The sequence below is a fragment of the Electrona antarctica genome (genome assembly GCF_951216825.1).
Source record: "Electrona antarctica genome assembly, chromosome: 10".
Classification (NCBI taxonomy): Eukaryota; Metazoa; Chordata; class Actinopteri; order Myctophiformes; family Myctophidae; genus Electrona; species Electrona antarctica.
Window position 1 is genome coordinate 36880650 of NC_136791.1, and position 64433 is coordinate 36945082.

At 40.7% G+C, this 64433-nt stretch overlaps 4 protein-coding genes across 5 annotated transcripts; all 4 read left to right on the top strand.

The window, feature by feature from the left end:
* Window positions 1–30223: 30223 nt before the first annotated feature.
* Window positions 30224–37456, top strand: LOC306931286 (glutathione S-transferase P-like). Its single transcript, XM_079512599.1, has 8 exons — window positions 30224–30403; window positions 31091–31277; window positions 31516–31551; window positions 34118–34224; window positions 34361–34448; window positions 35184–35287; window positions 36146–36247; window positions 37092–37456. Coding segments are annotated over exons 2-8 (627 nt in total). The 5' UTR covers window positions 30224–30403; window positions 31091–31276; the 3' UTR covers window positions 37281–37456.
* Window positions 37457–40387: 2931 nt separating this feature from the next.
* Window positions 40388–45706, top strand: LOC306931285 (glutathione S-transferase P-like). Its single transcript, XM_079512598.1, has 7 exons — window positions 40388–40658; window positions 40979–41020; window positions 42654–42760; window positions 43356–43443; window positions 44198–44301; window positions 44882–44983; window positions 45315–45706. Coding segments are annotated over exons 1-7 (633 nt in total). The 5' UTR covers window positions 40388–40657; the 3' UTR covers window positions 45504–45706.
* A 788-nt stretch (window positions 45707–46494) lies between these two features.
* LOC306931287 (glutathione S-transferase P-like) lies at window positions 46495–53051 on the top strand. Its single transcript, XM_079512600.1, has 7 exons — window positions 46495–46631; window positions 46936–46971; window positions 49887–49993; window positions 50149–50236; window positions 50417–50520; window positions 50916–51017; window positions 52711–53051. Coding segments are annotated over exons 1-7 (627 nt in total). The 5' UTR covers window positions 46495–46630; the 3' UTR covers window positions 52900–53051.
* Window positions 53052–54025: 974 nt separating this feature from the next.
* Window positions 54026–60688, top strand: cdk1 (cyclin dependent kinase 1). Of its 2 annotated transcripts, none has more exons than XM_079512559.1 (8): window positions 54026–54143; window positions 54490–54531; window positions 55010–55166; window positions 55509–55632; window positions 55998–56168; window positions 57353–57516; window positions 59672–59813; window positions 60071–60688. In XM_079512559.1, the coding sequence occupies exons 2-8, from the start codon at window positions 54495–54497 to the stop codon at window positions 60182–60184; spliced, it is 909 nt and encodes a 302-aa protein (XP_079368685.1). In that variant the 5' UTR covers window positions 54026–54143; window positions 54490–54494; the 3' UTR covers window positions 60185–60688. The 2 variants fall into 2 exon arrangements, with proteins under 2 accessions (XP_079368685.1, XP_079368686.1); XM_079512560.1 differs by lacking the exon at window positions 54026–54143 and adding an exon at window positions 54228–54402.
* Window positions 60689–64433: the final 3745 nt, after the last annotated feature.

Below are 64433 nucleotides of genomic sequence, written 5' to 3' on the forward strand. Positions count from 1 at the left end.
ACACACACACACACACACACACACACACACACACACACACACACACACACACACACACACACACACACACACACACACACACACACACACACACACGCACGCACGCATTGTTCACTTTGTTATACTCTAATGTATGTTAAAGTAGTATTTGTAGTACTTTATTCATGCATTTTATAACAGTCTGACTCTTTTTATTTGGGGTTCTGTGTGTCTGTAGTTGTGAGTCAGGACTACATCTGGACTATTACTGTGTTTGAGGATCACATCTACTGGACAGACAGGAAGACCAGATCCATCTACAGAGCCAACAAGACTCATGGTATCAACAAGACCACAATCATCAGCAAGCTGAACAGTCCATATGACATCCACATCTACCACCCCTCTAGACAACCTGAGGGTCTGTACCACCTGCTGTAACACTCTCATTATTACTCTTCATTATGTTTCATGACTTTTATTTCTTCTGTATTTTTTAATTAATTGATGTGTTTTGAAAAGTGTTGTATAAACAACGTTCCTATTGTGATAATGAAATTATAGGCTAGCTTAATTGTTGCATTATATGTGGACATATTTGAATGACCCCCCCCCCCCCCCACACACACACACACACACACACACACACACACACACACACACACACACACACACACACACACACACACACACACACACACACACACACAACATAAAGAATATGTAATATATGAACTTATAATAATATGAACTTGTAGAACAGCTGTTTTCATTATGAATACAGGTGTTCCTTATTATTGTTTTACTTACACACATTGGTTACAACAGGTTTATAAAGCACTGTTGTAACATATTGGTGTGTGTTCTCATATTCCTTACATGTTTTCTCCACCCTGCAGTGTCTGGTCATCCATGTCAGACCAACAATGGAGGCTGCAGTCTCCTGTGTCTGCTCTCACCTGGAGGAGGCTACAAGTGTTCCTGTCCCACCAACCAGTACTGGTCAGATGACGACAAGCAGTGCATGTCCAACTGCACTGCCAGCCAGGTGATTCACCTCAGCTTCTCTTGTGTTACTCTGTATGAATTCATGTCTTATGTCTGCATTTGATACATTAGTACATTACTTCATTTTCATTTCATTTAGTTTTCAGTAAATGATGTTCCATGTTTGAAAAAAAGAGTAGGAAGAAGTTGTGTGTATAAAAAGTAACGTATCTATCCGGTCCTTCTTTGTTCATCTCAAACTACATCCGTCCCAGTGTTTACACACTCAGTGACTCACATTGAAAGCAATACAATTATACAAACAAGACAATACAGTCAGAATGATGCACCAAAACAAAACCTACAACTCCCGTACCGAGCTATTCTATTTAATATGTACATTTTAAACATTTCTTTGAACTCATACCATTTCATACAATTCCTGTCCTGCTTTGTTCCACAGAGTACAGTAATTCCTTTAACAGAAACACAATGATATTTTATATTGGTCCTCCTCAATAACCATGTGAACATTCAGATTCCTCTCAAATTGTGTTGACTCTCACTTGAAAAGAAAAGTTGGATATTGTTTGGTAATAATAATGTATTTTGTGTTGTACATTATTTTAACTGTTTACTGATTCTAAACAGAATCCTCTGTCTCCCCCATCAGTTTGTTTGTAAGAACTACAAGTGCATTCCAATGTCATGGAAATGTGACACAGTAGATGACTGTACGGACCGGTCAGACGAACCTGCAGATTGTCGTGAGTAAAGACTGGAAAATGACCATGTGTCCACGCACGCACGTACACACACATGTGCACATGTGCCCATAATAAATAAAGGTCAATAAAAAATGTGTTGGTCATTTTTGTCGCGTTACCAAGCTAAAAGCCATGACTCAAATAAAGGATTTTAGGAGCGGAGTGCCTTGGAATGTTTTCTCATACTTGGAAGTCAGCCTAGTATACTACTACAAGGGAAGGAACTCATGTCTTTACACACATGTTAATTCTTTAACCCACAAATTAATATTAATTTACAGGGAAACAAATGTAACAGGGTTAGACATGCCATGGGCATGTCAAGGATATACATTATAGAACCTTCTCCTCCGCACAGACAGTGAGGCAAGTATTTCCTACAGCTTTAAGTCCAGAAATCTGAAGCAACACTTTGAATGTGTTATACCTACAGTATACTGTTGAACCCTCTCCAATGAGCACCTGTTTTCAGTCACGGAGCCATGCAGCGGTTCCTCTTTTCTCTGTTCAACATTACAATGTGTGTGTGTAGCGTGCGTGCGTGTGTGCGTATTTCTGTTTGTTTGTTTGTTTGTTTTAAACATTGTGTACTTTGTAATCAAGGACATGCATGTGTGGTCACCAGCAGTCACGTCTTGTGTTGCTGTGTGCAAAGTTCAATGGCCCGTTTTGATGATTGTAACAACTCAATGAATCTGTGTGTCCTTCCGTGACCTGTTGTAACCTTTGAGCTGTGATGATGAGTAGCCTACAGAAGATGATACCTTGGCTCTCTGTGATATTATGATCAATGCTGATCACTTTATGATGTTGGTCAGCTCCATTCATTTGGCAAAATGACGCACTATATATGCAGCCTGCAGCTCAGGCCTGTGTGTGTATGTGCGTGGGTTACATGTGTTTGGTCCGACGATTCATTGATCCGATACCCCTAACCCCTAACCTAACCATAACCGCAAGCACGGGAGCAGGCGCTAGTCCGAGGTGCGGACGCATGTCGAACCAATGCTCCGTCGGACCATAGTATGCCTCCCATGTGGGTGTGCGTGCGTGTGTGCGTGTGCGTGCGTGTGTGCGTGTGTGTGTGTGCGTGCGTGCGTGTGCTTTGAGCTGCATTTCATATCATGAAAGGTGCTATTAATTAATTGACATTATTGTATTAATGCATGTGTTTACACATATATAAAACATGAATTTATATAATGTAGTCATTATTTAATTTATTAGGGTTAATATAGTTACATTGAACCATCATGCCCGGCATGGCAGACAGGTGTGTGTGTGTGTACGCCATACATGCAATAGTGTATTGAATTATGCTCACTGTGAGAGCTACGTATGTACGGTTCATATTGTCATCATCATGAACACCATGGCAATTGTTTGTTTTGTTGTGATGCTCATGGTTGAAACTATATAGGTCTCAGTGCGTGAATTGAGATTACAGCGCCTCATGCCTCTCAAAGGTTTTTTATTTCAGGGACCCCGGCCCATAACTCTGAGAGCGTATACACATGCAACCAAATGGACCGGTTGGGTTCCATTTGTACACTCTCAGAGCTACTGATCCGTAAGGGCCCATTGTGGTTCCAACTGTAACTGTCAATCATGTTAGCTGCGGAGCCAGGATGGCTGGGTGTGGCTGTGATCGCTCATCTGTTGAACATCTCCATCCATTTATTTATTGAATCAATAGAGATAGAGACATTGTTGGGTTTTTTTCATGTCATGTGAAGGCAGGGAATCATATAGCTTCAAATTGACATATTATATTGCTGTTCAGTTTGGACCACCAGTTTTGGAGATATGGTTTATAGAGTAATGTTTTGCAGAAAACAGGCTTGAAAGGTTCACTTCTGTGGTCTCTAACATTACACCTAGCTACATGTTTAAGCACTTATTTAATATTTACATGTCGATTTAAGCTCTGACATTCATTTCAGACATGCTCTAGTATGTGAAGAGTCTGCCTGTGCTAATAACTCATTTTGCATAATAAAAACAAAACAGTTTTTCTGCTCTCCTGAACAGTTAGTCTTGCCGCCATGACTGTCTAGGTATCAAAAAGAGTCATATAACCTCACTCAGTGAGTATGGATGCCACACACACGTTGCATCCATGACGCGTTGTGAGCTTGTAGGTCTGCTATTACCAGCCTGCGACAGCCGTTGAACAACAAAGCATATATTACACTTAAGGTAGTGTATGTGATTTTCTCTGGTTAAAATAAGTGTTAAATAGCTCTATATTCTGATGGTACTCATTGCTACAGAATGGTTATTCACTACCTGAAAAAAACAAAAACAAAACAACTGTGTGTGGGCGTGCGTGCGTGCGTGCGTGCGTGCGTGTGCGCACGTGCTTGCGTGTGTGATTGTGGGTTATTATTAATATTCATGTTCATGTTCATGTTCATGTTCATGTTCATGTTCATGTTCATGTTCATGTTCGTATTCATATTCATATTAGAATGAGTTCAGCTCCTCCTGGTCAGTCCATGAATTCATTGTTCACAATGTGAACAGTGTGATATATATTTGTTTAATAGACTTTTATTATGTTCTGGTCCGCCTTCTAATGCATTAGAAACAATAATAATGATTGTCTACTGGTCAAACGTACTTGCTGACCCCTGGACTCTGTATTTCTACGGACTGCACTGTAACCTGTACTAATTGTATACATTTTTTTCTGACACTGTTTGTGAGATGCGAAAATACCTTTCGCTGTACTGTACTGTACTGTACTGTACTGTACTGTACTGTACTGTACTGTACTGTACTGTACTGTACTGTACTGTACTGTACTGTACTGTACTGTACTGTACTGTACTGTACTTGTAGCCTACTGTACATTGACAATACTCCTATTTTAGAGCCGAATAAAAGTCGGTTCGGCTCTGTAGAGCCTACAATGTGACGTCATTTGAGGTTCGGGGGGGCGCGGGTACCGTCCTAAAGTCGGCTCTTCGGTGCTACTGAAAATGTCTGACGAGCCGAAATCATTTCGGCACTACAGCAGTAAAATAGGAGTATGAATCGGCCCTAACACATCCATGTGGACTGGCAGAGTACAGTTGAGTCTTACACACACACACAAACACACGCACACGCACATGCACGCACACACATAGTGCCACAGCATATCCATGTGGCAGAGTAAACAGGCACTCATTCTCTTTCAGGAAGTTGCTCTTCCTGGTTTGTACTCTGAAGCTCTGTACGTGTGACCAAATCACAAAATTCGAGCCAACCTGTTAATTTACAACAAACTATTGCTTGCCAGCCATTTTCATTTCATGTGAGCTCCGATAGAAATCGTAGTTACTCATTCCCATCTTGGTGGGGCAAATAAATTATAAATAGCAGCGAAGAGGAGAACCAAAGGACATCTTTCACGTGTATTTCAACAGATAAACCACAAATACCGTACAACCAACCAGCTGTTGTTACACTGAAGCTCATTTATTGTTTGTTATGTTTCTCCACAGCTCTCCATGCTACACCATCACATGACACCACAGGTAAGAGTGTGTGTGTGTGTGTGTGTGTGTGTGTGTGTGTGTGTGTGTGTGTGTGTGTGTGTGTGTGTGTGTGTGTGTGTGTGTGTGTGTTTGGTTGGGTGTGGGACTGTGGGTGTGCACATGTGTCTGTCTGTCTGTCTGTCTGTCTGTCTGTCTGTCTGTCTGTCTGTCTGTCTGTTTGTCTTTAGGGTTTGTGTAATTCTAAAAGTAGACCAACTCAAGTGTAATGTCTCACTTTATCCAGAGGTGGAGCCCTTCCTCATTTTAGCTAACAGAGACAACCTGATGAGGATCAGCTTGAACGGCTCCAGCTCCACAGAGCTCAAACAGGTGAAAACCATTGGACATAAATAACAACACATGTAATCCTATACAATATTCTACACACACTGCTTTTGACATGCTGGAATGTATTCCAGTCTGAGACTAACACAACTGCTGTGGTGTGACAGGACTTGAAGAATGCAGTGTTTCTGGACTATGACTATCAGCAGCAGCAGATCTACTGGATAGTGGTGACACAATGGACCCCCCGGCGCAGCATGATCAGTGTCATGAACATCAACGGCAGTGACGTCCAGGTCAGTGTGACAACGACAACTATGAGGATGAATGAAGGATACTTGTTGTATTTATAATAGTACTCAGAGTACTTATAATAGCCAGTTGGGCAGTAACAAGTTACTTGTTGTATATTACTGTAAAATTATTATTTAACCCAGCAATGAGTACTGTAAGGAATTATTTAACCAAAAACATGTAATATGTAAAAAATAGCACATTACATATTACTCAGAGTAAACAGTGTTGTTGGCTGCCTTTTGAAAATATTTAGTTTAAAAGGTCAAGAGAGATTTAACTGCTGTATTTTATCTACTGTACACAATGTGGAATATGCATGTTTTTGTTTTATATTATTCAGTTTGACTCAGTTTGATTCAGTTTTAAAGGAGCTGGCTAAACAGATTGTTTTGTTGTACATTTTCTTTGCAGGAGGTCGGGGGTTAATATGTAATATAATATGTAATATATTACTCTTGATTCCAAGTAATACGTAATATAACATTAATGCTTTTTAAAGCAGTAATATGTAATTAGTAATATATATTGGCCAACACTGATAATTGAAAATCTCTAAGCTGTGTGGAACTGAGAACTCAACTGCTACAATTCCAAGTGCTTCTCAGGGTGGGATGTCTCCAGTTCAAATATGATTCATTTTGGGGGTCTCCAGTTCAAATATGATTCATTTTGGGGGTCTCCAGTTCAAATATGATTCATTTTGGGGTTCTCCAGTTCAAATATGATTAATTTTGGGGGTCTCCAGTTCAAATATGATTCCAACTGAACAGTTTGAGAACCACTGAGTTAGTGTACACACGCACGCACGCACGCACGCACGCACGCACGCACGCACGCACGCACGCACGCACGCACGCACGCACGCACGCACGCACGCACGCACGCACGCACGCACGCACGCACGCACGCACGCACGCACGCACGCACGCACGCACGCACACACACACACACACACACACACACACACACACACACACACACACACACACACACACACACACACACACACACACACACACACACTAGTGTTGATTTTGACAGCAAATTCTGATTTTAGTTTAGTCATAATCACAATTTCAAAGACTATGACTAAACTAAAATAAAAAACTTGCAGAATTTTACATTAATCATTAACATTTGACATTAATTAATTAAATAAGACCTTTCTACAAGTTTCTACAAATTACTTCTAAATCATGCTGAAAAACCTATTTTGCAGTGGTTCTCAAAATGTTTTCAAGTCAAGGACCCACAGAATTATCTGTATTTGGCCGCGGACCCACCATCCGAAAATATGTTGTTCCAGGGACACCCCCAGAAGCAAATATTTGAGTTAAAAACGTTTGCTGTGAAAGCATATACTGTATATTCAAAGATTTGTGCCACATTTCCACGATAAAAAAAAATAGCAAGCTCGTACAAGAGTGCCGCACTACGAGCTTGTAGATCTGCACTATTTTTCAACAGCTGGTTTAAAATAATGATATATTTGGCGACACAGACGCAACTTTTTAATACAACTTAATTTAGTTTAAGTCATATTTTACTCATCCGAAATGTGTTATTGTTTGTCTAGTTTTTGTTGAATAAAGATTTTAGTCAACTAAATGTACAGATTGTTAATGCATTCAGTCTTAGTTTTACACACACACACACACACACACACACACACACACACACACACACACACACACACACACACACACACACACACACACACACACACACACACACACACACACACACACACACACACACCATACCCCATGCAGCCCACACTTTGACAAGTTGCTCTAACTATCATAATGTAAGAATGAAGGCGTGGTGAGTATATATTCAGAGTGCATATATGGTTCATTGACAGGTCATTCACGACACGTCGACCATCACACCACGGGGTCTGGCTGTTGATTGGATAGGAGGAAACCTATACTGGACTGACTTGGGGCATGACACCATAGGGGTGTCCAAACTAAACGGGTCGTACCCAACAGTCCTGCTCAACACTGACCTGGACATGCCAGTGGTCATAGCTGTGGATGTACGCTACGGGTAAGAACACTGTGGTGACATCATGAACCACACACTGAATTTATCAACCATCCTGTGAATAGGGCTGTCACGTTTACACTTATAAGTTGATGATTTATTGTCACACAAATAATTGCTATTAACAATTTAATTGTGTTTTTGACATTGAACATTAAAACAATATGAATCAAATGTAATTTCAGATTGCCTTGAAGGCTTTATAATCAAAATTTGCACAGGACAGATTATGACAATAAATATGCAAAGACATATACTGACTGATATTTAATAGTATATACTTTCAAAAAGAAAGTTAAATTAATACAGATACATTTAAACACACACACACACACACACACACACACACACACACACACACACACACACACACACACACACACACACACACACACACACACACACACACACACACACACACACACACACACACACACACACACACACACACACACACCTGACCCTGACACAGTGTCTCCCTGACAGATACTTGTACTGGTCAGACATAAGTGACAACAACCCCCACATAGGGAGGATGGGGATGGACGGCACCAACAGGACAGTCATCGTGAAGGAGAAGATCTCCAAGCCCTACGGCCTGACGTTAGACTACATCAATGATCACATATACTGGACCAGAGATGAGAAATACATTGAGTTTGCCAACCTGGATGGAACCAACAGACAGACAGGTGCACACACACACACACACACACACACACACACACACACACACACACACACACACACACACACACACACACACACACACACACACACACACACACACACACACACACACACACACACACACACACACACACACACACACACACACACACACACACACATTGTTCACTTTGTTATACTCTAATGTATGTTAAAGCAGTATTTGTAGTACTTTATTCATGCATGCATTTATTACAGTCTGACTCTTTTTATTTGGGGTTCTGTGTGTCTGTAGTTGTGAGTCAGGACGACATCTGGACTATTACTGTGTTTGAGGATCACATCTACTGGATAGACCGGACGACCAGCTCCATCTACAGAGCCAACAAGACTCATGGTACCAACAAGACCACAATCCTCAGCAAGCTGAACCGTCCACATGACATCCACATCTACCACCCCTCTAGACAACCTGAGGGTCTGTACCACCTGCTGTAACACTCTCATTATTACTCTTCATTATGTTTCATGACTTTTATTTCTTCTGTATTGTTGAATTAATTGATATGTTTTGAAAAGTGTTGTATAAACAACCTGGTGTTGAATACAGGTGTATAAAGCACTGTTTTAACATATAGGTGTGTGTTCTCATATTCCTTACATGTGTTGCATGTTTTCTCCACCCTGCAGTGTCTGGTCATCCATGTCAGACCAACAATGGAGGCTGCAGTCACCTGTGTCTGCTCTCACCTGGAGGAGGCTACAAGTGTTCCTGTCCCACCGACTCCTACTTGTCAGATGACGACAAGCAGTGCATGTCCAACTGCACTGCCAGCCAGGTGATTCACCTCAGCTTCACTTGTGTTACTCTGTATGACTTTATCCATTAAAGGAGAATTCCGCATGCTGGAAGGCTTTCTTATACCTTTATTTGTAGTTGTTACGTCCCCACCAAAGAGGTCCAGGTGTTATTTTGTGCAAAAGCGCATTATTGGCTATTTCCCCTACCATAAGCCCTCAATGAATTGCATTGAATTGCATTGAATTGAATGGGGTTATGGGGTGTTGTGCTAATTCGCTTATTTCCATCATTTCCATCGCTCAAAAATCAACTTGACTACTTATTTCGATGGAAATAAGCGAATTAGCACAAAACCCCAACCCCCATTGAGGGCTTATGGTAGGGGAAATAATGCACTTTTGCACAAAATAACACCTGGACCTCTTTGGTGGGGACGTAACAACTACAAATAAAGGTAAGAAAGCCTTCTAGTATGGAATTCTCCTTTAAGGACGGGAACCCCTTTTGGTGTTTTAAGCATTATGTTATACTTTAGCTATTGACAAATAGCAGATCTACAAGCTCGTAGCGCGGCACAGAGTGCTGCACTATGAGCTTGTAGATCTGCTATTTGTCAAATATTGTGAAAATGTGGCACAAATTTTTGAATGTATATTCTTTCAGGGCGAACGTTTTTAACTCGTATCTTTGCAGGGATGGTCCCTGGAACAACATATTTTCAGATGGGGGTCGGCGGCCAATTGCATATAATTGTTGGGTTCTTTGACATGAAATAGTTTGAGAATCACTGCCATAGAAACATAGGTTTTATAGACAACTGTCATGATTTAGAAGACATTCTGTAGAATCTGGTCCTCAGTCCTAAATGGGTTACATGTCTTTGATACATTACTGATTATTATGGACCTGAACCTCTGTCTCCCCCTTCAGTTTGTTTGTCAGAAAGACACGTGCATTCCATTGTCGTGGAGATGTGACTGTGAGGACGAACACGCTGACTGCCGTGAGTAGAGACTGAACCATTACCTCAGTAGTCATGCTTTATTATCACTGTTTATGTATTCTAAAAACACTGATAAATGCTTTATCACAATAATAATAACACAGTATGAATACATTATAATCTGCTTATAATGCAGTATTATTAAAGCTATAGTAAGCTAAAGCTTACTAAAGCTAAAGTACAAATAACAATAATCACAACATAAATCATTTTATATTGACTCTTAAGGTGAACTTTTATGATGGTGAATGGTGCATTTATATAGCGCCTTTATTGAAAGTGCTTAACAATGTGCGTTACACATTCACCCATCCACACACTGATAGCAGAGGAAACCATGCAACTTGGGAGCAGTTTGGGCGGTATTATGCTATTCCGACGCAGTAAAGAAATAAGCAATGAATAAAGTATTCAATCAATCAAAGAAGACTACAGTGAGATATCAAGAGCACTGGGCGTCAACACAGTGAATGTTTCAGTGTGAAATTAAAGAATACATTTAAAAAGTAGCATAAGTGGGTGTAGCTTTTATTTATTTACCTGACACCTGCAGGATCACTCATGCTGTGTCCATGGTAACGATAGGTCTGCAGTTCCATGACGACAGGGCCCTGAAAATGACACACATATTATCATCACTGATCATTTTAGATGACATTCATCGTGTCTCCCGGGCAGTGTTGATTTCGTCGACTAATACTAACTAAAAATGTTCGTCGACTAGCTTTTTCCACTGACGAAAACTACATGGAAACTAAATGAAAACTAAGCTACGATGACTAAATATATTGACAATTTCGTCAACAAATAAAAACTAGACTAAAATGCTAGGAAGGGACTAGTGGACAAGAGATCCACTATAAGTCATTTTAAAATTAGTTGCATGCTGAAAATAGCCGATCTACAAGCTAACAATGCGTCGTGCTGCGACACGTTGTGGGCTTGTAGATCAGCTATTTTTGTGTTCAGTGTCTTGCTCAAGGACACTTGGACAATAACACAGGGAGAGCCCGGGATCGAACCGGGAACCTTCCTATTCCTCCTGGGCCAGTGCTGTCCTGCTAATGACTATACTGAACACACCTGTTTATTTTACTGCTGTCCTGCTAATGACTATACTGAACACACCTGTTTATTTTACTGCTGCCCTGCTAATGACTATACTGAACACACCTGTTTATTTTACTGCTGTCCTGCTAATGACTATACTGAACACACCTGTTAATTTAACTGCTGCTAATGCCCTCACAGTACATACCTGTACTGACAGACAGACACGTTATATCCATCCATCTTCAATAACACTTCCAACAGAGATTTCCAGACTTCATTTCCAGTGTATCGTTAGAGTGAAACTAATTTATTCATTATTTTTCCCCTCAGCTCTCCAACTAAAACCAACTCACAACTCAACAGGTGAACAAAATTGAAACTGATTTTTATATTGCATTGTCCAAGGTATTGTAATGAATGTAATCCGTTTTTACTGATTATTACTCTGTGCAGAGTCCGAAGATGTCAGGTTGGTGGGAGGAACCAGTAGCTGTACTGGTATACTGGAGATGAAACACCAGGGAGAGTGGAGACCGGTGTTGGCATGGTTTGACTGGAACAGGATGTCATCATCTGTAGTGTGTAGACAGTTGGATTGTGGATCTGCTCTTTCAACAGAATTTGCTTCTAGTTCTACACGTCAACTAGGATGGGTGATTCCATCTTCCTGTGTTGGCTCTGAGTCTTCACTGATGGAGTGTGGACCAGTAAAGTCGTATAATTCCACTCTTACACTGAAGCTCAACTGTTCAGGTAAAAGCATTAAACAGTATATGCATCAACAATGTAAAAGTTGTGTTATCATCAACATGCTATTTCAAATATGCCTTTCCTCTTCATGTGAAGTCCACAATTAAATAATACAGAGCAATTTACATGTGTGATCAGAATACACTAAGTAAGCATGAATTGTAGTCAACAAACAAGTTAAAGAATCACACAAGTAGAAACAAGTGTAGAGGGAACCCTGTAGTGCCTAAAAGATACTAGGACATATTTCACTGCTTGTACTTGTATACGTTAGTTCCAGCGGAACCTTCAAAATAAGGGTTTCACTGAAAAACGCTGGCAGTTAGGGAAGAATTAATGAATACCTGACAAGGGATGTGTTAAAGCAGGCGGAGCGAGACTGTTTCGCTTCCGGTTCACTGCCTTTACATCGGTTACCTAGCAACAGAGACCTATAAGTGGCCGTCGGCCGTACAGCACAGAGACGAAGTTGAATCCAATATAAAACTAAACATTTAAAAAACTTGTCTAGTGATGTAAACACAAAAATAAAACCACTCATGATGTCATGTGGCAGCCAAATGGACTGTTTGTACAATGTTTGTTTCAGGATGCGAAGCGCCCCATCACTTCACACAAGTGTGATTTAAAAAGGTCACACCCATGTGAAGTAAGGGGCGCTCTTATCATCTTACAACATCAATTACAACATAATGTTTGTTTAACATAACCCCCCCCCCCCCCCCCCCCCCTCCCTCCCTCTCTCTCTCTCTCTCTCTCTCTCTCCAGAGTCTGTGAGGTTGGTGGATGGTCCTAATGTGTGTTCAGGCAGAGTGGAGGTGAAGTCTAATGAGTCATGGGCCTCAGTGTGTGAAGGTGACTTTGACCAGCAGGATGCAGAGGTGGTCTGTAGGGAGCTTGGTTGCGGCGCTGCTTCGGCCCACAAGGGGGCGCTCTATGGAGAAGTGAACACTCCAATATGGACCAACGAGTTCCAGTGTGAAGGCACTGAGTCTGCTCTCCTGGACTGTAGAGCCTCAAACTCAACCAGAAACACCTGTTTGCCTGACAAGACCGTTGGACTCACCTGCTCAGGTAAAGACAAGCTACACCCTGCAATCATTTTTGAGGGGTGCTAGCTATAGGATATTAGTATAGGCTAGTATAGTTCTGTGTCTGTGTGTGCCACATAATTGAGGCTAAAAGTGAGGACAGAAAAGTGAGGACGCCAATTGTGCTTGGCCGGAATGGGATGATGTATGATAAGAGCCCCCCTCACTTCACACAAGTGTGATCTTTCATGTTTATTATAAAGTGATACTGTTTAAAATGTTTACTCACCTGTCTCTTTACAGTGGTTGATGATGTAAGGTTGGTGGGAGGAACCAGTACCTGTTCTGGTATACTGGAAATAAAACACCAGGGAGAGTGGAGATCAGTGGACGGTGGGTTTCACTGGAACCTGCAGTCCTCATCTGTAGTGTGCAGACAATTGGACTGCGGCTCTGCCGTTTCAACAGAAAGGACTTCTGGTTTCACACAACAACCTGTATGGAGGATTACACCTTACTGTGTTGGGTCTGAGTCTTCACTGAGCGTCTGTGTCATAATGGAGAATCATGTCACACGGAAAGGTTTGATTACAGGCAAACCCACTGTGAACTGTTCAGGTAACACAATGACAGCAGTCCTTACAGTCTCTCATTTCATCTGTGTGTGTGCGTGTATGTATGTGCGCTTGCGTGCGTGTGTGCTTAAGTGTCTTCGTGCTTGTGTGTACATGTGTGTTTATGCGTGTGTGCATGCTTATGAGTGCAGTGACTAGAAAAGGCCTTTAGTCTCAAGAGCTACTGGGGAAGATCTCGTGATGATGATGATGATGATTAGTTATTTGTGTTTTGATTTATTGATTATATATTTCCATATTAATTACTTTATTGTTTAGGGTTTCAGTAAAACAATGTTGACTTTCCTCTGATGTGATTAGATTCAATTTACATCCATAATGCATTCATACATTCTCTTGTAGATCACTAACATCATTGTATAATCTCTCTCTCTCTTTCTCTCTCTCTCTCTCTCTCTCTCCAGAGTCTGTGAGGTTGGTGGATGGTCCTAGGGTGTGTTCAGGCAGAGTGGAGGTGAAGTCTAATGAGTCGTGGGCCTCAGTGTGTGAAGGTGACTTTGACCAGCAGGATGCAGAGGTGGTCTGTAGGGAGCTTGGTTGCGGAGCTTCTTCGGCCCTCAAGGGGGCGCTCTATGGAGAAGTCAAGGCTCCAATGTGGGCCAAAGAGTTCCAGTGTGAAGGCACTGAGACAGCTCTCCGGAACTGTGGCGCCTCAAACTCATCCAGAAACACCTGCTCATCGGACAAGTCTGTTGAACTAACCTGCTCAGGTAAAAGACACCTTTTAATTTGGATAATCATTTTATAATGAGAGTAATAACATTTTTTTTCCCCTTGCATGTTAATCCCACCCCCCCACTTGATAGTGGGTGCAGCAGATTAACTCAACAACGGCACCGCTCACTTCACACTGGGGTGTGATTTTATTTTTGATGCCCAGCTTTGTGGATCTGTGTGAACACAAACATTGGCTGATGATTGGCTGATCACCCCATAGTGATGATTTGATTGGCTGAGCAAAGTACATATTGAAGATACAAGTGAGGGCAGAAAAGTGAAGACACCAAAAGTGATTGGCCAGAATTACATTTGTGATGATTTGATTGGCTAAGCACAGAATGTGATGTGTGATGGTGCATGATGATAAGAGCGCCCTTTCGTGTGAAGTGAGGACGCCACAAGTGATTAGCCTTGAGGATTAGCCTTGAGGACTTGAGATAAAAAGGACTTGAGGACAGAAAAGTTAAGATAGAAATTGTGAATGGCCAGAATGAGATGATGTATGAAGATAAGAGTGCCCCTCACTTCACATGGTTGTGATTTATTTATTTATTTTATTTTTGTATTTGTTTGTTTGTTTGTTTTATTTATTGCGTTTACTCTCTTGTCTCTACAGAGTCTGATGATGTCAGGTTGGTGAGAGGAACCAGTAACTGCGCTGGTATACTGGAGATGAAACATCAGAGAGAGTGGAGACCAGTGGACGGTTGGTCTGACTGGAACCTGCAGTCCTCATCTGTAGTGTGTCGACACCTTGGCTGTGGCTCTGCCATTTCAACAGAGAGGAGTTCTGGTGTTACACATCAACCTGCATGGAGGATAACACCTCACTCTGTTGGGTCTGAGTCTTCTCTGAGTGACTGTGGAAATAAGATGTCTTCCACCTCCTTGTACGTACTGGAGGTGAACTGTTCAGGTAACAAACTACTACTTCAACGACAGTAATGTCTGACAAAGCCACGGGAAACACTGGCCCTGATCAATTATTAAACCATTCGGAGCCATTATTTGCTGTTTGTGAAAATAACATGTGTGGAATGTTCTGATGGGGCATTATGCCTTACTATACTATTATGCTACAGTATGTAACATTCATCTTGCACATAATGTCTCTGGGCTTGTTATTGCTTTCATTTTTCTTGTTTTATTATGCCTTTATCGTCAGTGACTTGAAATGTCTCTCTCTCTCTCTCTCTCTCTCTCTCTCTGTCTCCAGAGTCTGTGAGGTTGGTGAATGGTCCTAGTGTGTGTTCAGGCAGAGTGGAGGTGAAGTCTAATGAGTCTTGGGTCACAGTGTGTGAAGGTGACTTTGACCAGCAGGATGCAGAGGTGGTCTGTAGGCAGTTAGGATGTGGGCCTCCTTCAGTCCTCCAGGGGGCGCTCTATGGAGAAGCCAATGTTTCAATGTGGACCAAAGAGTTCCAGTGTAAAGGCAACGAGTCTGTTCTCCTGGACTGTGGAACTTCAGACTCAACTAGAAACACAAGCTCACCTTACAAGTCTGTTGGACTCACCTGCTCAGGTAAAAGACAGGCTAAACATTTGGTTTGGAACTTTGGATTATTATTTCATGAATAAATAAATATGAATCTTTACTGTTTACTCTCTGGTCTCTGTACAGAGTCTGACAATGTCAGGTTGGTGAGGGGAACCAGTAAGTGTATTGGAATACTGGAGATGAAACACCAGGGAGAGTGGAGACCAGTGGATGGTCGGTCTGACTGGAACCTGAAGTCATCATCTGTAGTGTGTCGACTTCTGGAGTGTGGCTCTGCTGTATCAAGAGAAAGGACTTCTGCTTCTACACATGAACCTGTATGGTGGATTTCAGCTTCTTGTGTTGGGTCTGAGTCTTCACTGAGGGAGTGTGGAACAAAGAGGTCTGGCAATTCCACTGCCAGACTGGAGATTATCTGTTCAGGTAAAACAATGACTTCAACAATGACATTATTATATATACATTATCTCATCTATCTGTCAGTACAATATCTTATAATTAAACTGGTCATACAGTCAAATCTACTGTATTACCAATTTCAGCCAATCGCCTCTGTCTTGTTCCAGATCTGCTGTTTAAGCCTATCATCACCTTTGTACGCTCCATTTCTGAAAGCCAGCAGCAGGAGCTGCATGTGATCAGCTGCTCCACCAACACAACATCACTGGATACAACACAAGACACAACACCACTGGATACAACACAACACACACCACTGGATACAACACAACACACATCACTGGATACGACACAACACACATCACTGGCTACAACACAACACACATCACTGGATACGACACAACACACATCTCTGGCTACGACACAACACACATCTCTGGCTACGACACAACACACATCTCTGGATACGACACAACACACATCACTGGATACCACACAACACACATCACTGGATATGACACAACACACATCACTGGATACAACACAAGACACAACACCACTGGATACAACACAACACACAACACCACTGGATACAACACAACACACATCACTGGATACGACACAACACACATCACTGGATACAGCACAACACACAACATCAGTGCGAACCTTAGTACACTCCATTTCTGAAAGCCAGCAGCAGGTGATTGAGGGTTTCAGCTTCAGTATCAGATGCTCCATCCTGCCACAGTACCCAGGAGGCTTCTTCTACCTCACCTTCACTGGATCCAACACCACGCGCAACTACACCCAGTCAGCTGTCAATCACTCTGTATCCAACACAACACACAACATCACTGCATCCAACACAACATCACTGGATACAACACAACACACAACGCCACTGGATACAACACGACACACAACACCACTAGATACAACACAACAGACAACACCACTGTATTCAACACAACAGACATCTCTGGATACAACACAACACACAACGCCACTAGATACAACACAACAGACAACACCACTGTATTCAACACAACAGACATCGCTGGATACAACACAACACACAACGCCACTAGATACAACACAACACACAACACCACTAGACATAACGCAACACACAGCATCACTGGACACAACACAACAAACAACATCTCTGGATGCAACACAACACACAGCGTCACTGAATGCAACACACAACATCTCTGGATGCAGCAGAACTCAGAACCATACCCAGACAGCTGTCAATCACTCTGCCACATTCCTGTTTCCTGCAGCAAACCACACACACCAGGGAAGTTACATCTGTGTTTATCACATCCACGTTTTCTCTCACAACTTCTCCTCTAAGAGCGAGGTCCTCTCTATCACTGTCACAGGTAACACGAAATGTGGTCTTTTCAAGTCACAATTTGAAACTCAAGCAAGCAATCTTTACGCTGTTCTTTTGAATGATGTTTGATGTTCTAACATATTTAACATATTTCCCTCACAGCTTCTCATCTGACATCTAACGTTCTCACATGTACAGTCATGGTGCTGCTGCTCTCGATCCTGATAATTCCTGTCCTCTATCGTCTCTGGAAGGTAATTATACTTCTTTATTCAACATAACACTGCAATGTAAATGTCAGACGTTTTTAATTTAAGAGAGCCGGTTTATTAAAGCCGGGCACTGCTGTGTTTCTCCAGGTCATCAGAAGGCGGCGTGCGGGAGCGCAGGACATTGGCGTGGTTTATTATAATGTAAGACGGGAGAGCGTAGAGATAGTTTATTATAACGAATTTGCTCGTTCCGACGTTGAAGCCGGACTGAGTGAAGAGACAGAATACCGCCAGTATGATGATGTGGGTGTACGAGGAGGTGCTGACGCTGCACCCAGTGAGGAGACAGAATACCATCAGTATGATGATGTGGGTGTAGGAGGAGGTGCTGACGCTGCACCCAGTGAGGAGACAGAATACCACCAGTATGATGATGTGGGTGTACGAGGAGGTGCTGACGCTGCACCCAGTGAGGAGACAGAATACCATCAGTATGATGATGTGGGTGTAGGAGGAGGTGCTGACGCTGCACCCAGTGAGGAGACAGAATACCACCAGTATGATGATGTGGGTGTACGAGGAGGTGCTGACGCTGCACCCAGTGAGGAGACAGAATACCACCAGTATGATGATGTGGGTGTACGAGGAGGTGCCGAAGCTGCACTCTGTGAGGAGACAGAATACCACCAGTATGATGATGTGGGTGTACGAGGAGGTGCCGAAGCTGCACCCAGTGAGGAGACAGAATACCATCAGTATGATGATGTGGGTGTACGAGGAGGTGCCGAAGCTGCACCCAGTGAGGAGTCAGAACACCTCCTGTATGATGATGTGGGTGTACGAGGAGGTGCTGATAGGGCAGTAAGAGGCAGGAGACCTCCTGTGTACGAGGTGGATCTCTAAAGGGTTTTGAGAGAGCACCACAGTAAAGGTCACAGATACAGGGCACAGAATAAAGTATATACATAATACAATCTGAATCATCCCGCCTGGTGCAGAACAGGAGACACCATCAATAAATATTAAAGTATACCTAGACGTATAATCCCTATACCAGGGGTCTTCAACGTTATTCACGGCAAGGACCCCTTGGCTGAGAGAGATGAAGCAGGGACCCCCCCCCCCCCCAGCAGATTTTCATAGATTTCATTTTTAGATTCACCCATCTTCCAGTGACATCATTGTTTGATTTTTTAGATTATAAATATATATTTATAAATATAAATTTTCTGAACTGCCCACAGCCCTCATATGAGACAGACTGGTTTCTGAACTGCCCACAGCCCTCCTATGAGACACAGACCAAGTAGGGAAAAAAATTTACCCCCTCCCTCAAAATAATGCAGCTCACCTGCATCTTTTAAAACAGGCCTAAAAATCCACCTTTCAGCAGGCCGGAGGGAGAGGAAAGGATCACTTCTCCCTTAAACACTCCACTCTGTACATATATGTTTTATTTTGTATTATTGTTTCTGATTATATTGAATTTTGTTGTTTTTCATGTTATGTCTATGAATTGATAGGGCCTGAAATCTAAACAAAACCGCAAAGGACTTTTGTTTTGATGCTATCCCTTTGAGTCTGGGCCCTAGTCTTGCGCCACCTATTTACTATTTTGAAAATCATTTTAAAATAGTTCAACTAGCCAATCTACATCTACACGTTGTGAGCTTGTAGATCTATGTAGAGCTATTTGAACTATTTTAAAAGGTTTTTTTAAATAGTAAAAATTTGCAAATAAGTTTAGGGATAAGGGTTAAGGGGTGGTACAAGATATAGCCCCACCATGAGTCTTTACGTAAAAGTACGTGAACATCTCATTCATGTTAAAATTTATAATGTGTTTTTCTGTTTGATATGTAGGTGTGCGAATGTTTTGAACTATTATGTTAAAATTAAAATTCAATAAAGTTGAAACTCCTTGAGTAAAATGAAGTGTTCCATCTCGTAACTGTGTTGTGTGTGTGAAGTACAGGAAGTTTTCACCGGTTACCATGAACACAAACCAAGGATTCGTCCGAAATCAGTGGCTGCATCCGAATTCATAGTCCCTACTACCTACTCCCTACTCCCCAGTGATGATATCGGACAGTAGACTACTCGTGAACTCAATACTGCCACCATCTGACACAGTCAGGTTATTCCCTCCCCAATGATTGTGGATTGCAAATTATTCTAAACACATAATGATGGAGCTTTTATGCATTTGTCGCAATTCTATAAAATAATGTTATTTAAATAGATATATATTTTGTCTTCATGGATGAATGAAGGAATGAATGAATGAATAGGTTAATGACAATATGTTTGCAGGCATTTAGGCCTATGTTCGTGTTATGATAGGTTATTCTCTTTAAATAACATAGGCTATAGGCCTAATGATTATCAATAAATTAATGCAACATAACTGATTCCTCTCCTCTCCCACCGCACCATATTATCCAGCAATATGAAAACAGTGCACCACCTTGACAATATTCTTTTGACAATGAAAACATCATGACATCATTGAGTAGCATTTATAACCACATGAACCCCCGCTATATGCCTCTTCTGGCCGGTACCAGGTCATCTCGCCCCTTTTCCAACTCGCCCCAGCGAAAAGTGAAGACGGCTCGCCACAGAATTTCGAAAAGTGAAGACGGCTCGCCCCGAGCCGTGGAGAGCCCGCCCCCAAAGCGTGGACAGCTCGCCCCAACTCACGGATATCTCCCCAACGCAGTTATCTCGCCCGTGTTTATTTCATGTTTATTTTACAGCGTGGCTATCTCGCCCCAACTCACGGATATCTCGCCCCGCCCGTGTTTATTTCATGTTTATTTTACCTTATTTCTCATATTAGAACATTGTTTGTCAAAGGAGAACATTTAGAACCAGTTAGAACCAGTTTGTGTTGGTCAAATGAAAATTATGCATGGATAATGAATGGCTTACTCCCCTCCATTGTTCTGGAAATTCCATTCCAAGTACAGTACTTGAAATTCCATTCTGGAAAGGAATTGAACTGGTACAATATATCTTGTATTTTTTTCCTTGTTCACAACAGGGTCCACCATTTTCAATTTCAGAACATTTAGAGACGTACAAATATACACTTCTAGTCTTAAAAAATCACACCTGTGTGAACTGAGTGGTGTAAGGTTTTATATAGCATGATCAGCTGTGGTCTGACGTAATGTCTGACGTAATGAAATCACACCCGGATGTGATTTCACAACTGGCTTTTTTTGTGCAGAAAAAATGACCATGGTTGCTACGGTCATCCAGTTCACCCGGGTGTGATTTAATTACGTCAGAAATTATTTTGAACATAGCAACCATGCTCATTTTTTTCTGCACACAAAAGCCAGTTGTAGGAGTGGTTTACACCACTCAAAAACAGGAAACCATGTAAATAGGTATAAAAGGAAAGGAAACATATACAGTAATGGGGAAAGGGGGCGGGGGGTTCAGATTTTAAGGGGGGTCTTTGAGAGCGGTTTTGCTCCTATGCCATTTTGGTGGCATAGGAGCAAAAATAAATTAATCCCTTGTTTGTGCCGAATCTGGCTTGAACATGGTTTGTTGAACTCCCTCTAGTGTTGTGGGTGTGAAATTCGTTGACATTAAGGAAAAATTTAGACAGGTACATGGGTATCTTGGTGGTGTAGCGAATCTTGTGGACCAGACCCATTGCAAGATGCTGTACTCTGTTGTCAACCCTAAGCCATTACAGCCTTTCAAAGTGTGCAGGTGTTAGTTGGATTCGGGGGTTGAGGCAAAGTAGTAGCCTGACCAGTTTATTAGCATGTCTAAAGAGACACATGAGGCTGGAGAGCCTAGTGAGTTTGCACCTTCTTACAGAGCAAGAGCAGAGGTTTCCAACAGGAAAAGATTACAAGATGTATTGTGCCAGTTCAATTCTTGTTGGGAGCGTACCTATGTTCCCCAGGTTCTATGTTCCCCACCATGCAAAAAAGGTTCTTTGTTCCCCACTTAGAATAAACCTAAACCTAAACCAGAAACCTAACCTAGTCATTATAGTAAGACTAAAAGTATTTTAGCAACGTAGTCTTACTTTTAGTAGCAAATTCTGATTTAAGCTCAGTCTTTGAACAATCCATTGAACTTTAGGCCTGCCTAGGCTACTTAAACTATCTAGTCTTAGCCAACTAAAAATTAACACTGGCATAAAATAAACTAAAACATAATTGCTCAGACTCAAACATTCTTTGTTCTGTACTTATACATACAATTGTATATACAAAACACTGAAGTCCTTAAACCAGAAACCTAACCTGGGGAACATAGAACCTGGGGAACATAGGGATGACCCCTTCTTGGGACGAATACAAAAAAGCACAGAAAGTACAGTTGAATAGAAGAGTAGTAGTAGAGTAGTAGAGCGCTTTGGATACAAGTGTAAGTGCAGCTATATAAATGCAACATTTACCAAAAGGATTAAACCCAAAAAATCACAATGGCTTGTTTCTGCACAATTTTATCATGTGCGTCACAGAGTCAAATGAACATTGACAGTTCAATTATTGTTAAACATCTGCATTACTTAAGTTAATTTACTAACATCAATACAGCATGCAAATGTGGACATATTCTTCTTATATATGTGATGTATTCCCATGCCTTTTTTTGTTCTTGCTTAATGTAAATAGCTCTGGATTAAGAGCGTCTGCTAAATGCCTAAATTGTAAATTGTAAATTGTTCTTTAGTTTGGGTCTGCCAAGGCTAAATCTCATCAAATGGTGGCCCGTGGCTCAAATGCAGAATAAATATTGATATGAAAAAGGTTGAAAACCACTGAATTAAGGTATATTTAGAATGGATAAAAATATGTGATTCATTTGCGATTAACAATGGACAATCATGCGATTAATCACGATTAAATATTTTAAATTGATTGACAGCCCTAGTATAAAGATATATTTTAGGGGTTAAGGAAACTTAGATTTTAATATATTTAGGCATAAGAACATCACATTGCTTTACATTTTACAAGCTTGTGTCATAGTTTGAGTCTCCCCCTGTCTAGGTGCTGCCACACTATCGAAAGAGCCGCACACGTTCTCGGCTGCGCGCAGCTTAAATTCTGAGTTTTTAGACAGCAGGTGGATGGAAAAGAAGCTCCACCTCCGCAGACTTTTTGCGCGGAGGAGACCGTTTCCGGGAATCTGGCCGTCGCACAAAAAGTCCGCGGAGGTGGAGCTTCTTTTCCATCCACCAGCTGTCTAAAAACTCGGAATTTAAGCTGCGCGCAGCCGAGAACGTGCGCAGCTCTTTCGATAGTGTGGCAGCACCTTCTGTATTTCCACTTCGGCCACTCCCTCATCCCATTCCACACTTCAGTCCCAGTTACACAGCACCTGGTTCCACTCTCATCAGCCCAGCCCATTACAAACCTGTGAACACTACTGCAATCAACCCACCACCTATAAGACTGGACTCATTGCACACACACCTTGTCGGATCATACTTTCATGTCATGTGTTTGTACCTGGGATCTCTTGCCTTGTTCCTTGTTCCTGGACTATGCTTTGAAGCTTCTGGTAATTTGCTTGTACCTCTTTGTTTTTGCATTTTTGGACTGCTTAGTTTTTGCCATTTACTAGTTGTATATGTTTTGCCTTTTTTCTGCATTATTCAATAAATGCTTAAATTACACTCTGCCTTGCTGGTCGTGACTCTGCACTTGGGTTCAATACTTTTTGCCACCGTGACAGAATGATCCGACCTAAATTATGAACCCAGCAGAGTTAAGACCTTTTCACCTAAAGGTGGAGGACTTTGAAAATGTGGTTGCTCATTTCATGGCCTCACCCCCTACATTGCATGCTGCACTCCAAGAGGAGATCTCTATCCAGCAGCAGTGGTTTAAGGAGAGGCCGTGGGTAAGCCATTTTGTCCCCCACCTGAATGTGGTCTGTGAGAGGCTTAAGGACTTTGAAACCACCCATGCTTCCCAGTCAACTACCCAGTCAATTAGAGTTGGAGTAGTGAGCCTTTCATCTGTCTGCCCTGTCCCAGATCAACAAAATAACCAGCCTTTGGATTTATTTTCATATTTTTGCAAGACTGCAAAAATCCCGGTGTACTCTGAGCCAGCTCGAGCCCAGGACCCTTTTGAAGGGTCTCGCTTGGCCTTCTGTGTGGGGAACCATGGGCCTGCCAGGAGAAGGCGTGGTCGCCATGGCTCCGTACACCCCCAGTGGTCTTCACTGCCCAGCACCCCACTGCCCGGCATCCAAACCGCCCTACTGCCCAGCTCTCCGCCCTCTAGCCTGCCGGTAGATCCGTCTGCAGCACCCTCCATGTCTCCTGGATCCTCCTCATCTCCTGGATGTGCAGTATCTACTGGGGTTCCATCTCCAGAGTCTGCAGCATCCTCCACGTCTCCTGGATCCTGGTCTCCTGGATGTGCAGTATCTTCTGGGGTTCCGTCTCCAGGGTCTGCAGCATCCTCCACGTCTCCTGCATCCTCCTCGTCTCCTGGATGTGCAGTATCTTCTGGGGTTCCGTCTCCAGGGTCTGCAGCATCCTCCACATCTCTTGGATCCTCCTCGTCTCCTGGATGTGCAGTATCTTCTGGGGTTCCGTCTCCAGGGTCTGCAGCATCCTCCACGTCTCCTGCATCCTCCTCGTCTCCTGGATGTGCAGTATCTTCTGGGGTTCCGTCTCCAGGGTCTGCAGCATCCTCCACGTCTCCTGGATCCTCCTCGTCTCCTGGATGTGCAGTATCTTCTGGGGTTCCGTCTCCAGGGTCTGCAGCATCCTCCACGTCTCCTGCTCCTGCAGCTCCTGCAGCCCTAATTCCTGCAGCTCCGCCTGCTGCAGCCCTAACTTCTGCAGCCCCGCCTCCTGTGCCTGCTCCGCCTCCAGTGCCTGAGCCTGCAGCACCCCCAACGCTGCCATCTGAGCCTGCAGCACCTCCAGAGTCACCAACTGCAGTTCTACCTGCAGCACCACCTGCAGTTCTACCTGCAGCACCACCTGCAGCTCCGCCTCCTCCGCCTGCAGTCCCGCCTGCAGCTCCGCCCCCTCCACCTGCAGTCCCGCCTGCAGTTCCGCCTGCAGTTCTGCCTGCAGCCCCTCCGGCATCGCCTCTGCCTGCAGCACCTCCGGCATCGCCTCTGCCTGCAGCACCTCCGACCTCGCCTCTGCCTGCAGCACCTCCGGCCTCGCCTCTGCCTGCAGCACCTCCGGCCTCGCCTCTGCCTGCAGCGCCTCGCCTCTGCCTGCAGCACCTCCGGCCTCGCCTCTGCCTGCAGCATCCTCTGGGGTCCCGTCTCCTGAGTCTGCAGCGTCTTCTGGGGTCCCATCTCCGAAGTCTGCAGCGTCTTCTGGGGTCCCATCTCCGAAGTCTGCAGCGTCTTCTGGGGTCCCGTCTCCTGAGTCTGCAGCATCCTCGTCTCCTGCAGCCCCGTTTCCTGGGCCTCCAGGACGTCCGCCGGATGACACCGCTGCGTCGTCTCAGCCTCCCGGCCGACCTCCAGACAGCTCCTCGTCTCGGCCTCCCGGTCGACCTCCAGACAGCACCTCCCTCGCCTCGTCTCGGCCTCCCGGCCGACCTCCAGACGGCGCCTCCCTCGCCTCGTCTCGGCCTCCCGGCCGACCTCCAGACGGCGCCTCCCTCGCCTCGTCTCGGCCTCCCGGCCGACCTCCAGACGGCGCCTACTTCGCTTCGTCTCGGCCTCCCGGCCAACCTCCAGACGGCGCCTCCTTCGCCTCGTCTCGGCCTCCCGGCCGACCTCCAGACGCGTCCTTCGTCTCGTCTCTGCCTCCCGGCCGGCCTGCTCAGCCCGGGTCCATCCTCCAGGCCGTCCACCTGAGGTTCAGGTTCCCGGATCCCTTTGCTCTGGTGCCATGACACAGTCAAAAAAACGAGCATGGTTGCTATGGTTAGTGTGTGACGTCACTGACATAGCTGATCAGACTATATAAGACATTGCACCACTCAGTTCAGACAGGTGTGATTTTTCATCATTTTTTCAACATTTTCATCATTTTTCAGTCAGAGGAATGCATTAGAGACAGTCCTGACATTGCAGACACAATAGACGTTGCAGAATCTGAGCTGCTGGGTGACATTTTCAACATTCAACCTCTGACCTCATGCCAAAAAATGTTTTACACCTCTGCTGCTTAGCGGACGGTGTGGTGTTGTAGAGGAGGTCTCCCCGGACATGTGCGTATGTCACACTAGTCGATACATAGCAGGGATTTTTGTCCAGCGTCCACTTTAGTCTTATATTTGCTAGCTTAGATTTGCCAAAAAAACAGTGACCTTTCACCTCGGTGTATGGCGTAACAATTTTTGTTTTACACCTCTGCTGCTTAGCGGACGGTGTGGTGTTGTAGAGGAGGTCTCCCCGGACATGTGCATATGTCACACTAGTCGATACATAGCAGGGATCTTTGTCCAGCGTCCACTTTAGTTCACTTTAGTCTGGAAATGGGATTTATTTTTTTACCTCTGACCTCATGCCAAAAGAATGTTTACACCTCTGCTGCTTAGCGGACGGTGTGGTGTTGTAGAGGAGGTCTCCCCGGACATGTGCGTATGTCACACTAGTCGATACATAGCAGGGACTTTTGTCCAGCGTCCACTTTAGTCTTATATTTGCTAGCTTAGATTTGCCAAAAAAACAGTGACCTTTCACCTCGCTGTATGGCGTGCCAATATTTGTTTTACACTGCTGCTTAGCAGACGGTGTGGTGTTGTAGAGGAGGTCTCCACGGACATGTGCATATGTCACACTAGTCGATACATAGCAGGGATTTTTGTCCAGCGTTCACTTTAGTCTGGAAATGGGATATTTCTTTTTTTACCTCTGACCTCGCTGTATGGCGTGCAATTTTGTTTTACACCTCTGCTGCTTAGCAGACGGTGTGGTGTTGTAGAGGAGGTCTCCCCGGACATGTGCATATGTCACACTAGTCGATACATAGAAGGGATTTTTGTCCAGCATCCACTTTATAAAGTCCATGCACTCCAGTGAATGGACTTGGGCACTCCAGTGCATGGACTTGGGCATTTATCCATCTTCTAGATAACTTTTTTACGTTATTTCATTACTTATTTTTACACAGAAACATAATGTGTGTCTTCACAATAACTGTAATGTAATAATTATTTAATTAACTACACTTTTATTCTGAAAGCAACCGGATGTCTTAAATTTGCTAGCTCTCAAACAGGAAGTTCTAGATTTGCCAAAAAGACGGAGCCTTTTTTTAGGCAGAGCGGATAACACTTCCGGTGGCCGAAATCTTCAGAATAAAAGTACTAAAACTAAAACTATTAATTTGCACATTAAAACAATACATTAAGTATTTAAACGAAAATATACAACACAAATTATGTTTCTGTGTATATATTTTTAATAACAAAAAATTAGGAATTAGCTATATTATTATTGCTTTTAGTCATTATATTGATACATAAATTAATCTTTCCATAACTAAATTAATTTATGTAACCTCAATTTTTATCCCAGTGTCAATTATCTAATGTAATCCTGGGCGCTATACTTCCACAGCTAGGAGTTGATGAAGTTGCCTATGTCAGGGCCTTATTTGCAGCCTACATTGACCCTTATTGGCCAGAGCGTGAGCCATCTAGCTTTCTTATATATATATCTATGATTCTAACACTGTCCACACAGTCTATAACGAGGCCTCATCAATTTGGAGACAACAATTAGGCTACAATGTCCCCAAGGCGCCTGGTAATGTTTGTTTGACAAACATTAATCCTAACATTAAAAGTCCATAGACTAATTCCGAAAAGCCAGATGTTTACAGAGTAAGAGTGCATATACCATGATGACATGCAGTAATGTAGATTCAAACTGGTGTCAGCTGCGGTAAGAATTAAGGAAAGATTGGAATTTTTCTGTATGTGCTCTTACTTGGTGACCCACGAGGCGCCCAAAAAAATTACAAAAGATTGCCTCTCAAAATCCAACCCTACGTCCTCGTCGTGAGAGGTGGAAACAGGTAATGCTGACTAACAGGGCTCTGGTAAATTATGGCTATGATTCGATTATAAACCGATCATCGATTCATATCGATTCCTTTTAGTAAAATAATACTTCTGCTAACCAACCAAAATGTGGCTGCTGCTCTGTGCAATTATGATAAAAACCAAACTACAAAAAATGAACAAAAAACTTTAAGCAGCTTTCTTTAAAATATGAATTCTGTCGCAACATACTAAATTAATTAATTAATTAAAGTTTACATTTGTGAATCGATTCATAATGATCCACATCGCGATTAACCTATGAATCGATTTTATTTTCCACTATAAAACATGGCATGCTGTGCAGTGGAGATGAATGAAGACAGATATGAACAGGACTGGGTCTAATAACCGTGTGGTTATTACCCTACTACGTACTACAGGGGACTGCCCATAAGACAGACATCCCGTTAGTCAGACCTGCGTGGCCGCACCGTCCGCACGCATGCTGCGGGTTAAAACTCGTGCCTCCCGACACACGTGGCGGGTTAAAACTAATCCGTGGCTTCCTGTGAGGTTAGGGTTAGGTTAGGGTTTTGGTTAATGTTAGTAATGGTCCAGTCTACGATGACAGCATGATAAGGTATCAGAAAATGTGTGTGGCAATAAGTGTGCCTATACTAGGCCTACTGGCTGTAAATATCAACCATCCACGTTTCCATTGCAAATTCCTCTCAGAATGGATTCAAAGCTTTAACACTGAACTTCAGTGTGAGGACCGTATAGCTTGTCATGTTGGCAGGTGTACAAACAATAATAGTGACATGGGCGTGGTCCGTAAGCTAAGAACGTAACTAGAACATATCTATAGTGTCATTATATAGATATGTGGTTTCGGGTGTGCCAGTACAATACAGTACAGTACAGTACAGTACAGTACAGTACAGTACAGTAGATGGTACAGTACGGTAACTCTGTCATTTCTCAACCGTTTCGGACGCGGGCGGCTTTCCGGAATCGCGCCGGCACCCTGGGTGCGTTCATTTGGGTCTGGAACTCCCCCACCCCCACACGGAGTTGCACCACTCACTTCACACGGGTGATTTTTTGATTATTTTTGTTAGCCCTGTGCCTTGATCTATATTCACTTCTTGATAACCCTTTGTCTTTAAACAGTCACGGACGATATCGACATGATTTTATGTTCCTTATAACAAAAGTGCCTCTTTTTTCATCATTGTTCTTGACTGGCTACCTTTTTTGTAGTGTTTTGTCACAGTTGATAAATGAGTCAGATGTTCTACCTCACTTGTTCTCTTGTGTGCCACTACGATACTCTTGATTGTGTTGTTCTATGCTGGATTATAAGCACGCACACGCTGAGTAGGACACAGGAGAGAACAAGTAAGTATTGAGAAACATAACCATGACATTTACATTCTTAGAACTCAGGATACCATTAGCATAATTACAATTGCCATTTTCATGTGTTTCACTGTGTGGCACTCTTCTACTCTGTCAGTGACACAATTCAAACCCATAGCATAACCCCTCTAAACTGTGCTGTTTGTCTTTCACAGGTGGTGTTGCCACTCCCTTTCCCCGACATCTGGAACCCACCAGTATCACTCTAAGGGTTCACAAAGTTTATTACACAAACAGGAACATATATAGTGCTGAATCATAATGACGTGACAACAAGACATGAGACATAGAAACGTGACATGATAATGACTAATGCAGCAGGGCTGACCTTGCTGGTGCTGAGATGTCTCTCGTAGCCTATCCATAAAGTAGGCTACAGTACAGGCAGTATACAATACATATCAAGTACAAGTTCCAGTACACGGACTAAGATGTACTGTACATGGACTAATTATAACACTTATGTCAGAGCATACACAATAAAACATTATATGGTATTGAACATGATGAATAATATGTGTAAAGTCGGCCTATAGTCTGTTATTTCACAGAAAGAATAGAAAACAGGTAAAATGCCCTTGAATCTTCCTACACTTTCACCCTGACACTAACGAAGGCATGCTCACAAAGGCATGCTCATGCTCATGCTCATGCCCTAATCCTTGTGTTAATCAATGATGCATTAACAGATTAAGGTTATATGAACAGAATATGTTCTCCCAACGAGTTGGGCAGGTTACACCCTTTACGCTTACTGAGCTTTTAGTTTCTGTCACCTGCTTCTACAGTAGCTCGCTACTGTATCCCATGGAATTGTATATTTACAATAGCATGGGGTAGCGGTGGCCTAAGGGTTAGAGGAGCGACCTTGGTGCCGAAAGGTTGCCAGTTCGATTCCCTGCACGGGCAGGAACAATCTGGATCGGGAAGTGATTGGTCATCACTCACCCAACACCGCTAAAGTGCCCAACTGCTCCAGTGGAGCTGTTTAGTCGCCAGCAGTATACGAATGAGGTTGTACTGGTTAGCTCCCAGGGTTGAATGTGTGTGTCTGTCTGTGTGTTACTGTTTGCACAGGGCGTTGCTGAAAATGAGCACTTAATTGTGCTTATCCTGGGTAAATAAAGGGGGCGGGGAAGGAAAGGAAAAAATAGGCCTACATGCAAAACGTGGAGAAGTGTTATGTTATGTAAAGTAAAAGTATCTATAATCTATTGATTCATTCTGTTATCTATTTGATACTCCATTGTCAGTTTTACTGCATCTGCATCATTTGTATGTAGCATTAATCATTATATATGTTTATCTTTACATACTTACATTTTCTCTTTTTTTATATTCTTAATTTGTTTTCATTGTGTCTATGAATATTGTTCTTGCTTATATTCTTAGGTTTGACACTGACATCTGAATGATAAATAAATATGGTGAATGTGTTGACTCCAGAAACTATAGTAAAATACGCACATCACTTTGTGGAGGTGCTGGGTTCGAAAAATGACATATGGAAAAGAGAGGGAACCCGCACACTCATATGCTCCAAAAGATACATTTATTGACGATGTTTCGAGCCAAGGCTCTTCATCTGGTCAAACTCAAGTTGTCAGTGATCCACCCACTTAAATAGACACCCACGGGTCACGTTACTCGTCAGTGGGTGGAACCAACACAACATGAATGTGTTGACTCCGCCTTCCTTAGGCCAAGGTGGGCTCCTTTTGCACCTTTGTCACCATGACTCAACACAAAATCTCCTTACAAAAATCAGAGGACTGGGCCATGTCTTTTCATACTGCAACAGTATCTCAGCGATAATACTACTAGTTACATCTCTGCATGCTGCGGACTTCCTGTGCACCTTAAATACTGCATGCTTCTTTCAGTACAAGTAAGTTGGAGCACAGGTCATTTGATCAACTGAAATTGCACATGCAGACATTTGTGAAAATAGATAGATATGTACTAATATCAGACTGCTGTCAATTTGATTAAATGTGGATTTTAATGTTCAATTTAGGGGAATATTGAGAATCAAGGAGAGTGTTTAGCATTGATTTTGTTCATGTTACATGAACATGAACTTATTATAGAGTCTTTATAACACTTGCCTTTATTTCTTTCCACAGTGGCTTCATACACCATCACATACTTTGGAGTGAGAGGTAAGTGAGAACCATAGTCTGATCTACTATGTACTGTACAGTACAATATTAAATGTATCAGTGGAATGTTAAATGTATTTTTTGCTTATCAGAACAAACCCCCATTAAAGGCTTGTTACGTAGACAGCTCTAGAATTGCACTTCATGTAGTCATAGCACTTTATAGTACACATGTATAATATATTATATAGTATAGTATAGTATGTATAGTTTACATAGATACTCCACTGTTATGTTCTTAGTCTACGCATGATTCATGATAACTACAAGCTCATAGCGCGCCACCGAGTGGCGCGCTACGAGCTTGTAGGTCTGCTATTTTTGAAAAATCGTGAAAATATTTATTTCAGAAAACTGGAGGATTTAGAAGGATTTTTTTTAAATTTTGAGGTCAGGCCTAAATGGGTCAAATGATAAGGGACAATATCGGTGGCACCCAACTGTATATGTTTATACTGCCTGCAGTGCACCCCTGAGCCATGATGAATGAAAATGCAGCTTGACAAAGAACATTTAAAATGTGATCCTGATTATGATGTTATTTATGTTTTGGCAAAGTGATACCAAACAAACTGGAATGCACACATGATGCAAAAAAGGAAAAAAGAAAAACAGAGTTCACACACTGCAGTTTAGATCAGAATCACTTAACAGGTTTACAGGTGTAAAGAACGGGGTGAAATTCTTTTTTCGTACAAGCTCCATGAATTGTAGTTTTCAAGAAAGGGGAGAAGAATAGAGGTAGAAAGAAAAGCCATAGAAATAAGGATGAAACAGGTCAAAACAAATTTTTCCTGAATTGTGTATAGTGGAAAAACATACAGTATACAATTAGAATGACATTAGCGTACTGTAGTGACATGTATGAACACAAGGTAAAAAATAGCATGAGGTTAAACATAATAGCAGATACAGATATTGTACATAAGGTGCAGCAATAGATCCTAGATTGCCTTTGTGCAAATAGGCCAAAATATGACGTCAGTACAGTACCCAGTCTGTGAAGTCAGTGCATAGCTGTGTCACACCAACTTTGGACAGTTTGGGGGATCCTATCTCCATATTTGTGCATGTCCAGGAAAACAGGCACACATACACAGACATCTTCAACTTTGGTCATTGCGTAGATAGGCAGAAAGTACTGTGATAACATCAAACTTATTTGTAGAGTATGTCCCGAATCTCCCGATACTGTATCGGTATCGGAACAATATCGGTATCGGCGAATATGCCAGTCTAACCAACGATCCGACACAGGGGTAAGGGGTTGACACTATGGCAAGTAAATAAAATGTTGGGGCATGTGGAGTTTGCTTTCGAGTTGCCCAAACTAGTGCACATTTGAGTGAGGAGTCTGCTATAAACACAACACGAGATATCTGTCTCTAAACAAACACCGCCGCTCTGCTCCGTCCATAGAGTTGGCTTCTATATTTTTTCCCTTTTTTAAATTATTATTATTCTCTGGTATCGGTATTTGGTATCGGTATCGGCTAACAGAAATTGTGTTATCGGGATCGGATCGGGAATGAAAAAAGTGTACTTATTTGGGCAAACTTTCAGCCAAGGCAGCATGTCCCTTTGATTTGAAAGTTCAGTTTTCAACTTCACCCAGCGGATGGCTGCTCAGATAGATGAGCACTCAGAGGGGGAGCAGTTAGCGGTTTAGGGGTTTGTCTTGCTCAGCGACACTTTGACACATAAATCGGGACCGGGAAGCGAACAGGTGACCTTTTTGTTTAGTTTTATTTAGTTTTATTTATTCGCACAATGAAAACGGTACAAAAAGGTAACGTCAATAAAAGAGAAACATATGTGCAGGTGCACCAAACAGCCTCTCTACAAACCAAGCCCCTAAATTGACTTAACTTTGATGTTTTGTAGTATAAAACATTTCAAAAAGTTGTGTACGACCTTCCCCAGATCATAACACACCGCCATGGAAAGTTCCAGCCCAATCTGACCTGGTGACTGGTCGTGTAAAAGTTAAACATTAAAGTATAAAACATTTAAAAAAGGTTGCCCATGACCTTGCCCGGATCATCACACCACTATGAAAGGTTTCAGCCCAATTTGACCTGGGGCGTGGGCATGAAAAAGTTACATATTAAAGTATAAAACATTGCAGATGGATGCCCATGACCTTGCCCGGATCATAACACATTATGGAAAGTTTCAGCCCAGGCTGACCTGGTGCTTCTGCAGTGGGCAATGGATGTGTGTGCCGCCCAACAATGCCACCCCAGGTCACATAGCGCTACTGCAGCTGCCCATGCTGAAACGGACATACATACATACATACATACACACGGGGACAGACAGACAGACAGACAGACAGACAGACAGACAGACAGATTATACTTATACTATATCAAGATTGATTTTCTTTACAGTTAAACGGATATTTCATGTTTTGGGAAATTGTATTGTCTACTCAGGCTTTTATGAGCACCACAGGAATGGTTTTATTCTTTGAAAACAACCATCTGTCTTGTGACCTATTTCTGCGTTGTGAACCATTATCTGAGAAACACTGGTCTAATGAATGTGTTGTGTGTGCTTTCAGGCCGATGTGGCGCTATGAGGATCATGCTAGCTGACCAGGGCCAGGAATGGAAAGAAATCGTTGTGAACTTTGACGAATGGATGAAGGGAGACCTGAAAGCTAGATGTGTGAGTTGATGGTGTCTGCTTTATAATATATTCTTTTCTTTCTATCTTTAAAATTGTGAAAGATATTCTAACTTGTTTCTTCAAATTCAGTTGTTTGAGGTAACTCTTTTTGTCCCATCCATTGAATAAAATGTAGGTATTTGGCCAGTTGCCCATATTTGAAGATGGAGACTTGACCTTGAATCAGTCAAATGCCATTCTGAGATACCTTGGATGCAAACACGGTAAATTCTTCTTCTTTGAGGAGTTTTACAAAGCGATCATCACTGAGCCAGTAGCCTACATTGGCTGAACAAAACCAATCTTGGATTAGGACAAATTATTAATATGGGGCACTGACCACAAATCGTATAGGATCTAATGCATCCTGACAGCGAGTCGCAGGTTTGATACCCGAGCCTGAGGCAAGGTTCTGTATCTTTGTCCAGATAGCATGAGGTTAAGGAAGCGATACAGGGGATGATCACTGTCATTTGATATCGAAAGTGCTAGCCGTGTGATGGCCTTATTGTTCATTTCAGAAAGTGTGGGTGTAGGAGGTCCAATGATCTTAGAAGTAATACGGGTAATACTGAAAAGTTTGTTTCTGTTAGGCATGGACAGTATGGTGTAGAAACATGCAGAACAGGTTAAATAATGCTTTTGTACAATAATAGCAGAAGATGAGGAGCAACAGATAATGATCTTAATTTACAGATTACATGGAGTCTGCTGAAAACATGACTGGATAGATGTGATGTGTTGATCAAACCTAAGTCTATTTGTCCAGTGTGAGTCCAAGATATGTGAAACTGTCAAACCGTTCTACTGTTTTACATTAATTAACACTGGTTATCTCTGAATATTTCATCATAGGGAAAAATGTTATAATGTTGTGAAAGTGTGTGTTGTAATTTCAGTATCAATGTTTTCCTTTTTCACAAAGACAGTACTAAAAAGATGACTAATTTCCCATTCAGGTGCTTATGGCAAAGATGTCAGGGAGGCTGCTCTCATTGACATGATGAATGATGGTGTTGATGACCTACGGCTGAAATATTTAAAGATGATTTACCAAGAATATGTAAGTCACTCTGAAACTACACACTACATTGCACACATATGTGAAACTACACTTCCTTGACCAATGTCCATTGTTCCTCACCATTGTTTGTCGGCCATTGTCATATTATTAATTTCAAGCATGCATATATTTAGTCTATTATGAGTAGAGAAGCACCGAATATTCGGCCACCGAAACTATTCGGCCGAATGGTTCTTTTTTTCTGCAGCCTTTTTAATACTTTTCAATCATTGGTTCAATATTTTTTAACCAACACACAGACGTAAAGTCAAAAACCTCAAAAATGGAGTTAGGTGGTTTCCTCCCAACATCAACGAAACGTATTACAAACCTTGAAGTTATTTAATTTAGTACAGTAACAATTAAGTAGTAATTTCAGAGTAATCGTGATTGAGTTTGTCATTTTAATATATTCTGTTCGGTCAGAACAGTATTTTCAAACCTGTCTCTCTTGCCACTTGGCAAGTGTAGTGTAGAACAGCATTGTAGGAAAATGTATTAGGGCATCCTACTGTCAATGCTCTTTACTTTCAACCTTTTGATCTGTCAAGTTCTGATGAAGACTGAAAGATTCAAATGTAAAACAAGGCACAGTTGGGTGCAGTCAGGGTCAGTGAGTCGATGCCAAATTGTGACAAGGTCTCCAGTGAGTCGATGCCAAATTGTGGCAAGGTCTCCAGTTTGATTCTGGACAGATTAATGTGTTGCATTCATGTCTTTCCTCCTCGCTGCATTTAACGTCCTGTCTCTATGGACTTTCGTTCTCCTACAGTATCTAAATAAAACTATTGCCAGAAATAAAGAAATAAAAGTATCTGATATACATTCATAATTGATGATTATGTCTCAATGTAATAGGAGACTGGCAAAGCTGCATACATAAAGGACCTGCCTAACAGCCTGGACAAATTTGAAGCTTTCATGGCCAAGAACAAGAGCGGGTTCCTGGTTGGGGACAAGGTAAACTGACTGCAAATGTGTTGGTGAAATCAGTTTCAGAATGTGTTTAGTATAGTACTAGACCGGTTTTGGCACCAGTTGTTCCAATCCAACCGATATGCTTATATATGGGCATGACCAAATATGGGCTTATAATGATGGCATCAGGGCTCTATATGGGCATAAAAGGGACAAGGACAGACAGATACAGTGATCTCCATATGGGCATAAAGGGACACACACAGGCAGACAGACATAACCGGGTGGGGCATGCGTTCCCAATTTGCATCGTTCCCATCTTGCATAGTTCCTGAGTAGATTGCTGCCACAGTCTATTATGAAAGCCCCGCATGCATGTTCTCCTTACACCCAACTGGGAATTGGACGAAAGGTGGCACTAGAGCAAGGGTATCAAACTAATTTTGGGATGGTCATGGATCATTGTGCAACTTCATACGGACCAGGTTATTTTCCATCTGTGCATGTGTGTTCCCAATACTGAAAAAGCACCAATGCTGTTATAGTATTCAGTCATTTGATGAATTGAACAAGGTGGACCCTCTTGTAAACAAGTGTAATGCTTAATTGGGTCGTCCACTCACAGTTAACAGTCTTTGTATTGAGTTTGTGCTTGAAATGTACTGTAATTCTGCATAAACAAAAGATGGTGAGTAGCTCTAGGCTAATTTATTTCAGTTATAGGGCTATAATGGGAATGGTATACTAGATATTTTATTTGCATTACATACTTTATTAGATGTATACAGGAGGAGCTTTCCACCTGCAGTGTATCTCAGTTTAGCTGTTGGTGAAAATGAGAATGATCTTCAAAGCATTATTCTAATTAATTATGATATCGGTCCAGATTTCATATGCTGACTACAACCTGTTTGACCTCCTGCTCAACCAACTGGAGCTGTGCCCAACCTGCCTGGATATCTTCCCCACGCTGAAGGGCTTTGTGAAGAAGATGTCAGCCCGCCCGAAAATCAAGACCTTCATTAACTCTGATGCTCATAAAAAGTTGCAAATCAATGGCAATGGCAAACAATGAATCCTTCCAAAAGAGCTGTAGGGTAATTAATGTTACTGTAGTGTACTGTTGTTGACTATTGAAACCTCAACTGTGGAAAAAGATAGCTTTTATAGGTAGTAAGAACAAGAACACTTAAGCAAGTGTATAGTGTATAGTTTTTCTGCAAAAAAATAAAGTTTTGCTGTGATATACAATATTATGTGTCAATGTGTTTTTGATATCCTAATCTTTAAAAATGTGTATATTTCACATTTATATCATGAATACCATTTATTTTCACTCAACCATTAAACTTGTCAGGGTTGGGCATGGGGTGATCAGCTCGAACTCCACCCACTGCACTAATAAATAGGTGCAACATCTCAAGTGCAGAGAGTAGACAGAGAAATAAACCTTTATTTATTTCAGTAAAGAAATTACAGTAAAGTCTCGATCATAAAGACAACAATAATCCAAAAGCTCAGTAGGCCTACATTCCAACACAAAGTAATAAACCGAAACGCTCAGAAGTAAAAGAGACTGTTCCAAAAGGTGAGATATCACACCACCAATACAAGGTTTAGCCAGTTAATGACCATAAATGGCCACCAGAGAGCAACACATTCACCAAACCCACACTTGTTGGTTGGTAGTACTTTGTACCATCTGAGGGGAATAATGCTCGTAGTGATCTTTGGCCAGGTATACATTTCTAGAGTTAGAAAATATATGATAGTATTTCACCAGTGTTGCATTATAACACTACCAGAACATGACACAGGTTAATACTATTATAGCCTATATGAAAATAATATTACACACTTGGGGTGTATACCCTCCAAAAAATCGGTCACCATGAGAATTATTCCCTAGATGGTAAATTTGGGGTCCCAGCTGATTATGGACAACATGAACTGGGGGATCCTGCATGATAATCCATTTTCCCACTTACTGTAGGCTAAAAAAGTTATGAATGATTGAATCAGTGATTCTGAAAGCCATAGAGGTGCTTTGCATATAAACACCTGTTGTGAAAATAGAACCTGCTGTAATGGTCAAATTAAAGTCCTATGCATTACTTATACACACAACATTTTGTTTATTGAATTTCATTTTGACTATACATTTCCTGTGTGTAACTAAAAAATACATTGCATGGATGCACCTGGGACATATCTTCAGTGATGTTTCCTGAGGTCAACAGGGTTTCGGGTCTTCCAACATCATACCACTCACTCAGGCGACCCAGCCGGGGTTGATCAAATCCCGATTTACGTCCCAGCTACCCTTGATCAGTCCATCAGGGAATGAGCAAGGCCACACAATCCGTTGCTCCGGAACTACTCTGCCGGTTATGGGAGAACCAAAATCTGGCGCGTGGAAGGACTAGGCTATGTGGGTTAATATAATACAGAATCTGTGTATGTACACATGGTAATATATAGGTTATTTACAGTGGAAACCTTTGTGTAAAGGCCAGTCCATGGCAATAATTCACAATCACAACATAACTAGTTCAGTCACATAACTCACGAATAGATTTAACCAATATTTATTATAGAATGAGAATACAAGTGTGCATATAATATTTTATCTTGGCGTTCGTCTCTGCTACATTTTTCTCCCTGCTCACACAATCAAACACCATAATTAAACATTAAGAGCAGGGAGATAGATATACAATAAAACCCCCATGGGGAACATAAATAACAGAGCCCACTGGTGGTGCTGGGGTGGTGGTGGGAGCAAACATCACATAACAACCAAGGACTATTAAATGAGGACAGGAAGCGAAGACCGTACGGTGGACTCCATGTTGCTCCCTGGAAGGAAAGAAACATGGGCAATTGAGAACAGGAAGTTGTACATTCACAAATTTAGGCACAAATTTTGAAAAGTGTGTTTAGGCATGGGGCTATGAATGGAGTGAATAACATACAGATAACTACCACCGCTGTAATGCTATCACATTATTTTCTAGCACTATAGGGTGTGTAGTATACCTTCCCAAAAATCACTATGAGAATTTAGAATTATTCCACCATGACAATGGCCCAAATGTGGTGTCCTAGCTCACAGAATTCAAATAAAAAAACACTGACCTGGGTGAATTCTCATTTTGTCTGCAGTCGAGTCCAGCAGCAGGACTGACCTTTATTTTTTATACCCACATATGCATGCTACACTGGATAGCTGAAATTGGGAGCACTGAGCACTCTGATGTCTAATCATTAAATATAGTTAAATATAGTTTTGTGTGGTACAGCAAAAAAAAGGGTTCTCTTCTTTTCTTTTTTCCTTGGTTATTGCATACTCCATAAATTAGAAGAAAAACAGAGCAAAAGGAATTAACGAAATAAGAATTATTAACAACAATTTGACTTCATGCTGGAAGAACACTGCAATTAAATGGGCCAAATTGTTATTATTACGTTCAGCTGCACTTACTATCTATGAAACATCTATTACTATTACAGCTATTACTGCCTGTCCCATAAGACCACCCCTTTAACATGCTGTGAACTGGAGTATGGCTGTTTCCTTAAGGACCCCTGTAAACCTCTTAGGACCTCTGGGGGTCCTCGAACCGCACTTTGAGAACCAGCCAAGGACCCCTTGGAAACACCTCAAGGACCCCTGGGGTCTCTGGACCACACTTTGAGGGTAACAGGTACGGTCGCCCCTTTTCCATCTCACCCCACTACTCTACCTAGCTGTAAATAACAAACATAATTCATGTTGGTGATTATATAAAGACCCCTGGGGTCTCGTCTGGACCACACTTTGAGAACCACCATACTGGAAACCTTGATGATAACCACTGAATCAGAAGCAAGCACAAAGCAGTTGAAAGAGGCCCAAAAAAACTGTACAGAATAGAAAAATATGAAATATAAATATATATCGGGAAGAATATAATATTCTTCCCGATTATTATCATTATTAATAGCCTAATAATAATATTTTGCATAATAATGACAATGTTACTGAGTCAGTTATTTTCTTTCACAAAATAATGTGAGATAGCCTAGAAATTTGCAAGGGCAGGGGGGGGGTGGCAATTAACTTTATTTTGAAAAGTAAATATTAGCGGAAATATTGTTGTTGCTTCCGTGTGAGGTACTTGACACTATATACATGCTTGACACGGCCATTTATTTTTAATAAGTCACCGCTGTGTAAATTTCCACCCAGCACTGGATCTGCCTTTGGACTTCAGGCCTACTAGGGAAAAGGGCGCTCTATTGTCAGTAGAAAAATCATGTGACTCACAAGAGCTCCATAAAAAAAAAGAGTATTCGAACCAGATAATCCCAGAGAGTCTTTCTAGATAACGACGCCACATAACAACATTGCTGCTGCAAGCAACCTGCAGGTTCTCTTCTACGCAGTTCCACTTCCATTCCTTCTTTACAAGTGAGTTAAAGCCAAAGGCTTGAATTTAATTTGATGATCTGTTTAAATTGTGAATTAATTTGTAGAAATGCAGTTGCTTCTGAGTGTGTGCAGTAACCAAAAGCCATAGGCCTACTTTCAAAATGATTTTAGAAATGAAAGAGAAGTTAGTTATGTTAGTAGCCCTATGGTATTCACGGATTGTGTTAATGTGTAGCTCTCAAACTATAGCTCTGGTCCATAGCTTAGATTTAGAGCTATAGTATGGACCAGAGCTAACTCTCAAACATGAACTTCACTAATCGTAATAGCTCTGACCCTTGTCCCATTTCTTTCCACAGTGGCTCCAGGACCATACACCATCACATACTTTGCAGTGAGAGGTATGTGAGTAATAGTATTAAAAGCTATGTCATTAAAAGTCATTATTTTATTATATTGATCATATCCGAGTCAACAAAATGAACAAATCATAGGACTTTAACAAGATTTAGACTAGAGGATAATGTGAACATGAGAGGTACAAGGCTGGCTGACCTCAGATCACTTTTAGGCATAGGCCTATATTTGTAGCGGGTTTGTTTGACATTTGTTTATTTAAAAACAAAAAATATGTATTAATTTACATTGGTTGTAATGTACTCTTCCAAAGCTTAGTTGAAATGTATTATTAGTAGATACACACACACACACACAGATTTAGGCTACTGTTGGCATTGGCAAATCAGCAACACTTCATTTTTCGCATTATTTACATTGTAAGTTAACGAATGAATGAAAATGTAGTTTAAAATAGAAAAATGTGACTTTTTTCCGGTTTTGCTGCAAGACATACAAGACTATAAATAAAAGGGCTTACACACATCACAAAATGATCCTGATGATTATATTGGGTTGAACGTTACAGCAAGTAAGGTGATACTTATAGTCTTGTGTGGCCTGCGATAGTGTGTCCTGTCTTCAAATCTCACTTCACTCTGAAGTCTGAATGGAAAGAAACCCTGGGATACAATGTTTGAAAAGAATACTGCTCACAGGATGCCCCACCCTAGATCATGTAACAACGTGTTGCTACTCTTGTAGAAGAACTGAATATTTTATTGATCAAGTCAAGATAAAACTGGTGCTACGGCGCACCACCACGACAATGCTATCACAACAAACCATCTGACTGTTTTGGCAGTCTCGTTTCTCCCATTGTGCCTGCCTCAGCTATGATTTTCAATTCAAAGGGCTTTATTGGCATGAGAAAACATATGTTTACATTGCCAAAGTGGAACAATACAATCAAAACAAGATTTATGTACATTTGAAAGTCAGAATCTCCAATAAATCAATTTCTATGTACCAAGATCACTCGCTGCAGAAATACACTCAATGATTAGTCATTAGGTTGATTGTGTTCCATTTCATTATCTTATCTGGTTTGCTAATGGTCCCCAGATCTCGCAACCATAGAGGGAAAATGGTTATATCACAGAGTCCAGTATTTTAAGCCAGGTTTTAATTGGGGTGTCTATTTTGATAGCATAGAATTAGAAGGCCCTTCTTGCCTTTCTCAGAACCTTTACAGTTTGAACTAGTTCCCTGTGCAGCTGATGTTTAGGCCAAGGTAGGTATAGATTTTTTTGTTTGTTCTAATGGGATTGCATTTAGGAAAAAACGATGGTTTTGGCGGCTGGATCTTTTTTGAAATATCATGATTTTAGTCTTAGTTAGGTTCACTGTCAGGGCCCACATCTGGGAGACTGTGTAGGAGATAAAGTTGCTGCTGTAGTCCTTCCTTAGTTGGAGATGGTAGCGGCAGCAGCAGGTCATCTGCGAAAAGTAAGCATTTGATTTCTGTGTTTGCCAAGGGGATACCTGGAGCTATAGACTGTTCTAACATTTTAACTCGCTCGCGCGCGCACGCTCACTCACTCACTCACTCACTGTGTGTGATCCTGGGTTATTAAACAACTTTCTGAGAAACACTGGATTAATGTGTGTGTGCCTTCTCTTTCCTGCATGTTTCAGGCCGCTGTGGCGCTATGAGGATCATGCTGGCTGACCAGGGCCAGGAATGGAAAGAAATCGTTGTCAACTTTGAGGACTGGACGAAGGGAGACCTGAAAAACACATGTGTGAGTTGATGTTGTCTGGCATGTCTGCTATGTAATATCATCTTTTGGCCTACATTAACATATCTTTAGTTATTGTTTGTTCAAAACGATGTACAGTTTAGCGTGTGTGAGGTCATTCCTTTTTCCCGCCCAATGTATGTATGGCCAATATCAATCCCTAACATGTTTTCACGTTATATGAAGCCTCAAAATCTCAGGTCATCTCAGGAATTATAATATCAATACGATTTAATCTGAAAACCATAGTCTCGCTGTCCTATTTATTTTACCTGAGATCCACTTCTATATTTGTCTTGAAGCTCTTCAAGTTACGGGGAAATGTTATGCTGTTCCTCTAAACTTGTTGAAAGAAATTAGCGGCTCACAAGTTTACCTCTTATAATGAGCATCATCAAATTAAACAGACTGGCCCTCGTATTAACACGCGCCTTGAAAGTCCTTTACACGAAAACGGAATATACCAGTACATACTTTTAGTTATTAGTACATAATTGTAGGAAGAAAGGAACCCCAGAATAAAGAGAATGCACACAGACGTTCACTTTCAGCCTTTGTGTATGAATTTGCTTTACAAATAAACTTGCCTTGCCTTTAGGTTTTTGGACAGTTGCCCAAATTTGAAGATGGAGACTTGACCTTGTTTCAGTCTAATGCCATTCTGCGTCACCTGGGTCGCAGTCACGGTAATTATTATGTTTAAACATCTAATAGGTTATTGGTGCCCTTTCTGTTTTTTTATGCAAGAACTTCTGGAAACTCTGATTACATTGTTGGTTGCAGGTGACTCTGAAACCATAATTGCTGCTTTGGACCATTTTATGGCTCTTAGAAAACCCATAAAATGGTTTCTTTAGTTTTAATTTGTCCTATTAAGTGGATCTAAGGTGTGGTAAATGTTTATTGAATTTCACTTTAGATTTGATTGAATACTTTAGTACAATACAAGGTCTGCTAAAAGGATTTCTGCAAAAGAAACCCTATGCCCTGCATTGTTTACAATTATACACATGGCATGGGTCCAATTAGTATAGTACATACACTTGATTAACAATGGAGTACACAATTATTGTTTTGTATCATAGTGTCTGCTCTGATGAATTGAAAAGGGTGGACCCATAACAAGTGTAATGCTTTATGGTGTCCTCCACAGTTAACAGTATTTGTATTGAGTTGTGCTGTTAATAAATTCTTCAATCGATACATGCTGTTAAGTTACAAGAACATATTTTCTCATATGGATACAATTTTTTTTTTTTAAAGTCTTGTCTAGTTTTAGTCTCTTCTGAACAGCCACTCTACTCTGTCAATGATCAGAATACAGCAGAGCTTTAACCTTTTTTGTTTTAACCAAAACATATCACTGACTTTAATTTCAGTATCAATGACTAAAGCACTAAAAAAGATGACCATTTTGTATTACTATTTGGTTTTCTTCAGGTGCTTGTGGTAAAGATAACGGGGAGGCTGCCCTTATTGACATGATGAATGATGGTGTGGAGGACCTACGTCTGAAATATGGCAAGCTGATTTACCAAGAATATGTGAGTCTGAAACCACACAGTGAATAAGTTTAAGTTTAAACATTGGCGGTACTTGTCAGAGACGATGATGTTTGGCTTATTGTACTAATTTATGATTTGAGTATATACGACTTTACATCACATGCAGTACTTATTTACTTGGCTCAAAATACCACAGAAGTGGAAAAAGCAGCACTCCAAAATAAAGGATGCAAGACTGGCTCAGATCAACAGATATTTATTATTTGATAACTCTTGACACTTTTTGGCCTGAGCCTTCCTCAGAGCAGAGTACAAAAAGGCATCCGGAGGAACTGCACGTGTTTTTATTTTTTTCCCGCCTTACCAGTACTTATTTACTTGTATGAATGTATTGTACATTATTATGAATGTTTATGTATGAGATAAAAAGCTATAGATGAAAGTAACTACAATTAAATGAAATGCCTTGATTGCACATATTTAGATAATATTTGTAGTTATTTGCTGTTGAAAATTATATTATTGCTTCAAATTATAAAAGTCATGTATCATATAAAGTGACAGCAGTGTAATTATGGCTTCGCAATTTTAATTGATTGTGATGTCACAATGTTTATAGGAGACTGGCAAAGATGCGTACATTAAGGACCTGCCGAACCACCTCTCCAAATTTGATGCTTTTATGGCCAAGAACAACAGTGTATTTCTAGTTGGAGACAAGGTACACCAACCTTTTCTTTTTTGCACAATCCCACATGCAATACCCTCTTGTCCCACCAGTGGGCTCCAGCCCACAGGTTCAGGTTTATTTGTCATATGTATACCGGTAGATACAGAGTATAAATACAATGAAAATTGGGTTGGGTTATGCACATTTTATTTTATTATAACCTGAATTTTGTCTAATGTTATGAACTGAGAATCTATTATTATTAACGTATTACGTATATTTCAGTTTTGTTTAACTGGCTGATCCCCTCCCTGTTAGTGTAAAGTAACATGATCTTGAAGTCATTATCAAATAAATGATTATGTTGGTCCTTCTCCTGCAGATTTCATATGCTGACTACAACCTGTTTGATCTCCTGCTCAACCACTTGGTGCTGTGTCCAACCTGCCTGGACACCGTCCCCAAACTGAAGGCATTCATGGAACAGATGTCAGCCCGCCCCAAACTCAAGGCCTTCATTGACACTGATGCTCATGCAAAGTTGCCAATCAATGGCAATGGCAAACAATGAATCCCCCAAAAGGGCTATAATTAATGATACTGTAGTAGTACTTGTGTCCTGATTGTTGAAACCACGACCATGGAAAAGGATTTTTTTTTAACTTGGTCAAGAACTACAGTAGGCTAAACACTTTTCTACGTAGCCTTTATTAGGTATATTGAGAGCTTCTCTTGTCTAGTTTTTCTTCAAAAATAAAGCTTGTCAGTAATGTACAGTGTGTCAATACTTCCTGTAATCTATACGGTTTACAAATGTATATATTTAATTATGAGTAGCCTAATTCATAGGTTCAGATTTGGCCAGGCAGTTTCTTTTCCCTCAGGTTTTAACTTTGGGGGCATCTGGGTATCCTAATGCATAGCATAAGCCAGGGTTAAACACACGGTTGGTTGGGTTGTATATTGTCCAGATAAGGTATCGAAATACACAGACTGCATTTTAAAACAAAGTTTGAATGGTGTCTATAGTCCCTTGGAAATTGGCATCTACATGGAATAGACTAAATCTAGACAGTTTTACAAATGTATATATATATATTTATATTATGAGTAGCCTAATTCATAGGTTCACATTTGGCCAGGCAGTTTCTTTTCACTCGGGTTTTAACTTTAGGGGCATCTGGGTATCCTAATGCATAGCATAAGCCAGGGTTAAACACACAGGGTTGGTTGGGTTGTATTTTAAAACTACGTTTGAATGGTGTCTATAGTCCCTTGGAAATTGGCATCTACACGGAATAGCCTAAATCTAGAGTCGACAGTTGAGTATAGTCCCACATTTATTTACAATTACATTGTTCAACTCTGACTTCAATCAAAAAGCGTTTAAATAAAACTGACCTAATAAGTAATAGTTTTGTGTGAAATTTGTGGCACTAAAATATAATCTGATAGATAAATATAATCATAGATTTATAAGACTTAACTCCGCCTTTGGACTTAGGAAAAAGGGCACTCTCTTGTCTGTAGTAAGTACATTATTCACAGTGACTCAGCAAAAATCTCCAAGTGGAACCAGATCTCTTTTATTCACGTCGTCACAAATTGCAACTGCATCTCGAGGATAACCCTGCCACACTTTGCTGCACCCTGTAGGTTTTCGACAAACATTGAATACTCGCAGCTTTCTTCTTTACAAGTGAGTTAAAGGACTGCTTCATTTGATCAAGTTATTGGCTGCCATTATTTTGTATCTGTTTATATGTGTAGGCTACTATGGAAATGCAGTCTGAGTGAGTGTAATAATCATGCCTACTTTCAAAATGCAGTGTAATTTTTTTAGTTGATTGTTGTGAAGTCAACTTGGAGAAAAGGTGAGCAAAGGGTTAAAATCTGGACTGACACTCATTGACACTGACAATGAGTGTCAGTGTCATGTTAATGTAACATGAACTTAATACTTGGTATGCATGGTCTCTAAGATTGTTCATGTCTTTCCACAGTGCCTCCATACACCATCACATATTTTCCAGTAAGAGGTATGTGAACAATGTGGTAAACTATGTCATAACAATTTAGGACACAAAACAAAAAAAAACTTACGGCATATTCTGATAAATGTAAATATTAGAGGTATTATAGTCTACATAATTATAGCTGAGCTTCACTCTCTTGGATCACTTTTAACTAGATAAAGTGCCCTTCTGGGCACAGGTCTCCACCAGGGCAGGTCAGGTTGTGGCCTCCTGGTGGCGCTATAATAGGCCAATGTGAAAAGTGTGGCATTTCTTCTTACGCCTTGGATGGCAATTGGATGATTTGAGGCATTTTGTTCCAAAAATGTGTTTTGTTCAAATCCACCTGTTGGTGGCACTATAACAGGCCAATGTGAAAAGGGTGCGGGAAAGTCTGTGAAAGATTTCACATAAATATTTGAGGCTTTTTGTTCAAAACGGGCCAATCCTGCAAACTTTGAAAGCCAATGGTGGCCAATTTGGATGGAATTTGAAATATCGGACAGATCCGACTTGAACACATGACTATAGAGCGTCGCAGTCCCGCCTCCTACCCTGGACCAGGAAATGAAACCCAATGCATTATTCTCATAGACATTTCTTAAAGTATTTATTTAAAGACGGTTACGCCGCGGACAAAGCCAACTCGAGTCGTGACAACTCATGACAACACAAACAATATTTTGGACCAAACAAATAATTAGAAAGAAGAAAAAAACGGCAGGTTACAACACTTTTTTTGTTGTTTTTCTTCTTTGTAATTATTTGTTTGGTCCAAAATATTGTTTGTGTTGTCATGAGTTGTCACAACTCGAGTTGGCTTTGTCCGCAGCGTAACCGTCTTTAAATAAATACTTTAAGAAATGTCTATGAGAATAATGCATTGGATTTCATTTCCTGGTCCAGGGTAGGAGGCGGGACTGCGACGCTCTATAGTGTGTAACGATTTGCGGGATTTTTGGACAGAATCTGGAGGAGTAATATAAAAAAAATGTTTTTCAAAAGTCTGCCTCCTGGTGGTGCTATAACAGGCCGTTCTGGAAAATCTGGGGCAGAGGTTCATCGTTGGCATCCAGGGAGGGTGCGTGCAAAATTTGGCACTGACCGGGTTAACGGTGCCGGAGATTAGCTGGTAACAGACGGCCGGACGCACACACACACGGACGGACTCGCACACGGACGGAGTGCAAAACATACTCTCTCCCCATGCATCCCTTCAGCCTGGTGGAGACAACAATGTTTGTAGCAAGCTGAATCAAGCTGATTGTTGTTTCTACCAGGCTGGATGGCCGAATGTTTGCTTGTTTCACAGCAGCAACTGAGTATTATATTGACCAACTCAAGTTTTGGGGTTTGATAAGGAAGCTTTCTGCTTCCACCCTCCTCAAAATAACTTGTCTTTCAAAAAATGGCACAGCTAACAATTAAATTGGTTGCACGGATGCAATTATAACCACCATTCAGCCGAAATGCAGTTAGAATTCATCTTGTGATCAGGGGAGGGGAGACTGGTGTCTGATGCTGTGTTCACATACTGGTGACTATTCCGAAGTAACAAATTTAAGTCATTTTCAAGGGAAAGTACTATAAGTTATAAATTGACACCTGACACTTGTTGCTGCATGATGGGTGTGACAAGCTAGTGAAGCTACCCAAAAGAAGCTGAGCTGGCTTCAACATTTTTCAGCACCCCAATGACGCAGTGTTGTGTCAATCAACCATACTGTGTGCTTTTGTTCACCGTTTCCACTACCCTTCTCTCTCCCCACAATTCCTGCTCCATTCCATAACGGAGAGAAAGAAAATCCCCATTCTTGCAGTTCCCTGAGCTATTTAAACCTACCTATTTTGTTGACAGTGTGGCTTGAGCAACAGTTCACCGGCAACTCTGCAGCAATGTAGCTGGTCATGCTTGGTCACTGTGTAGCTTTTATTTTATTTTCATGTTGAATAAAACAAACATACCGGCTGTACTGTGTTACTATCTCTTTTTAAAGGTAAACGGTACACTCAAATATGTTTCTGAAAACATTGCACACAAGAAATAGACAATGTAACAGAAACTTGATTCTCATCTCATCTCATTCACAAAAGCCTTGTTTGATATTCTTTTACTTTGTGGACAGCATGACATCAATGGGGGGTTATCCCCAGGACCCCAAGGCCTCAAAATCAGTCTTGTTATAGCTCAGAGCTGATAATACATTCATCTGCCCACTGTCTGGGGGGAGGTAGGAAGCTCTGGTGCTGTTTAAATCTGTGTGATTGGCTGATACAGGCCCAGCCCTGGCTGTCTCATTAGAAAATACTTAACGATATGGAAATTAAATACTCTTGTCATCTATATGTGTATAAGTGAGGGCAACCAAGTATTGACAACATGCATACCTTACAATGGAAGGGAATAACATGGACTGCTGCAGAGATTAAAATAGGTTGCCGTTTGCATCCCAAAATGCAGTTTATGGTTAAGGGACGCAATAAAACAACGACCTCTGCATTCACGGGATGCACTACTGTACTACTGACTGTTTTTTATATTTTTATTCTAGTTTATTTTTCTACATGAATATAACCACATTATAACCATATGAAATGGGAGTTAAATGCTGCAATTTGTAAAAATGGCAAAATATGACTCCTAACGTCGTTGAAGTGGGACTCATAAAATGTCCCTGGGACTCATCTAAAAGACCATCCCTGCATCCCGGGACTCATTACATTCAAAACCTATTTACATCACTGCTGCTGGCGCGTGCACATGTTGGTTGTGTTGCTGTATGTCACAATGACACTTTCATAGAACACATTATTTTCAGACCTTGTGATGCAAATATCACAAGGCTTTAAATACAAATCTTTCTTAATATTACCGGTATACTATTTCTAAAATCTAATGGATTGTGTTTTTACTGCTTTCTCTCTTCTGTATGTCTCAGGCCGCTGTGGTGCTATGAGGATCATGCTGGTCGACCAGGGCCAGAAATGGAAAGAGAATATTCTCAACTACGACGAGTGGATGAAGGGAGACCTGAAACCCACATGTGTGAGTTGATGGTGTTTGCTTTTTTAATATCTTCTTTTGGCTTTACCTATCTTTAAATTGTGAATCTAAATTGTTTGTTCAAATTCATTGTAAAGCATTTTCATTTGCCTTTGTGTATGAAATGTGCAATACAAATAAACTTGCTTTTCCTTTAGGTATTTGGACAGTTACCTAAATTTGAAGATGGAGACTTGGTCTTGCATCAGTCTAACGCCATTCTGCGACACCTGGGTCGCAATCATGGTAATTTATTCTTTATACCTTTTGATGGGTTGTTTAGGATGCTTTAGGTGATTAGGAGGATTGTATAGCATGTGGCATACTGTATATGTTAATATCATTGGTTTCCTTTTTATTTGTCACAAATACAGTAATAAAACACATAGTTTGTTATAACTAGTAGTACTGTATTTTCCCATTCAGGTGCTTATGGTAAAGATACCAGAGAGGCTGCCCTTATTGACATGATGAATGATGGTGTGGAGGACCTACGTCTGAGATATTATAAGATGATCTTCATAGAATATGTAAGTCTGAATCCACACAGTTTAGTAAACTTAATCTGTAGTCCTGTGCATCATGTGCATCCTTGTAATGACAGATTTAGCATGATGACCACATGTCCTACACTATATTCATTCTGTATGTATATTGAATGTATATTAGAATAAAAAATAAACATTAAAAAAATGGAAACTTGCCATACATGGCCTACTTGTGTGCAAGCAGAGCGCACAAGTGCTGCTAACTAATGTCTATTACACTTTTGTTCTAAATCCTTTAGATCCGTTATTTACCCATACCAATGTTGAGACGTTGCGTACCTTACCTTAGTTACGTCACCATCAACAGCCAATAAACTATAAAAGTTATGCATCATATAATGTGCTATAAAGCAGATTGTAATGTCCCAATGTTATAGGAGACTGGCAAAGACGCATTCATTAAGGACCTGCCGAACCACTTCTCCAAATTTGAAGCGTTTATGGCCAAGAACAATAGTGGATTCCTGGTCGGGGACAAGGTACACTCACTGACTGCAATTTTGGTAAAATGTCAGCGGATGAATTTTTCTTTTTGTGGTGTATGTACACTAGTATGTGTAACAAATAGCCTACATACATACAGCTCCATCTCACTGAATTAGAATATTTTGTAAAAGTTCATTTTCTTCTGTAATATAATTCAAAAAGTGAAACTTTCATATATTCTCAATTCATTGTGCATAAAGTGAAGTATTTAAAACCTTTTTTTGTTTTAATCTTGATGATTATGGTGTACAGCTCATAAAAATAAAAAAATCCTATCAATGAATTAGAATATTTTACGAGACCGATTTTTTAAATGAGAACTGTTGACCATCTGAAAAGTATATTAATGTATGCAGTTAATACTTGGTCTGGGCTACTTTTGAAGAAATTCAATGGGGCATGGCATGGAGGTGGAAGCCCAGGTTTGCTTTGATAACAGCCGTAAATTAATTTGTATTGTTCAGTCATATGTCTCACACCTTCCACTTGACAATACAACCTAGATTCTCTGTGGGGTTCAGGTCAGGCCAGTTGGCTGGTCAGTTAAGCACAGTAATACCATGGTCAGTACACCAGTTACTAGTAGTTTTGGCTCTGTGGGCAGGTGCCAAATCGAACTGGAAAGGAAAATTAGCATCTCCATGAAGCTTGTCAACATACTGAAGCACAATCTACTCTAAAAAGATGGCTGTGTTGAAACCATTGTTAACTTTTCACTGTCAGTGGACCAACACCATGCACATAACATGGCCATAATCATCGAGATTAAAACAAAAAAAGGTTTTAAATACTTCATTTTATGCACAATGAATTGAGAATATATGAAAGTTTCACTTTTTGAATTTTATTACAGAAGAAAATTAACTTTTACAAAATATTCTAATTCAGTGAGATGGAGCTGTATAAGGCAATATACTATGCACAAATTAACAATGTAAATCTGCCATCTGCTATATGAATTTCAAGAGACAGTGGTCTGTGAACAAGGCAAAGGGGGCCCTCTGCTGGCGAAAATCACTTTTTTCATGGTCATAGAAATTATAACTTTTTTGTTTTGTTTTTCTATAATTTGGGTGGGAAGAAAGCTTGAGTAATAATCAGTTTTATATCTATTATAATATATAACATATATGGTAATGTAACCATATATATGTATCAATCACGTGCCAATCATGTGATTGGCAGACAAAGAGGACTGGAGCGGTGATTTCTTAGAACTCAGCATCTCTCACATGTTCTGGTAGTCTATACATAAGAGCATGGGTTCTATGCAACACCGTCTATATCATCATGCCATCAACAAGGAGATATTTTTGGGGGATTGAACTTTAATTCAACACCACATTTACACTGCAATGTCATCGTCAAGTACATGCTCACAAGTATGACAGTTCATCAGTATTTTATTTATTTTTGTGATAACAAATTATGCTACTGTATAAAATACAAAGTAGAGTACAAAGTGGAAAGAGGGGACTCACAGTTTAGCTTTGCTTGGAGCCCCATAATTGCTTAGTTCGCCCTTAAAGAAACACAACTGTTATTTTAATTTGGTCAATTCTGGGCAACTACATTATTGTATACATAGAAGTTGTGTACTGATGATAGTTTTGATGATTCACTGGTTGAAAAATAAAATTAACTTCAATGGTGTGTCAAATAAATTATGATATTGTCCTTGTTCAGATTTCATATGCTGACTACAGCCTGTTTGAAGTCCTGCTCAACCTCCTGGAGCTGTGCCCAACCTGCCTGGATATCTTCCCCACACTGAAGGGCTTTGTGGAAAAGATGTCAGCCCGCCCAAAAATCAAGACCTTCCTAGACTCTGATGCTTATAAAAAGTTGCCAATAAATGGCAATGGCAAACAATGAATCCTTCATAAAGAGCTACGATTAATGATACTGTTGTTCATTGTTGAAACCTTGACCATGCAAAAAGATTATTTTTTTAACTTGGTCAAGAACCAAAGTAGGGTACAGTAAATCCTTTTCTACATACAGTAGCCTTTTATTGGGTAGAGAGAGCACTTCGATAATTGTGTAGTAGCTGGCTGCATAAATAAATAAATATAAATAAATACAACTTTTGTGTGTCAGTACTTCCTGTGATACTGTTTACAAATACATAGGCATATGTGTTAAATATTTAAGAAATAGCCTAATTCTAATTCACAAGGTTCATAATATTTGGCCATGCCATTTCTTTTCCCCCCAACGCTTTAAACTTTTGCAGTCTTTTGGGGGCATATGGATACTGTAATAAATAATAACCCCTAGTTAACTTCTTGCATTATGTGAGCTGTATCAGGATATCTTATCTGGATAAGGAAACATGCATGCCAGGTGTAAATGCCACAGACACCACTTCTGGGGGTGACCTGACTCACATTGTAAATCCAAGTATAGAGCCCTGCATGGGGTTCCCTGTCTGATCCACTAGTCTAAGAACAGGGTTTAATTGGTTAAATCATTTCCTTTTATCACTTGTCCATTCTACAGCATTCTGGACCTCTAATTGACAGTTACAAAATAAATCACTGAAACAAGATTGGTTCAAAAGGTGTAACCTTTTCTTTAGATTTTAGACCCCTTAGATTTTAGACCCCTTCCATTAATATATTAGTAAAACAAATGATATTATATATATATATATATATATATATATATATATATATATATATATATATATATATATATATGCTACGTACATGCTTGTTGTACAACACCTAATGCATATATATATATTTTGTATATTCCTAATAAGATCCACATATTCATTAATTAATTCATAATGAATAAAAACGTGTACATTAAACATAATTTTGAAAATTCTGTATTTAATTTAATTTTTTATTTGATCTTACTTTGAAGTGTCTTTTTTTACCTTTGCTTTGAAGTACACTACCGGACGTTGTCACGCCGGCGCGTATTCTCACGCACATCCCGCTTCACAATGCCCTCTTTCCGGATTGGTGCTTTTGAAAGACCTTTGAAAGACAAGAAGAGAGCTGATTGGCTGGGATTTGAACTGTTGCTGCTCCGCGGCCAATTCGAAGGAAGACTACTCACAATCTCTCTACGGAAACACTGGCTGCATTAACACATTTGCCTGGGAGGTAAAAAACGTTTTACTTTCGAGTTTTTTGGTTGTAATATAACGTATTTCTTTGTCGGTTGCGTTGCAAACGTTGGCAATTCAACTTGCATACGAGAATGAGATTTGATTCGCCCACTGTTTGTTTATTATCGTAGAAAATACGCCCTGAAGTAGGGCAAAACTGGGCAGTGAGGCACGAGTTCTGTTTTAAATGTTGCGCTATGCGTTATGTTGTATCAAAGGTCGAATTTCTTGAAGATAATTCATTGAAACTTTACGTAAGCAATGTCTCTATGTATGTTCGTTTATTGTTGGGGAGACGTGTGTGTTTTGAGATGTCAAACACGTTTATTTTTCGTCCCAAGGAACAATGGAAGACTATCTGAAGATAGAGAAGATCGGAGAGGGTAACTGTTTTGGATGTTTACTGTTTATTGTGATTCTCAACCGTCCCTAGCAACACATTTACACGGTCATTTAGACTTATTTAGAATTGGAACTGCTAATAATGATGACCTTTTCCAGGTAGCTGTAATGTATTTCATTGTTTATGAGGGACACATCATGCTTATCTTATGTTTTGAAGTGCTTTTCTCAAGGGTAGAATCTGTTCTTAGTAGTAGCCTATTTTAGCTGGGCACTCCACCATTTTACCTAACATTTGATGCTTTGTGTGTAAATACAACCATTTAAAGCAAATCACACTTCCTGCTCATGTTGTAACTTGTTACTTTAGCATTTAGTCGTTTTTGTAAATTGTTTTTAAATGCACAGATTAGCTGTATTCTAATGACACAACAAGTAACCTAATCTGATAACTGCGTACCATTTTACTGCTAATGCGGGTCAGTTATTAAATCTGTCTGACATGTTCTGCTTTCATAGGAACCTATGGAGTGGTGTACAAAGGCAGACACAAGGGCACTGGGCAGATTGTGGCCATGAAGAAGATCAGACTAGAGAGTGAGGAGGAGGGAGTACCTAGTACTGCTGTCCGAGAGATCTCACTGCTAAAAGAACTACAGCACCCCAATGTTGTACGGTATGTGTGGGTGTGTGAGGGTGGGTGGGTACTGGGTAGTAGTATATGACTATATGTGGTCCCCCACAGGAACCCCACCAGTCACCATTATGCCTCAGATCTCATATGGTACCATAAAGCGAGTATGTTACTTACAATATAATTAGCATGTGATCTGCACTGGTTTTCACTTTCCATGGGCACTCTAAAACAAGTTGATTTATTGATCAGAAGTGAAAGTCAAAATTACATGAGGGGGGGAGTAATTATATATATATATTTCTGAGGTATTTCTGTTTGTATACTGTATATTATAAATGTCATGTTTGTAACTGACATGTTTGTGTGTGGCATCCATTCCAGACTGCTGGATGTTCTGATGCAGGAATCCCGTCTCTACCTCATCTTTGAGTTTCTGTCCATGGATCTGAAGAAGTACCTGGACTCCATCCCATCTGGACAGTACATGGACCCTATGCTGGTTAAGGTAAATACATGTGTGTGCCGTCTGTGCACTGTATGTGTGCATGCAGTAGGGGTCACCAATACAACACTACAATGTTTGTTACTGGTATATTTTCAAAGACACAACACATTTTTACATTGATAATTGTGATAAGCATGAACAATGACAACCATGAGTGAAACCTGAAGTGAAATCTCTGTTTTGACAATTGCCATTTATGAAAGTAAGTCTAAGAGTTACACTATTTATAAAACATTGTTTAAATGGCTTAAATCTGTTTCTATAAATACATGTAGTGAAAATGGTACATGTACAGCATTAGTTTGTTATTATTGGATGGAAATATTTTATTAACACCAAGCCGTCTAATTGCTCTCTCCCTGCAGAGCTACCTTCACCAGATCTTAGAGGGCATTGTGTTTTGCCATTGTCGGCGAGTTCTCCACAGGGACCTGAAGCCACAGAACCTCTTGATCGACACCAATGGTGTCATCAAGCTGGCTGACTTTGGCCTGGCCAGGGCCTTTGGGGTGCCTGTCAGAGTCTACACACACGAGGTGAGGAATTCACCTCCATTTATAGCCATATACAAATAGGCCAAACATATTCATATCAACGGTCAACTAACTGAAAAATGCCCTAAAAATTAGTAAATTCATACATTTTATTTCTGTTTCCTGCTCCTAGAAATGTATTGATTATTTTTATGGTGTAACTCTCCAAAAGTAGTTTATGGCAGGATCTGTGTGTCTGTCTGGAACCAATCTCGCCAACTGTTAAGCCAAAGCTTGTATGCCCTCATTCCCAGTAGGCCACAGAAGTACCTCTACAAATTTGTTTCTTTTATTATAATGGAATTCATTCAATTGGGCTGTGATTAATTGAGCTGTGATCAAGATGGGATCACGGCCCAAATTTGGAGTTGTATGTCATAAATATGTCTGTCATAATATATACAGTGTATATATATAGCCGACTGACATCATAGACTACTAATTGACTATTAAAGTTAAAGGCTGGTCACATGAATTAAATAACATCGAAGCCATGCTGTGTCTATGTGGATCCTACCATCCACATAATAATTTTCCTAGTTGTGTTGTACTTGTCCACATGTCTTTGCAAACATGTGCTGTGTTCAAAAAGAAGAGTTTGTAGCGGGGGAAAGGTGTCCCCCCCCCCCCCCCCCCCTAGTCTTACATTGAATGTGAGGCTAGTAGCTACAAATTACAATTTAGGAAATTAGCAAATGCCCTTTATCCACAGACAATTAAGAAGTGCATGTTCAGTAAATGTCATGAACCGTAGTCAACAAACGGGGTAAATTGTCGCTGAGGTGATGTTGCTTTGTGACATTATGTCAAAGCATAATTCAGGCTTTTGCTGCAGGTGCTACTATACCTTATATGAACAAATTCTCCAAGGTGAATGCCATAAAAATTACAAAATAATTAATGGTGTGAAAACAGACAGCAACATGGAGTGCTTAAGTCTGATTTCAAAAGCAACACCACCTGAATTTTCTTCTTTTTTTCCCAAGCAAGTGTACATGACATTTGTGCAAGTAGATGGGGAAAGTGCCTCTGAGACCTTAGTGTCACTATTCTCTCAACAGTCTGTTGAGAGAAAATTGAATATAGTCATGATTTTGTGTTTGAATATAACGTGATCTTTCAGGGACAGAGGTTGTTGTTCAATCCATCCCATGTATTTGCTAAAAGCTGTCCTCACTCCTCCCCAGGTAGTAACACTGTGGTACCGAGCACCTGAGGTGCTCCTGGGTGCGGCACGTTACTCTACACCTGTTGACGTGTGGAGCATCGGGACCATCTTTTCAGAGTTGGCCACCAAGAAACCACTCTTCCACGGAGACTCAGAAATTGACCAACTGTTCAGGATCTTCAGGTGTGTGTGTGTGTGTGTGTACTAGAGTTAATTTAAAAAAAGAAAATTATATATCCAATTATTTACATTCATTTGGCACTTACCAACTTTTTTGAAAGTTTTTTGAAAATAAATCACAATCCATTTAGGACTGATTTCTCAAAAATATACAATTCATACATTTAAATATTATTTAAATACTAAATATGTTACACCAGTTCTCACTAAAAGCTTTAAAGGGAAGTTGAAAGTGCCTGTGGTTGGTGCTAGGCTAGAGGATTGGTCATAGTGTCATTAAGATCAGTAGGGCTCACCCTGCATTCTGCTTATCGGAATATAAGATCTCTTGTGCAAAGTTGATATTTGCCCTGATCGGTTGCTAAAGAAAAGGTCATGGGGTCACTCAAATAGATGTAACGGGCTCCAAAATGTATCTACAGAATGGTATCTTACCAAATTAATCCAATTGTCTAAGTGCATCTAACCCCTCCTATTACTACAGTTTAATAAAATGATCCATAATTTACAATAAATCAAATGTATTGCAATGGTATTACTGAAACACTTATTTTTGCAGAGGTGAAACTGTTTACTCAAACTACCTTAACGACCTTAAATACAAACGGTAGCTATAGTAGACAATCAAATAATTGCGTGCGTTGTAACCTTGGTAAAAATCATGTGAGGGGACAGTCACATCACAGCACACTTTTATTCTACCTCCTGAAGGCGGATTCTGCCAATGCATTTCAATGGGAATGGAGCGGTTTGCTGCCATTTGCAAACTTCTGCCAAAAAGAAAAAATCCATTCCCATTGAAATGCATTGGTAGAATCCGCCCTCGTGGGGCGCCCGTCCAGGCACATGCCACATTTAGGCTCTGGCCTTGCGTTGCGTCGTGTTCGAGTCCCGTTAATGATGATCTTGGTCTTGGCTGTGTCTCTCCCTTTCTCTCTCTCCCTCTTTCCTGTCATTCTTCACTTGTATCTATCAATAAAGGCAGAAAAGCCAAAAACAAATGTAAAAAAAATATATATAGGTCCGGATCCGGTAGAATAAAAGTGCTGTATGACCGGCGGGTTACTTTCTTACTGGCCAAAGCACAGGGAAGAAGAAAGCAGTGGAGCAACTCAGACAGTGTCTTTAATGGAGCAGGGTGCAAGGCAGGAATGACAATGTTTCGATGTTAAATACATCTTCATCAGATCAGGTCACATGTAACAGGGGTTTTAGATTTCATTATCGTTATCCTGGAAGTCTGAGAAAACAGTCAAGCCACCATTTAGCGTACAGTTGCCTAGTAACTGACGACATAGCTGGCATTGGACAGGAAAAGAGCCAGGTCGTATGACCGCTAAGTGAGGATAAGCGAGATTATACTGTCTGAAACATGAAACCTTAGGTATAATATATATTTAATTCCAAAGCAAACCTGTAAATTTGACAAATGTGGTGATAGTAAGGGTAAGTGATAATCAAAGACTATCTGTGTAGTTATCAAAAAGTAATGCATGATGCAGAGATTTATTTGTTTATTTGATCAGCGATCAAAATACTACCACAGGTAATAACACTAAAATCACACCCGTGTGAACTGAGTGGTGTAAGGTTTTATATAGCATGATCAGCTGTGGTCTGACGTAATGTCTGACGTAATGAAATAAGGTAAGGTATTATGTAGCCTGATCAGCTCTGATCTGACGTAATGAAATCACACCTGGATGTGATTTCACAACTGGCTTTTTTTGTGCAGAGAAAATGACCACGGTTGCTACGGTCATCCAGTTCACCCGGGTGTGATTTAATTACGTCAGAAATTATTTTGAACATAGCAACCATGGTCATTTTTTTATGCACACAAAAGCCAGTTGTAGGAGTGGTTTACACCACTCAAAAATCAACATAGTAATAGCCTAATATGACACTGACCACAACCCTGTCTTACTGTCCGTTGGCATTTTCACACTTGAAAGAAATACAGACAAGCTGTCTATTCAGAAGATCATTCAACTAACCTTGTGGACTCTGGACTGTAGTGAAAACGAATGTGGGAAAAATGCAGGGTTAAATACAGGGGATTACTTTAGTCAACCCAAGGCAGTATAATCAAGTATGAAAACGTATGAGCACAAATTTCTAGCACTCTTATTAACCATGGACCGTCTTTCTTCTCCAGAACCCTGGGAACCCCCAACAATGATGTGTGGCCTGATGTTGAATCCCTGCCTGACTATAAAAACAGCTTCCCCAAGTGGAAGGGTGGCAACCTTCCCTCCATGGTCAAAAACCTGGATAAAAATGGCATGGATCTGATGGCTGTATGTACACTTTACATTTACTTATTGTTGTGACTTTGTTTTTTTATGTGATGTGCCCAGTGCATAGTGTCTACATAATGTAGCTGGTGGTCCCCGGACCACTGGTTAAGAACCACTGGCCTACATACTTGACACAGATAAATTAAATATACCATATATTTATTTGTATTGCATGTGAGGTTATGTTATGAAATCTTTGCAATACAATGACTGAGTGGACCTTAATGGTTATTTTTCCATTATTCTTCCTTCTTTAGAAAATGCTGATCTATGATCCTCCTAAAAGAATCTCTGCCAAACAAGCCATGACACACCCTTATTTTGATGACCTTGACAAATCCATCCTTCCTTCCAGCTCTGGCAAGATGTGAAATGTATAGAACCTCTGATTGAACTCTATCTCAGTTGGGTTGGAGCCATACATGTCACAACCATCACAGATGCAATAAGATACACTTTATCCCATACATCACTTTCTGACACACACACACACACACACATCTAGTCCAAGACGTGGACGGTTTTTCAACGGAGAAAAGTCTTGGCTAATTGTGACTGGCTTCTCCCTGCCTTTGTAAACAACCCATGGATCTGTTGGAAAAAAGAAAACAGTGATACAGTTTTGTATTCATGGAAACGAGACACAATCCCCAAATATGTCAACATGTATCTGTTTTTCTCTTTGTTTGTAGTGTCTTTGTTTTTGTGAACGTGTTCTCTGTTTGTGGTTTCTTTGTTTTTATGATTGTGTTCATTCTGTATGTTTTGAACTACTCTGTAAATATGACTTGTGAAAAGGTTAATTGGATCGCAAAGTACTATAAAGTTGCTCTTCAAAATATAATATTCAATAAAAGTGCACTTTGAGATCCCAATGATTTCGTTTTGTAAATGTGACTGCCTGCTTTATCTAAACGTAAGCAATAATTGTGACTAAAGGTGCTGAGAAATTGAATTTTAAACCATTTGTGCAGTTTTATCATTGTATTTTGTATATTTTCAGTGAGCACTAGAATGGATCAGGTTGTAGGAAGATGCTATGACAGAGTCAGACAGTTGGGTGTGTATTTGTCTTTTGTCTGTTAGAACTGTGCTGCAAGAAGGCTCCACACAAATGCACCCTCCTGAGTCTTGACTGTGGATAAGCTGAATAATGGACAGAAATGGGAAATACCACCTGCAATGTATTTCCTATGAAAAAACGAGAGACTATCCGGCCACTCGGGAGTAATAAGGAGGACAGCATTTATTAAAATGGCTTTTTTTTTGTCCTGAGTGCCTGGATTGTCTCTTGGTTTTTCACTTGTTTTGATCCAAATGTCCCTACAAGACAAGTATAGTGGGCTTGAAGATCTGCTAATTTTCAGCTTTAGGCTTACCGTTAAAAATGGCATTAAAAAAATTGCTGTCCTAAAATGATGATATAGTAATAGGTGTGTGACGTCATGTATTTGTGTGATCTCAGTCAGGAACGGGCACCTTGATCATTCAGCTAGAATATGGCAATGACAACTACCCATTGATAAATGTGTCATCAAGATGGGTCTGAAACATGCAGTAGAATTATCCGTTGCACATCGTGAATGTATACACTGACTAGCACAAACTTGAAAGGCGACGGTGAAGAGTTGATAGAATTGGTTCCTGTCAGACTACAGCCGAAAATGTGCACACAGTAGATGCTAGACGCTAGAGTGTTTGGGCCTTGATGAACAAAGGATTCTTTTGCTTGATAAACTGAGTGAATCATGGTAGAATTACTCTTTATATTTCCCCTTATATTGTATGTAATCATAAGGCCAAAGGTGAACAACATATTATGTTGTTCACCTTTGGCCTTATGATTATCTGATTATCAGAATATCACAGAGCTATACATCATTATTGTGAGGGCAGGAGCCTGTAGCTTCTCCTCAGCCCCTGTGGGAGGCGCTGTTCTCCAAGTATACCCTCCCACACTTCCTGGATACTGACTAAACAAAATGTTGCTGCTCTATTATACCATTGCATTCAAGCTATTGACTGATTTATTGAATACTTTATTAACAGTATTCTTTTTTTAAAGCAGTTTAATACAAATACATACACCCAAGGATGCACTATGTCTTGTTTTCAATGGGGTCCTGAGTATTCAATTCATAGCTACACTGCATTCAAGGTTTACTTTTTATTTTGGGAGCCATCTGATTCTGAGGCCTTTCTACTAAACAAATGCAGAAATGGATTTAAATCTGGTCTGATAATCTGGCTGCTTTGAGTTTGATTTCAAATGACAACCCTTTGTAATCTCTTTGTAACTACCACACCAGACACAAGGAAAATAAGAATTGAAAAAGTTCAAATGGATGCCTGCAATGCTGCGAGGCGTTGTGAGCTCATAGATCAGCTAATTTAAAAAATGTTGCCTCTTTCTTATTATCTTATATATATAATTTTACAATGTGGCCAAGGTTTCACCAGTTTTTATAGTAGTCCTGTAGTTTGTTGATTACTTTTGAGACGGTAATGGTCTTTTTCTTGTATTAAAAGGTCTTGAAAGTCATTTAATTTTCACTTCACTGTCCCAAAATCATGTGAGAACCACTGTTCTATACAGTTCGGTGTCTTTTGAAGTCAACCTGTTATAAATTATAACCCGTAAGACCCGTGTGTTTGTCTTGTATTGGGATTGTAGACAGGATAAGCTCATAAAGGACAGCAATAGGAAATGAGGGGCTGAGTCAATTCAATTCAAAGGAGCTTTATTGGCATAAGAAAACATATGTTTACATTGCCAAAGCAAGTGTTAAAATATAATAAAAACTGTTGAAAATTGGGAAAGTATATACTGTTGGAGGGGGTACAGCTTTGTGTATGCAGGTCGCATTTACTATAATCGTGCATTTCCCGTCAGTCAGTCACTCCCAGGCATGACCATATATGGTCATGCCTCATGACATCATCAGGGATGGAGATCCCTGATGTCATCAATATTAAGCCCATATATGGAGATCCCTGATGTCATCAATATTGGCCAGCAACTCTACAGCTGAGGTCTAAGGTCCATATATGGAGCTGACCGTTTCTGACATTCCATATGTTGATCCTTCCCCATCCATTCATCTATCCTCTTTGATGTCTCCCTTTTGACTGATACCTGTCCATAAACTCTAGACAGGCCTGCCCCAAAGTTATTATTGCAGCCGCGCCCGGCAGCCGGCAAAAACTAGAGTTATCAACAGGCCCGAAAATTAAGGCCCTCATCAAACCCTGTACACTCAAGACAATGCCCCCGCTACCACCCTTAGATCTCCATATATGGAGCTGACCTGTTCTGACATTCCATATGTTGATCTGACCTCATCAAACCCTGTACTCTCAAGACACTCCATGGCCTGTACAGAATTCATTCCATATGTTGATCTGATCCCCCATGCCAAAGCGCCAGCGCTTGCCCAGCAGTCTGCTGTCACCCAGGCGGATATATTGATCTGACCTTACCCAGACGGATGAGTGCAAACGCTTCTCGCCCTCAGGCGTCTTACTGGTATATGCAGGGTATAAAGCTTTTTGAAGCAAATAGCACCAATCTTTTGCAGTCACTTATAGCAAACAGCAGCATTTTCTTCCTCAAAACTATTCAAATAGTTTACCAAAAAAAAGCCTCAGATTTAATAAGATTAAAGGTAGCAGCTCTGTTTACATGTGCAGTAAGTCTAGAGGTCTACTTGGTACAGATATTAGGGTGCCTTCCATTGGCTATAACCCTTTATCGCAACATAAATGGGAGTTTTTTGTCATTGGTCAAGTTTTCAAACTCGCTTGGGTGTGTGTAATCTGTGGGTGCAAGTCATACATTACTTTGCTTCATTATTGTACCCAAATGTTTCAGGGTGGATTAATCTGGATCTGTTATACTTAACTCAATGACTGTAATTCCAAAAACGTACCCGCACCTACAGTGTCCAAACAATAGGCCTAGCATGAGACAGATGAAAACACCGGAAGAAACAGAGACACTCAGAAAGCAGCAGGCATTGGGGTGTGTGTGTGTGTGTAATAGTGTGGGTGTGGTGAGTAGTTTGTGTGGGGTTAGGGCGAGTCTTGTGTTCTTGTGTTGTTGTTGATAGGGTTAATTGCTAGCTGACAAGCTTTGTCTTCAGGCTGTGTGTATGTGTGTGTGTGTGTGTGTGTGTGTGTGTGTGTGTGTGTGTGTGTGAGAGAGAGAGAGAGAGAGAGAGGGAGAGAGAGAGAGAGAGAGAGAGACAGATTCCACAGGTAAACAATGCACCTCAGCCCCCCTCATACTGAAATTCCATTGAGGTTACATTTTCAAACATGTTTGAACAAGCTTTATTTGCTAACATTTTCTCTTTCACCTCTAATAATAATAATATTATTAGATATCTAATATCTCACTCCATTATACTATAATGTAGTGAGATATTAGAAATTTGGAATTAACTATAATGATTATAGTTAATTCCAAATTTCCCATATTCCCTCTTTCCGTTTATCATTCTGTTGCCTTTCCCATTGTCCCATCCCCCTCTATTGATTTCTTGGCCTCAACCTTTGCCTACCTCTGACCTTATCTCTTTCTCCCACTTCCTTCTTCATTCTCTTTTCCTTCATTCCTTT

Excerpts from the sequence above, each read along its gene's own strand:
- LOC306931286 (XM_079512599.1), top strand. Across the intron at positions 31,552-34,117 it reads CACATACTTTGGAGTGAGAG|GCCGATGTGGCGCTATGAGG; the intron begins GTAAGTGAGAAC and ends GTGTGCTTTCAG. Across the intron at positions 35,288-36,145 it reads AGATGATTTACCAAGAATAT|GAGACTGGCAAAGCTGCATA; the intron begins GTAAGTCACTCT and ends TCAATGTAATAG.
- LOC306931285 (XM_079512598.1), top strand. Across the intron at positions 41,021-42,653 it reads CACATACTTTGCAGTGAGAG|GCCGCTGTGGCGCTATGAGG; the intron begins GTATGTGAGTAA and ends TGCATGTTTCAG. Across the intron at positions 42,761-43,355 it reads GAGACCTGAAAAACACATGT|GTTTTTGGACAGTTGCCCAA; the intron begins GTGAGTTGATGT and ends CCTTGCCTTTAG.
- LOC306931287 (XM_079512600.1), top strand. Across the intron at positions 46,972-49,886 it reads CACATATTTTCCAGTAAGAG|GCCGCTGTGGTGCTATGAGG; the intron begins GTATGTGAACAA and ends TGTATGTCTCAG. Across the intron at positions 50,237-50,416 it reads ACACCTGGGTCGCAATCATG|GTGCTTATGGTAAAGATACC; the intron begins GTAATTTATTCT and ends TTTCCCATTCAG.
- cdk1 (XM_079512559.1), top strand. The coding sequence starts at position 54,495 with ATGGAAGACTATCTGAAGATAGAGAAGATCGGAGAGG. Across the intron at positions 55,633-55,997 it reads TGGACCCTATGCTGGTTAAG|AGCTACCTTCACCAGATCTT; the intron begins GTAAATACATGT and ends CTCTCCCTGCAG. Across the intron at positions 56,169-57,352 it reads TCAGAGTCTACACACACGAG|GTAGTAACACTGTGGTACCG; the intron begins GTGAGGAATTCA and ends ACTCCTCCCCAG.